This window comes from Triticum aestivum, chromosome 2D (genome assembly GCF_018294505.1).
Source record: "Triticum aestivum cultivar Chinese Spring chromosome 2D, IWGSC CS RefSeq v2.1, whole genome shotgun sequence".
Classification (NCBI taxonomy): Eukaryota; Viridiplantae; Streptophyta; class Magnoliopsida; order Poales; family Poaceae; genus Triticum; species Triticum aestivum.
The window spans coordinates 6,269,953-6,342,041 of NC_057799.1; the positions used below are offsets into that span (position 1 = coordinate 6,269,953).

Here is a 72,089-nt window from a genome sequence, read left to right on the forward strand (position 1 = left end):
TACATGTTGCTGTTTCAAAACAGAAAGTTTACCGCTGTTGCAAATATTCCCTAGAAAAGTCAGAATATGATAAAATGTTGGAACTTTTTGCATACTGAGCTCTGATAAATTTTCTATAGTGTGGTAGAATTTCATAATGTTTGGAGTTAGGGAAGTATGATGAATCCTGCATTCTTTACAGACTGTACTATTTTGGCAGATTGCTGTTATGTTTGCATTGTTTGCTTGTTTAATGATTCTATTTGAGGATAGGAGTGTTAAATATGCAGAGGCATTTATTATGCAATGTTGAATAATAATTATAGTGATTTGTTACAGTAGAAAATGAGAAGGTTTTTGCATTGGGTTATACTAACTTATCTTACGAGTTCTTGTTGAGTTTGGTGTGGATGAAGCTTTCAAGATTTAGGAAACCGTGATATGAGAGGAATTAAGGAGACACAAAAGCTTAAGCTTGGAGATGCCCAAGGCACCCCAAGATAATATTTCAAGAAGTCTCAAGCATCTAAGCTTGGGGATGCCCCAGTAGGCATCCCACCTTTCTTCTTCAACAATTATCGGTTAGTATTGGTTGAGCCTAAGTTTTTGCTTCTTCGCATGATGAGTGCCATCCTTGAAATGTCGTTTTATTTTGTTTTGCTTGCTGTTTGAATAATATCCCAAGATCTGAAATTCTTAAATGAGAGAGAGTCTTCACAAAGCTACATAATTATTTAACTTCATTGATCTTCACTTATATCTTTTTGGAGTAGTTTGTCATTTACTCATGTGCTTCACTTATATCCTATGAGTAAATGGTTGAATGATTTGAATGTCATAAATCTGAAATTATATATGTTTCATATGCCTTTCCCATGAGGAGTAATGACTTCACATATAAGAAGTAGAGGTGGTAAATTTATTGAAGGTTAGCAAACATTGTATTGGTCACTTGAACAATTCATGAAAGAATATTGAAGGAAGAGAGATTTCACATATAAATATACTATCTTGGACATCTTCTATGATTGTGAGCCCCATTAATTATTTTCAAACCTGAGCAAATTAGTTAAAGTTGGACAAGGAATACAACATAATGAGTTATGCTTGGGTATATTTGTATAGAAGTTATATTGTTATGGATCCTCTAACATGTGGTGCTTGCTATTTAGAATCCTTTGCTAGCCAAAATATCTGTACTAAGCGGGAATACTGCTTGTGCATCCAAATTCCTTGAACCAAGTTTCTTCCATGAGTGTCCACCGTATCTACCTATATGCGGTATTTACCTGCCGTTCCAAGTAAATTTGCATGTGCCAAACTCTAAACCTCCAAATAATAATCTGTTTTGTATGCCCGAATCGCTCATGTAGCAACTAGGGGATGTCAGTATCTTCCATGCTAGGTGGGTTATTCTCACGATGAGTGGACCCCGCTCATCATTCACGAGAAAATGGCTGGTAACAGGGATGCCCAGTCCTATGATCAAAAGATCAAAAACAAATTCGCAAATAATTTTAAAAAACTCCCCCAGGATTGTTGATAGTTGGACGGCACCCGTTGTTTCGGACCGTGCAGTGTGATTGTTGGTGGAGGGGGAGTAAAATATTTACCTTTCTGTTTGGGAACTGCCTATAATGTATCTAGTATGGAAGATATTGGGAACTCTTGGTCGTTATGTTGACAATGAAAGCATACCTCTCAAAATTATTTTCATCTCTATTTTAGCTTCGACCTTTGGCACCTCTGCAAATCCCTACTTCCCTCTGCGAAGGGTCTATCTTTTACTTTTATGCAAGAGTCAGTAGTATTCCTTCTCATTCCAACCTACTCTTTAGTTGGCAAGCATCATGTGATGGGGAAAGATCTAAGCATATATGGCCATTCAAATATATTTGATCATGAATTATTATTGTTGACATTACCCTTGAGGTAAAAGGTTGGGAGGCGAAACATTAAGCCCCTATCTTTCTCTGTGTTCGATGAATGCTATTTGTTCTAAAAATATGCTTTGAGTGGTAGCAATCATGGAAGACTATATGATAGTTGAGTATGTGGGATTTGCTAAATCAAAGCTCTTACATAGACCCTTCCTGAAAATAATATGAATTGCAATTGTTTGATGACTGAGAACATAGTTTGTTAGTTTTCAAGAAAGTTTATGGTCTATGCTTTAACATGTGAATAGCTTGTTACTTGATCATGAAAAGTTTTATGAGTTGAGCTACTGTTATGACATATAATGATGCTAAAAAAGGTGATTGAAATTATCATTGATCAAACTTGTGCACTTACTAGCATTCACACTTCATAAATTATTTCTTTTATCATTTACCTACTCGAGAACGAGCAGGAATTAAACTTGGGGATGCTGATACATCTCCAACGTATCTATAATTTATGAAGTATTCATGCTATTATATTATCCTTCTAGGATGTTTTATATGCATTTATATGCTATTTTATATGATTTTTGGGACTAATCCATTAACCTAGAGCCCAGTGCCAGTTTATGTTTTTCGTTGTTTTTGAGTATCGCAGAAAAGGAAAACCAAACGGAGTCCAATTGACCTGAAACTTGACGGAGCTTATTTTTGGACCAGAAGAAGGCCATGGAATAAAAGAGTTGGGCCAAAAAGAGTCCCGGGCTGCCCACGAGGGTGGGAGGCGCGCCCACCCCCCTGGGCGCGCCCCCTACCTCGTGGACAGCCCGGAGACCCCCCTGACTTGTTCTCGACGCCAAAACCTCTTATATATACAGAAACCCCCAGAACATAACCTAAATAGGGAGTTCCGCCGCCGCAAGCCTCTGTAGCCACAAAAACCAATTGGGACCCTGTTCCGGCACCCTGCCGGAGAGGGGATCCCTCATCGGTGGCCATCTTCATAATCCCAGCGCTCTCCCTGACGAGGAGGGAGTAGTTCACCCTCGGGGCTGAGGGTATGTACCAGTAGCTATGTGTTTGATCTCTCTCTCGTGTTCTTGAGTTGGTACGATTTTGATGTATCGCGAGCTTTGCTATTATAGTTAGATCTTATGATGTTTCTCCCCCTCTACTCTCTTGTAATGGATTGAGTTTTCCCTTTGAAGTTATCTTATCGGATTGAGTCTTTAAGAATTTGATAACACTTGATGTATGTTTTGCGTGGGATACCCGTGGTGAAAATGGGGGTATTCTATTGATTCACTTGATGTATGTTTTGGTGATCAACTTGCGGGTTCAGTGACCTTGTGAACTTATGCATAGGGGTTGGCACACGTTTTCGTCTTGACTCTCAGGTAGAAACTTTGGGGCACTCTTTGAAGTTCTTTGTGTTGGTTGAATAGATGAATCTGAGATTGTGTGATGCATATTGTATAATCATACCCACGGATACTTGAGGTGACATTGGAGTATCTAGGTGACATTAGGGTTTTGGTTGATTTGTGTCTTAAGGTGTTATTCTAGTACGAATTCTAGGATAGATTGAACGGAAAGAATAACTTCGTGCTATTTTAATACGAACTCTTGAATAGATTGATCCGAAAGAATAACTTTGAGGTGGTTTCGTACCCTACAATAATCTCTTCGTTTGTTCTCCGCTATTAGTGACTTTGGAGTGACTCTTTGTTGCATGTTGAGGGATAGTTATATGATCCAATTATGTTATTATTGTCGAGAGAATTTGCACTAGTGAAAGTATGAACCCTAGGCCTTGTTTCCTAGCATTGCAATACTATTTTCGCTCACTTTTATTACTTGCTACCTTGCTGTTTTTATATTTTTAGATTACAAAAACCTATATCTACTATCCATATTGCACTTGTATTACCATCTCTTCGCCGAACTAGTGCACCTATACAATTTACCATTGTATTGGGTGTGTTGGGGACACAAGAGACTCTTTGTTATTTGGTGGCAGGGTTGTTTGAGAGAGATCATCTTCAACCTACGCCTCCCACGGATTGATAAATCTTAGGTCATCCACTTGAGGGAAATTTGCTACCGTCCTATAAACTTCTGCACTTGGAGGCCCAACAACGTCTATAAGAAGAAGGTCGCGTAGTAGACATTAGCCCGCGCTGCACGCCGCGCGCGCCTGCACGCCTGCGCCCGCGCCTGCACGCCCGCGCCCGCACCTGCACGCCGCGCCCGCGCTGCCGCCTCGTCGCGCCTCGCCCCGCCGCGCCCGCGCTGCCGCCTCACCCGCCCGCGCCTCGCCCTGCCCTGCCTGCGCCCGCCTCGCCCCCGCCTCGATGCACTCGCGCCCGTTGCGCTGCCGGCCTCCCATCGCCCCGCCCTGCCCGCGCCCGCCTCGCCCGCCCGCCCCGGCTCGCCGCGCTCGCGCCCGCCATGCAGCCAGCCACGCCTCGCCCCGCCCGCCTCGCCGACGTCCACGCCTCGCCCTCGCCCGCCCCCGCCTCGCCGCGCTCGGCCCGCGGCTCGCCGTGCAGCCCCGCCTCGCCCCGCGAGCGGCCGGCTCGCCGTGGCTCGGCCCCGCTTGCCGCCGCGCGCGCTCGCCCCCGCACGCGCGCGGCCGCCTCGCCGCGGCTCGGCCCCGCCTGCCGCCGCGCGCGCTCGCCCCCGCACGCGCACCCCCGGCTGCCGCGGGCGCCCTCGCCTCGCCCCGCGCGCGGCCGCCTCGTCGCAACTCGGCCTCGCCTGCCGCCGCGCGCGCTCGCCCCCGCACGCGCGCCCCCGCCTGCAGCCGCGCGCTCGCCTGCCCCGCCCCGCCCTCGCGTGCACGCCGGCCTCGCCCCGCTCGCGCCGCGCCTCGCCGTCGCTCCGTCCGCCGCCGCCTCGCCCTCGCCCGTATGCCCCTGTGCGCGCCTCGCCCGCGTGCAGCCGGTCGTGCGTCGCCCGCGTCGGCAACGCTCCAGCTGCGCGCCTCGCATGCGTTGGTGGGTGGGTGGGTGGACACGGTGGGCCAGGGGAGAGAAAAGAGAGAGGGTGACATGTGGGGTACGCCCGGACACAGCGGACGAAGAGGAGGACCGAGGCGTCCGTTTTCTATCCGCTTTTGCCTCAAAGCGAGACAAACTTTGGTCCAAAGATGGGGTGAAACGGACACTAAACGAACGAAAAAATAAAATAGGGTCTGCCGCTGGATCGTCTGATTTGTCCGTTTTATCCCAAACGGACGTACCCGGACAAAATGGGGTCGTGCGGTGGAGTTGGCCTTACTACCGGTACACTTGGTCGATGAGGACCGGGCTGTGCATGCACGCCGCCGGTGCTTCTGCAGCCTGCAGGCAGCGGAAATGCAGCACCTGCAGAACGTTGCCCATGGCACGTGACCGGAGCGTGCCCGTCGGGCAGATCCCCAGCTTTGCTGTGTTGCCGATTCTCCCCGTGCACGGACCGTATAGGATCGCCTGCCTCGTTCCGTCAAGCGCCGGCCCAGCATTACTACGTACATCAGCGGCAGCGTTAGGCAGAAGAGACCCAAGCGATGCTTTGGTTTGGGGAAACTCGACCGACGGCAAGAGTCCTGACCATGTGATTGTTTTGATTCCAGGAAAGCCAAGGCACCATTCAATGGAAGCTGCACATGAACCGGCACGCCCGTCCGTGGATCTGGTCTCCAAACCATCGGTCAACGGCGAACCAAATTGTGGTTGGATGCTTAGACAGCCAGCGGTAATTCCAGTCCATCAGAGTTAAGTCATGATGCTCGCATTTATTCTGAATTTATTTTAGAATTTTCGATCATGCTTCCCGCTGCCGTTAAAAAAAAACCATCAGCCAACACGTGCACATCCACTGGCTTGCCTATTTTATTTTACCTTTTTTTTATTGACGAGTTCCGCTGCCGTGTCTACGTGGACACCCCCACCCACTGGTAGCCAACAGCCAACGTGTGCAAGGCGGATCAGCCCAATCCGGAATCCAAATCACCAACAGCAGGAGGGCGGGCTGGTCAAACACAGAAGGGCATCTACCGGAGGATCGATCGATGCATGGATTACCATTTAGGTTGATTCTAGTAGTAATTAAACAAGATTATATTGTGTATGATCCGGTAAACTGGAGAAGAATGCAGAGTGAGTCAATGGCGTGCGTCGTTTGCCCTTCGATAATGAGCACATCCACCTTCGATAGTGAGCAAATCCAACAACCGAGAACGCCAGCTCCATTCCGGAGATATAGCAGGTATGCCTTGTTGATACAAGAAGACAACTTATCGATAAGCACACAACATTGACTTGGCATGCACATATAAAATGGCTCTAATCAGGCTAACTAGTTAAAGCTTGACCATCTCCAACCAATCGACCAAAACAAAAACAGACGATATAATTTGTTTCATGTTTTTTTTTTCGAAAAGGATGATGTACCCCGGCCTCTGCATCTGGGCGATGCATGCAGCCATTTTATTAATTATTCACAAAGCACTTACAAATGTAATATATCAGTAGGTCTGAAGCCACCATCTTGGCAATATCTGTCGCTACTCCTATCTCTGTGATGAAGGGGTGCCGAATGTCCGATCCTAATACCGAACAGACATCGCACCAACACCTAACATCTAATGCCGGATGCCCCATCCAAGCCATATACCTGCACTAGGTTACACACCGATCCGGCGCACTTTCAGTGGGCACCACATGCGCATGCTGCAATGGCCGTCACCTCCTTCATCCACTGATCGATCCTCAAATCAGATACTGATGGATCGACCTTGCCAGGCCTCTCTGCCATCGACGCCACCACGATGCTAGACAGTGTCGTCCTCCTACACGAGTCTCCACTGCGCCACGCCGCCGAGATCCGCCGCCATCGACGTGTAGGACGAAGCACCGCTCCACCAGCTACCGACGCCCAACCACCAAGCCGTCCACATGTCCGTCCAGCCGATGAATGTCGCCAAAGATGATGCCCCCATGGTGGTGACGATGAAGATGTTGCCATCATCCAATGCAAGTCCCTCAACGCCTCCAACGAGGGCTACGACGCCCACGGGCACCGCCGTCAATGGTAGCCTCCTCCAGATCTGAGGTTTCCCCGGAAACAATGGAGCGAGGGACGCCCTCGCCATCGCCTCCAACGAGGAAAACGACACCCGCGGGCGCCGGCCGGCGATGGTGGCATCCTCACCCGCTTCAGCAGTTAGGCCACCATCTCCTCCTCCACTTGATCCGTCGCTAGGAAGCCGTCGCGAGGCAACACCCGCCGACCAGATCTATTTGGACCGACGATGAAAGGACAGCCAAAGGTTAGAGGAGGTCTCATCACTGCATCATCGGCGCCATGGCCACGCACACTTCGTCCCGAGGCGCCCACTCAAGATCCACCATCAGCCACGCCTCCAAGCCGCAACGGAGGGACGCCCAGGGCCGACCCTGAGATTTCGGGGGCCCGGGGCGAACTAAAAATTGGGGGCCCTTAATATACAAGTCATTATAATATAAGTACATATATAAATTTATCTAAAAAATAATGTATATATAAATTATTATATCAGTATGCGTATCAAATAATTTATACATATTACCTTAAAAATTTCTTCTAACATTCCTCGATGCAAAGTCACTTATGATGGGGTCGATGTCAATCTCATTCAATAATTTCTTCTCGATGCATAATATAGCCAGACTATTTAACCTCACTAGAGTCATTGTTGACCTCAAATAATTCTTCAACAATTTCAACTTCGAAAAGCTTCTTTCGGCCAATGCGACCGTCACAGGCACGCCGCCGCTGCCATCATCCCCCACACGGGCTTTGCCCCAGCCGGGATCCGGCGGCGGCGGGAGGGGAGACGGACGGGAGGCCAAAAGGGGTCGGGAGGGAGGTGGACGAGATCTGGAGGGGTGAACGGGAGGCGGACGGGATCTGGACGGGGGACGGAGGGGAGGAGGACGGTAGATGGGGACGAGATATGGAGTGGAGGTGGACGGGATCTAATTTGTTTCATGTAGAATCCATAAGAAATTGAATCAGATTTTTAGTTTGAACCTGATCAAAGCACACAACTCAATGGCCTGCGGCAAGATAATGCCGCGGGTCCAGATTGCCTTCATGATTAGAGCAACTCTACTAGAATAGTCATCTCAGCTCTCCATTCTTCTAGTCTTGAGGACTGCTCCAAATCAAGCCAGCGAGCTTTCATGTTTTTTTTGAAACAGAGGCAAAAGATTTGCCTCATCAATTAATTAAGCAGAAGAGAATTGCCCAGTTAATTAACGGAAAACCAGGCAAAAACCGATACAAATCAATCACATGTGGACTACTCACTCGACAACCATATCCAACACGTCACGACCATGTAACCCCACACTACTACATCGCAAAGACACCCCAAATGAGGGTAACTTGGCTAGCGACCACGGGCACCACCAAATCCACAAAGACAATGCAGGCCATAAGGACAATGCAAGAGAGTGAAGATCATCCATTACGCGGCCGCCGACGCCTTTTCTGCGGGTCACTCTTCTTTGCTTTGCTCCTAAGATCCTCCTCCACAATCGCCTTGCCAGATCTAGGGCTAGCCGCCTCCAAACGTTTAAGCAAGCTATGAAGCTCTAACCCAAAGAGAATGTCATCGACCTTCTCATGCACAGAAACCTGCTTGACAGTCACGTGCGACTGGTTTACCGTGATATCAGAACCTCCATCCTCCACAACGGCTAGCGGCTGGCTAGGCTCCAAAGGATCAGACGCCAACATACTAATTGCCTGAACATCATTAACCATAGATACAACCGACACGATGGACCCAGACGTCTCCAGTTGCTCACATGATAGGGCCTCAGAGATAGGCGCCAACACACCAATCTCATTAACCTCGCCACTCAAGGACGCCTCATGCTCGATGGGCATAGATGAAAGAGTGACAGAACCATCCAAGCATCCACTGTCCACAAAGGCGAGCGGCTGGCAGGACTCTAACAGTGATGGTGAGGCCAAGGACTCCATTGAGCCTGACTTCATCGGCTGCACCATAGTTGATTCCCCACAAAGCTCTTGCAGCTGCTCAGGCATAATCTGCAGAACTGGAGCCACGACCTCGGTGACGACCACACTGCCACGGATAGATGATGTCGCATCCAGAGCACGAGGAGAAAAATCTCCAAAGAAGCATTCATCCGCCTCATCAATGGAACCAGATTGGAGTTCAGGCACCAAAGGCACAACCGATGCAACCTAAAACTTGGCAAGAGCGTCGCAAAGCTCAGAGTGGAGGAGCTCAACCTCCTGAAGGAGCTCCGTGCGTAGCAAGGCAAACCGGGACTCCAAAGCAGAGACCAAAAAGGCACTTGCATTGGAATCCAGGCGACACCCAGATTGGGACCTTGGCAGTACCGACACACCCAGTGACGAGTTACCCACGACCTCTGCCCAACTCCTGGTCAGCAGAGAACAAGGCTAGACGAATGGGGAGCAGCTCCGCTGGCAAGGAGCGTGAGTGACCGGAGAGCCCACGTGGGCGACCGGAGAGCGGTCGCGAGCAACCGGAGAGTGAGCACGACAAAACCTCTCCCAGTGACCAGGGCGACGGCAGCGAATACATATGAATGGCTCACGACATGCATGGACTTGGTGGCCACGGTCGAGGCAACGGAAGCACGTTCCTCGAGCCCAATGCTTGAAGGCGAGGCTACGCACGAGACCTTCTCTCGACGGCTCAGGGGGAACACCCCGGCCGGAACGGCGTCCCTGTCCTACATGCTCCTAGCCCGCCTCCGCTTCAAGGGCGGCAGCGGCAATGCAAGCCGACTCTGAATATGGACCAAGCAGCTTCTGTGGTGTCTTCTCGTCATCACATCCTGCAGTGAAGGCCCTCAATATCTTCCACATCCTTGACAACAGAGCAACCAAGCTGGAGATGTGCATCGCCGGCAGACCCGTCGGGCAACGGCGACTGTAGGACGAACTCCTCATTGTCGACCTCGTCACCGTTGGCGGTGCACCAGGAACCGGCAGACCCGTCGGGCGAGCCTCCATGTTTGAAGGTTGAGTGGGGTGATATATACAGTGCGCTTTCTTCATACAACTCAGTGGTGTGGTTTATAAATTAAAAGTTATTTTGTGATGGAATGTATGCGATTGATCGATCGGTGCGGGCAACATGCTCTCGTGCTAGTCGTCTGAACCCAACTTTTTCTCTGCAGGTTGTTTCGGGGCAGCATGACAGTGTGCTTAACTGAAACGGGCTTTCTTCCGACAGCGACACCACAGTAACTACTCCCTCCGTCCCATAATATAAAAGCGTTGTTTGACACAAACGCTCTTATATTATGGGACGGAGGGAGTAGTGGGGAAGTAGGTGTTTAATTCACTGTGCACGGTCACTACGGTGTACGCGCGGTATATACCTACCTGTCTGCTTAATTTTCTCTTTTTTCTTTTTCCACACGAGGAGTCATGTGAACTTAAAACTTTGAAGTTCAGTGGGGTACAATTAATATTTGGATTAAAATATGCTCACTATTTGTTTTGATTTGCTGATGCAACGTAACTACTATCTAAAAGGAGAAGAGAAGAGAAGGTCAATGATTAAGACTAGCTTATTGTACTCTAGCTAGCTAGCTAACTAACTCGCGCGTGGCACGTACGTGGTGCAACCGATTCTGTGGCACATGCGTGCCGGTTGAAACCAAAGCGTGCTAATTAATAAGCAACCTTAAATCTCAATCTAATATCCTTCTCTCTCTTTTTTGCAGCGGAATCTCAATCTAATATCCTTTTTCTTTTCTTTTTGCGGAAATCTCAATCTAGTAATATTCAGTAGGTGACTGTTTCAAGCAGGGTTCCATGCGCGTCGCCGTCCAAGCTGGCATACGTACACCGGCCAACGGCGACGACTCTGATATCCTTCTCGAAGCAAAGGCATACGAAACTTCCCCCTGGTTGCTTGGACAAGGAAAGTGGTGGTCATGCGCGCGTAGTCCGGCACGACTAATTCAATCGTGCCGGTTGCATGTTGGATCACATTTCATATGTTGTAAGCTATCAATTAAAAAAAGAGAGAAAAGAGAAAAACCATGTGGCCTTTTTTAGAAAGAAAAATTAACCTCAATTGTGATGGTTAGAAAAAAATTACAGGCTTATTACATTCCCGGTTGACCTGAATTGTGCTCTTTCTCCTGCCTAGTTAATTGTTAAACTTGTTTTCAGTTTCAGCCGATTGTTCTGAACTTGATTGTACATGTATCTCAGGCCAAAATCAGAAGACATGACAGCACACTCCACAAAAAGAGGGAAAAGAAAATAGTCTCCAACAACATGTGATGACCGCGTCTCCTACCTCCCCATCCACTCTCCCCACCGACCACCACCTTCTCCCCGCAACCTACGCCGGCGGCGAGCTCTCGGAGGCGGGGAGCGCGAGGCTCCGCTCGCTCGACCGCTCAGGCCCCGAAATCGGTTTGGGGATCGTGCTGCATAACGACCCAGATCTGATTCGAGATGAGCGGGACTCCGAGAGAGCGGAGGTCGTCGACGGAGGATCTGGAAGCGCTTCTGAAGACGGCGAACAGACTGGAGAAGGCGGCGGAGTGGGCGGCGGAGAAAGCGAGGGATGCGAAGCTGGTCCTCGTCGAGCGGATTATGGCAAGGGCGACAGAGGAGGAAATCGAGAGGTTGTTCCGATTGGGCTCATCGCTAGAGCCAGAGCAGGTGCTAGATTGGGCGGCCGAGGAAGCATCATCGACGTCGAGAACTCAGAGGGTGAGATGGCACCCATTCCGGCGAGATCCCTGGTAAGCAATGAGCGACTAAGCGAGGTGATGATTGGAGCGGTCTCGGTTCCATTGGTTCGATTGGAATCACGAGCAGGCACTCCTTGTCGTCCCTCCCCGTTCCGCGCAATTCCGGCGAGGGCTCGTGCTTGCCGGCGACATGCGGCTTTGAGGGAACGGGCTGGAGATGCTGACCAGTGGGCCCCGAGAGTTAGCCTGTAGACGCAAAAGGCTGATGGGGGTGGCTGTTTTCAAAAAAAGGAATATGTACTCTCAAAAGTCGCTTCCTCAGGATGGTGAGGAGGTGGTGGAGTTATTTGGGCAGCTCTGGTCTGTGCCGTCCCCAAACAAGGCTAGGGTTCCGCCTCCAAAAAGGGGGCTGGTCTGGATTCGCAAAGACCTCTTCCTCTCCAAGAAATTCATTCCACAAGATTGCTATCCTACGAGAGAGAGTGGAAAGCAGGCTCGGGCGAAGAAGATCAGCTTCTCGAAGGATTTGTGGCATGGTGGTACTGATCAGTCAACATACGCAGAAGTGGTCAAAGGGATGGCAGGCAGCAGGGGAGGAGTTCGCCGAGGTGGGGGGAGTGGTACTGGCCGCGGAGAAGGGCACCGCCCGGTCGGCCAGACACACCCCCAAGCCCATGGTCATATCCCGATCCAGTCTGGGGGCCTGAATCCACAAGGGCCATAGGCGGTGCAGCAGATTCATCCAAGTACTTTCCAAAACATGCATCAATTTGGGGGGCGGACAATTTGCAAGGGATGCCACCATGGCAGGGGATGCAATTCCCTCAGTTCAATCAGTGGCCGCAACAGTACTTGCCTAGTTTGCCTGTAGTGCACCAACAGCAGCAACAGATGCCGATCATGCATCATCATCAGCAGCATATGCACTATGGGCACCCCTCAGAGCAGATACAGTCTGGTAACCAGATGCAAGGTTTTGGAGAAGGACAATCCAGCACTCAACAACAGAATTCTCAGAACCAACACAAGAGGAAAAGCAAGAGCTTCAATTCACAAAAAGAACAGCAAGGAAAAACTGGCAGTGACAAGGCTGATAGCTCTCAGAACAGAAATGATGAAGCTGTGATCAACTATGATCCAAAATTAAAAAATGTAATTTGCTATAACTGTGGAGAGCCAGCTCACTTTGTGGGGACCTGTCCAGTGCCCGAGAAATGCTTCATCTGTCACAAGACAGGGCATCATATGGACAATTGCCTAGAATGGTACAAGCCACAAGCTACTACCCAATACTATGGCAGTGCTAATGCAGGGCTGGGCTTCTTCCACATAGAATCAGATGACAAGGAGGTAGTAAAATGGCTGAACATGTCCAATGTTTGTGTGGTTGTGATTGAAGAAGGATCTATCACATCCGAAGAACTGAAAAACAACTTCTCTGAGATATGGAAAACCAATTGGTCATGGCAAGTGAGGCAGTTAACTGAGAAAAGATTCCTAGTCAGGTTCCCTCCCCATAAAAAGGTGAAGGATTTGGTTGAGTTGCCCTCCATCAATCTCAAGAAGAAAGGGTGACTGTCTCTTTTGCTAAATGGGATGGTGAAGAGGTAGCCTATGCTGAACTGCAAGAGGTTTGGGTGACCATGATTGGAATTCCTGTTAATAAGCTTACTTGGAAAGTGATTTCTCAGATTACTTACATCTTGGGCATCTTGGTGAATGTTGACTGGCATGAAATATTTAGAAGCTTCTATGAAAAAGTTAAGGTGCAGGTTGCTGTGAGGGACATTTTCAAGATCCCAACAGAAAGGCTAGAGATTGACAAGGAATTATTCCTTATATCATTCCTTGTTGATATAGCCCCAATCACTGGCAATATAAATCCAAGTACTAGTGGTGGGGAAAAATCAGATGAAGATCTGCTGGAAGGGAGTCCTAAAAAAGATATGCAAATGCAGGGCCCAAAGGACATGGAAACTGACAAGAACAAAAATCCAAAGTCTGGGGGCCCAATTCAGAACTCTCAGAAAGCTCCTACTAAGTCCAAAACACCAATGAAGCTAGTGAATTCACTAGAAAAAAAGGTGCAAAGTGCTATACTGGGACTGAAAGGTGATTCTAGCATGAAGAAGGATGTGAAGAAGAAGAAACCTGAAGATAATATTGCTATTCAGCTTCTAGAGCAATTTGATGAAGAGTCTGATGGGGATGGTGCCACCTTGGAGGAGCCAAGGCCACAAAACACAAATGGGGCCCTGTGGTGGCATCCAGAGTGAGCACCAGGATCAAAAAAGATGGGAGGAATGCTATTCAAAAGGCTGAAGACCTCAGAAGACTAAAAGATTTGGAAGTTCCTAAAGGTAACAAAAACTATAACTCCTTTTCTGCTTTTAATGATGAAGATTTACTCTTGAAAGCAAAGAAAGTTGGCTTGAAATTAGGTGATAATGATATTAATATTTCTCAAAATATCCAAGTTATGAAGCAAGTGGAGGAAAGCAGGCTATCTGCATTCAAGGACACTCACCCTGAGTGTTTCCTTCCTGCTAATTTAGACTTGAATCTTGATGAAATAAGATTGGATCTATCTGAGAAATCAGCCCCAGGATGTGATCACAGTAGTGATCACCCTGAAGCTGCCCTTACATGGGCTGAGGTTGTCTCAGGAAGAAAGAGTAGTTGTAGAAAACTAGAATTTAATAATGGTAGTAAGTCTATTTTGGAATGCTAGAGGTCTGAATAAGCCTGAAAAACTCAAGGCAGTGGGTAAGCTCATTAGAGACACCCATGCTGACTTGATTGGCTTTTCTGAGACTAAGAAGGAGTCTTTTAATGACTTCCAAATTGCCAATGTTGACCCTCAGGGTAGGTACTCCTGGCACTGGCTGCCTGCTGTGGGCACTGCTGGTGGTATACTAGTGGGGGTTAACACTGAGGAATTTGATATTGTATCAGTAGATATTTTAGAATTCTCTATTTCTTGTATACTTAAGGATAAGAAGAATAAAATTGATTAGAGAGTTATTTCAGTCTATGGGTCAGCCTATGATAACCTCAAATTAGAGTTCATCAATGAGCTGCATAATATTCTAGATGCCTGGTTGGGGCCCACCATAATTGGGGGTGACTTCAACCTGGTCAGAAGTAGTGAAGAGAAAAGCACTGGAGCTGTTAACTTGCATCGGGTAACCCTGTTCAATGACTGGGTTAACAAGTATGGTCTGATAGAGCTTAAAAACTCTAATAGAAAGTTTACTTGGGCCAATAACCAGGATAAGCTGGTTATGGCTAATATTGACAAGGTCTTCATTGATAAGCTGTACAACTCAAATCTCTCCCTAGAGTGGGTAGTGACCACACTCCTCTAATGGTAGACACTGGGGCTATCCAGCCACCAAAGAACAAACAGTTTAGGTTTGAAAAATGGTGGTTGGAAGTTGAAGGTTTTGAAGACATGGTGAAGAAATGCTGGAATGCTCCATGTTCTATTAAAGATCCTTTAGATAGATGGCAATATAAATCAGGTTGCTTAGAAGAGTTTGTAAAGGCTGGAATGCCAACTATGAGGCTTCCCAGAATAGGAACAAACATCAGATTGTTGTTGAATATGATTTATTAGATATAGAGTCTGAGTCTAAAGTACTTTCCCCACCCTCTAAAAACAGGATGGACAAAATTGCCTCTAATCTTCAAAAAATATGGAGATTGGAGGAAATTAAGTCCAGACAGAGATCCAGAGAGAGAAATATTTTAGAGGGAGGGAGAAATACTGCCTATTTTCATGCTATTGCTAACCATAGAAGGAGAAAAAAGCAAATATATATGCTTGTTGGCCCAAATGGTCATGTAGAGACTACTGGGGATATAATGGATATTGCTGTAGACTACTACAAGAAGCTTTTTGGCCGAGAGGAGACCCTAGATATTTCATTAGATGAAGATTTTTGGGATCCTTCTGAAAAAGTTTCTGAAGACCACAATAAAATTTTAGAAGCTGATATTACTGAAGAGGATGTGAGGAAAGCAGTCTTTGCGTCTTATGCTGAAGGGGCCCCTGGCCCTGATGGGTTTCCTTTCCTCTTCTATCAACATTTCTGGTCGACCATCAAAGATGATCTTATGTTGATGGCGGAGGCCTGGAATACTGACTCTTTAGATTTATATAGTTAAATTTCTCTCTGTTAACTCTCATCCCAAAGGAACCTGGTGCTGACACTATACAAAAATTTAGACCAATTGCTTTGTCCAATTGCAGTTTTAAATTTTTTGCTAAATGTGTGGCTAACCAACTAGGAGATATTGGTGATGAGATTATCTCACAAAACCAAACTGCTTTTTAAAGGCAGATTTATTGTGAAGAATGTGGTGACAGCTCATGAAATTATTCATGATGAGGTGACACATGATAAAGAGGGGTTTGCCTTTAAATTAGACTATGAGAAAGCCTATGATAGAGTTAGTAAAGAGTTCCTTCTGAAAATTATGTATCAAAGGGGTTTTAGCCCCAAGTGGATGATGAAAGTCAAGTCCATTTTATACAAAGGTTAAGTAGGAGTTAGGATTAATGATTGTAACAATGATTTTTTTGAGACCTTTAAAGGGGTGAGACAAGGAGATCCTGCCTCCCCTATGTTGTTCAACTTGGTGGCAGATGTGGTTAGTAGAATGCTTAATAAAGCAGCAAAAAATAACATGCTGACAGGTTCGATGACAAATATATTCCCACAAGGGGTGACAAGTCTGCAATATGCAGATGATACCCTCCTTTTTCTAGGCAATAACCTGGTCTCAGCTAGAAACCTGAAATGGTTTCTATCTTGCTTTGAACATATGTCTGGGCTTAGAATAAATTTCTATAAATGTGATCTGCTCCCCGTAAATGTTCAAGAGGATGATGCTCATAAGGTAGCTCAAGCCCTATCCTGTGGACTGGGGTCTTTTCCATTAAAATACCTAGGTTTCCCTCTACATTACACCAAGCTCAGGAGAGAAGACCTACAACCTGTGATTGATAAGGTTCTGAAAAGAGCTGCTGGATGGAGAGGTAGACTACTAGGTTATGAGAAGAAGCTGGTGCTGGTTCAATCATGTCTAGCTAGCATACCCACATATCTGATGAGCATGATCAAATTCCCCAAGTGGGCCATTAATTTGATCAACTCACAGATGGCTCATTGTTTTTGGGATAATTATGAGGGACACCATAAGTATCACCTTGCCAACTGGGGGACTGGTAACCCAGAAAAAGCAATATGGGGGCTTGGGGTCCCAAATATTGCTGAGATGAACCTAAGTCTATTAGCTTCCTGGGTTTATAAATTTCATAATGGTGATAATAAGATGTGAAAACAGATTATTGACCCTAAGTATAGAGCCAATAATCCCAATATTTTTCTCCTGCCCTGATACTAACTCTTCTCCTTTCTGGAAAGGGGTTTTGTGGGCTGCTAAAGCAGCTAAACATGGGTATCAATGGAAAGTGGGCAATGGGAAAAGAGTCAAATTTTGGGAAGATCATTGGTTTGGGTCGTGTAGCCTGGCCATTCAATTATGGTAGTTATATAGTATTGCCAATGAACACAATCAGGCTATTGCTGGCCTGTGGGATGGGGTTAACCTTAAAATCACATTTAGAAGATGTGTGGATAACAGCTTGCTTCTCCTTTGGTATGACCTGTTGAGCATTGCGCAATCTGTAAACCTTAGTGATGAGGATGATGCTTTAATCTGGAAACTAGAGTCTAATGGTGTTTACTCTGTTAGATCAATGTATGCCATGATTAATTTTAGGGGCATTAGCCAAGTTCATATACCTGATATGTGGAAAATTCATGTCCCTCCCAACATCCACATCTTTTTGTGGCTGCTAGCTCATAATAAGCTGCTGGTTAGGGAGAATCTTATTAAGAGACAACATTTAAATGACTTGTCTTGCTTGTTCTGCTCTGAATGTGAGAATATCAACCACTTGTTCTTTGAATGTGCTGTAGCTATGGAAATTTGGAGAACTATCCACTCCATTATAGACTGCTTCCCCCTACCTGCTTTTGGTAGGGTGGCAGAAATGTGGGGGAAAGATAAAATTTTGCAAGCTGAGAATCTTATTATATCAGCTACTCTCTGGGCTATCTGGAGGTGCAGAAATGACCTGTGTTTTAATAACACAAACTGGATGGGTGTGCAGGTGGTTTTGAGAAAGATTGCAGGCTACTGCAACTCATGGAAGATCCTTTGCAAAGGAAAAGCAAGAGAGCGCGTGGAGATAATCATTGTGGCTATCTGGGACGCTGCAAGAAAACCACCGATGCTGCTCTGGCCAGAGCCAGGCTGAAGAGGAACGAGCTCTGGCTATAATATTCTATGCAAAAGATGGGAGGCTGGATGGGCGCATGGAGGAGAGCTTGATCCTTGAGGGTTAATATGGTCCTCATGTCCCTTCTCACGCTGCGGGGATTGCCAGTAGCTAGTCCATTTTCAGCTTAAAAACTTTTAGCTTGATTCCTGTATCTCAAGATGTTTGCTGTTTTTAGATTCCTGAAAGTTGATGCCGAAGAGATACTCAATCTCTTCCCGCGGTCTGTATTAATGATATACTCTGTTGGTTTCATTTTCTATGGAAAAATGAAACTGGGGCTGGAGCCCTTTTTTTCTAAAAAAACTCAGAATTCATATGAAATTTTGTTGAATGGCGTCCATATGAAAGATTCTACTAAAGGCTCGATTTATTAATTAAAAGGGACATATCCCTTTTCTAAGAGAATTTCCTCCAATTTCAATTGAAGGTGACGAACAATCTAATACAAAAACTTGGGAATGAGGGGGTGAATTGGACCAGCTTGAACGGTTCTCTCGATCAAAGAAGCAAAGCTAATTACTTTCATTTGATTACTATATAGGTACCTCCATTTTTAGACAAAAGGAAGTCAAGTATTTTGAAACAGAGGGACTAGAATTCAAGTTAGACTAAATCACTGATACTACTACTATTTTCGAAAGAGATGGCCGTGATGACGTGTTAATCGGAATAAATTACTAGCCACCGGCCACTAGTAGACAACAACCATCGTATCCAGGTCCGTAAATCCGGGTGACACACAGCTAGCAGCGTCGGGTGGGTTTGCCGAGCGTGGCGAAGCGCCCGCAAGCATGTTGAATTTGTCGCATCCACGCAACCTAATGAGTCTGCGACTGCTGGTGCGATCGTTCCTTGTCGCATCCTTTTGCAAACTTAATCGGATTCCGCCGGGATTGTGCACAATGTACGTGCAGTGCTATTATGTACTGTACTCCTCGGTAATTAAGTTTGCAAGGGTATGTACAGTGCGAGTGCATGGATGCATGTGTGACCGCCTCCTCAGGCTCGCCGGGTCCGACTCGGACCAAACTGATCCTTGCAAGCATGCTCACGTCACGTCGCGGCTTTTGCCCTTAGTTTCTTTGGTTGCTTTGAGCTGGGTCGCACGTGAACGCATGATTAGTTGGTAGTACTACTACGTAGTTGGTCTCGCGCGCTCCGCAATATATATAGTGTGTGCATACATGCAAAAAAGCATTGACTTTTCACTCCTATTGGCCAGCCGGCATGATCAGGCGCATTATGTTATATATAAGCTGGACGTTTCAACCTAGTAATATAATTCCTTTCTAGCTATAGTCAGGGGCACTCCTATTGGCCAGCCGGCATGATCAGGCGCACTCAAAATGTGTTGTCATATATACAGCCACTTGCACGCTCATACGTCGCTGTAAACCTTAGCTGTAGAAGACAGGATCAAACAACCCAACCACTACCTGTTCAAAGTCTAAATGGACTTTCTTCTTCTTCTTCTTCTTCTTCTTCTTCATCATCATCATCATCATCATCATCATCATCATCATCTTGTTCTTCTTCGTCTTCTTCTTCTTCTTCTTCTTCTTCTTCTTTTGTTGCTTCAAGCTGGGTCGCGTCACACGTGAACGATGATTAGTATATCGTTGGTGGTACACATTATATACTGTATATATATGCACTGAAAATATGTCGTCATATATGCAGCCACTTGCACTCGCATATGAATTAATCTCATACCTCGGTCTAAACCTTTGATCGTGTACTTGTCTCGCACTGCACTGATCATCGCTATCAATCCGGCCATTCTTCACTAAACAATACAAAGAAACCATTATTAGCATTACTAATTTACTTGGGCAAATGCTGGGCAACAATGTTGTGTAAAGACTTTGCCCCCGGCTCCTTCAGCTGGCTGGCTCCGCCACTGCATGCATGTGGCTCTGTCACGTCATACGGTTCTAAGTAAGCGTGGTCGTTACTGATTCGTGGCACCGTATGTCTGCGACGAAACGTTCGCGTGACCAACGCGTTGGTTCGCCAACAGTTCCCCCAAGAGTGAGCTTTCAATCACGTCAGCAAAAGGTTTCGTTTGTTTAACCTCCTGCCAGTGGCGGAGCCAGGAATTTGCTGTTGGGTATTCTTTAAAAAAAATGCCAAAGCAATACAATAGAACAATAAATGTACAACAAGATGATAACATCAATGACTCAATGACCAGCATTGCAAGTGCGGCTTTGTGAGATCAACAATCTCCATAGCATTAACAATATCTTGATCTTTCTTTTGCAAAGCTCTACTCAAGTCATCGGTGTATTCAAATATTTCTTGCATCAAGTGTGCCATGAAAACAAATTCAAATGTCCGGAATGATGTCAACATAGTCATTGCTGCTACCGCCTCTGTGCCGTTATACTCTTTTGCAATCTTGATGAGAACACGCCTTACTGCGGGATACATGGAGATAACATGGTTGATAATCTTGTAATAAGAGCCCTAACGAGTATCACATGGTCTTCCAATACCCATTTCTTGATTCAAACCCATCCCGGTTTCTACTTCTTCCAACTCTAAGGCAGCAATAAGTTCCTTAGCCTGCTAGTTGATGGATGGCGCTGTCGCCGCGGGAGATTGCCGGCACGGGGGGAAGCGGGTAACCGAGGGAGGAGAAGGCCGGCCGCCGGACCTAGAGTCGCTCGCCGCCGCCAGAGCCTCCAGGTAGCGCTAGGTTTGGGGGAAAAGGATAGGGAAACTGAAGATTCGTTGGATCTGGAATCGGGAGATGCCCACTTGAGCAGTGGACAATTTTCGTGTTTTGACCCTTTTCCGTAAGTTGATCCAGATCTGACCCTAGTTTGCAAAAATTTCGAGATCTGGCCTTTTTTCTACCGCCAGTGTCCTTGACGATAGGGTATAACAGTGTACCGCCAAGGTCTCTGGCGGTAGGGTTGCATGCCCTACCGCAATTTTTTCCTAAGTATCAGACACAGTGTGTATTCGTACCTACCGCCGGACACTTTGACGGTAGGGTTATATAGGCTACCGTCACCGTGTTTGGCGGTAGGGGTCCGTGCTGCTGATGTGGATAAGTTTTCTACCGCCAGAGACCTTGACGGTAGGTTGTTATACCCTACCGCCAAGAACACTGGCGATAGGAAAAAGATCAGATCCCGAAATTTTTGCAAACTAGGATTAGATCTGAAACAACTATCAAAAAGGGTCAAAACACGAAAATTATCCTCGAGCGGTCGGCTCCTCGCGCGCCTGACCAGACGCTCGCTCGCTCGTGTCTGCCACCCCGCGTCGCTGCCGTGGTGCGTTTGGGTTGGGCCAAGACCAAGTTAGCCGTTATACCGTATAACTAGGTAATTGCCCGTGCGTTGCAAAGGGTACATAAATATTTTATATGTACCTCGCAAAAAAATATAATATTTTATATGTAATCACTGTGATTTATTTAGCATAGCTTTCGCATTGTGCTACAGAACCGCAATAAGAGATGCGAGATCATAAATTTTCAAATGAGTACACAATCAACTATCATTTTTTCTTTATTCTTTTTTCAACTATGACACAAAGCAACGTCCGATATTTCAATTCCCATCTTTACTATATTGGCAATATAGCAATATTTGTAGCCGCGGATTTGGTGAACATGGGTGCGCGCGCATCCTTTATGAATAGTAAATTCAAAAAAATGCTAGAAAAATCAAAAAAAATCTGAATTTACTTTATAAATATACATAGTCAACCGGTATACTCGCATATGATGTTTCACGAAGAAATCACATCCGTGGTAATCTGGGCAAAAATGACAAAATCGAAGCTATATTAAAAAACACTGTTTAATGAATAGTATGATCGCATTTGTATTTTCTTCACTAAGAATACCATGGGTGTTAATACATCATGAAACTTCACACGTGAGTAGAATGAACGACTAAGATTCATAGCGCAAAATTTCAGAATTTTTTTAATTTCTCTAGTATTTTTTATGAATTTACTATTCACATGGGTGCGCGCGCACTCATGTTCACCTTTGTATTTTCGTATTTGTGGTAGTTATAATACCAACAGTGCACTGAAGTGCACCATAGAGTGATGCCAAACCATGCGCATCAATCCACAAGCCACTAATTTGAAGATGTGAAAGTAAAAAAGGAAAATCTAGTATACCTTTGGCACTCGCAAAAAAAAACAGTAGAACTTTGGAAGACAAAAGAACATCCGAAGATCTTGTAAGTTGTAAGAGTAATCCCTACACAAACCAAAATATTTTGGCAGTGTGTGCTTATCTAATAGTTCAAGCAAAAGCAAAAGCAATCGTTCCCAGATACCCTGAATCTTTCACAGCAAAGACCTTGCATTGCAAGTTATTGCAGCAGAGAATCACGATGTATGCTGCCGCCACTGGTAGAAAAAGAGGCTTCCATACGCCCCCATTAGTCCCCAAAACAATCGAACCGCGACCAAAGGGGTCTTTAGTCGCGGTTCGGGAGGAGACCCGCGACCAACTATCTGGGCCCAGCGCGCTCGGTCGACAGCTGGCGGACGGGAGGGGCTTTAGTCCCGGTTGGCCTGGCCAACCGGGACTAAAGGTCCCCGAAGGCCTTTAGTCGCGGTTGGCCAGGCCAACCGGGACTAAAGGCCCATCCAGCTGGCGGACGGGAGGGGCTTTAGTCCCGGTTGGCCTGGCCAACCGCGACTAAAGGTCCCCGAAGGCCTTTAGTTGCGGTTGGCCAGGCCAACCGGGACTAAAGGCCCATCCCTATATATAGGACTCAGCTCACTTCACTTCACTCAGCTCACTTCACAATTTTCAGAAGGGGGTGGTGGGTTTGCTTTTGGTTCCTCCTATGCACACAAGGTGTTTGATGAAATGCCCGAGAGCCTGAAACAAACATGATATGAAGTGTCCGAGCCACACTTGAGCTTTCTCATTTATTTTTCCTCCGCGATCGCGGTTAGCAACTTGAACCTTTCATGTGTCATTGATAAAATATGCATGTGTGTAGTTCATTGTTTAATTTGTATTTCTAGCTAGTTAGTTTAACAAATGCATGATGGTTAATTATATACTTTATATAATAATAATGCAGATGAATCGGCAATGGATGTACGGTCCCCGACTCTCCGGCGAGTTCACTACGAGTTTGAAAGATTTCCTCGTAGTGGCAAATGCGAACAAGCAGCAAGGTGTTATTATCTGTCCATGTGCTGTCTGTAAGAATCAGAAGGGTTACTCCTCCTCAAGAGACGTTCACATGCACCTGCTTCGGCACGGTTTCATGCCAAGCTATAATTGTTGGACCAAGCATGGAGAAAGAGGGGTTAGAATGGAAGAAGATGAAGAAGGGGATGATATCGATGACAACTATCATGATCATTTCGGTGATACTTTCATGGAGGATGATGCTGAAGGTGGGGAAGGGTTAGGTGAAGGTGAAGAAGAGGCACATGATGAGCCCGCTGATGATCTTGGTCGGACCATTGCTGATGCACGGAGACGCTGCGAAACTGACAAGGAGAGGGAGAATTTGGATCGCATGTTAGAGGATCACAAAAAGTCGTTGTATCCAGGATGCGATAATAGTCTGAAAAAGCTGGGCTGCACACTGGATTTGCTAAAATGGAAGGCACAAGAAGGTGTAGGTGACTCATCATTTGAAAATTTGCTGAAAATGTTGAAGAATATGTTTCCGAAGAATAACGAGTTGCCCGCCAGTACGTACGAAGCAAAGAAGGTTGTCTGCCCTCTAGGTTTAGAGGTTCTGAAGATACATGCATGCATTAACGACTGCATCCTCTACCGCGGTGAATACAAGAATTTGAATGAATGCCCTGTATGCACTGCATTGCGTTATAAGATCAGAGGCGATGACCCTGGTGACGATGTTGAGGGCGAGAAACCCAGGAAGAGGGTTCCCGCCAAGGTGATGTGGTATGCTCCTATAATACCACGGTTGAAACGTCTGTTCATGAACAAAAAGCATGCCAAGTCGTTGCGATGGCACAAAGAGGACCGTAAGTCCGACGGGGAGTTGAGACACACCGCTGATGGAACGCAATGGAGAAAGATCGACAGAGTGTTCAAAGATTTTGCAGCTGACGCAAGGAACATAAGATTTGGTCTAAATACTGATGGCATTAATCCTTTTGGCGAGCAGAGCTCCAGCCATAGCACCTGGCCCGTGACTCTATGCATCTACAACCTTCCTCCTTGGTTGTGCATGAAGCGGAAGTTCATTATGATGCCAATTCTCATCCAAGGCCCTAAGCAACCCGGCAACGACATCGATGTGTACCTAAGGCCATTAGTTGAAGAACTTTTACAGTTGTGGGCCAGACCTGGTGTACGTGTCTGGGATGAGCACAAAGGAGAGGAATTTGACCTACGAGCGTTGCTTTTTGTAACCATCAACGATTGGCCTGCTCTCAGTAACCTTTCGGGACAGACAAATAAGGGATACAATGCATGCACGCACTGCTTACATGAGACTGAAAGTGTACGTTTGGTTAATTGTAAGAAGAACGTGTACCTGGGTCATCGTCGATTTCTTCCCCGAAATCATAACGTAAGAAAGAAAGGCAAGCATTTCAACGGCAAGGCAGATCACCGGCCGAAGCCTGCGGAACGTACTGGTGCTGAGATATTTGATATGGTCAAGGATTTGAAAGTCATCTTTGGAAAGGGTCCTGGCGGACAATCAGTTCCGCGGGGAGTTGACGGGCACCAACCCATGTGGAAGAAGACATCTATATTTTGGGAGCTAGAATATTGGAAAGTCCTAGATGTCCGCTCTGCAATCGACGTGATGCATGTTACGAAGAATATTTGCGTGAACCTGCTAAGCTTCTTGGGCGTGTATGGGAAGACAAATGATACAAAGGAAGCACGGCAGGACCAGCAACGTTTGAAAGACCCAGATGACCGGCATCCGGAATGGTTTCAAGGTCGTGCCAGCTACGCTCTTACCAAAGAAGAGAAGGTCATTTTTTTTGAATGCCTGAGCAGTATGAAGGTCCCGTCTGGCTTCTCGTCGAATATAAAGGGAATAATAAACATGGCGGAGAAAAAGTTCCAAAACCTGAAGTCTCACGACTGCCACGTGATTATGACGCAATTGCTTCCGATTGCTTTGAGGGGGCTCCTACCGGAAAATGTTCGAGTAGCCATTGTGAAGCTATGTGCATTCCTCAATGCAATCTCTCAGAAGGTAATCAATCCAGAAGATCTACCACGGTTACAGAACGATGTGGTCCAATGCCTTGTCAGTTTCGAGTTGGTGTTCCCACCATCCTTCTTCGATATTATGACGCACCTCCTGGTCCACCTAGTCGAAGAGATTTCCATTCTCGGTCCTGTATTTCTACACAATATGTTCCCCTTTGAGAGGTTCCTGGGAGTATTAAAGAAATATGTTCGTAACCGTGCTAGGCCAGAAGGAAGCATCGTCAAGGGCTATGGAAATGAGGAGGTAATTGAGTTCTGTATTGACTATATTCCTGACCTTAAGCCGATTGGTATTCCTCAATCGCGGCACGAGGGGAGACTAAATGGAAAAGGCAAGATCGGAAGGGAATCCACGATATGTATGGACGGTCATTCTATGACTGAAGCACACCACACAGTTCTGCAAAATTCCAGCTTGGTGGCTCCGTACTTCGAGCAACACAAGAATATTTTACGCTCGGACAACCCGGGGAAGCCTGAATCCTGGATTAGAAAGGCCCACATGGAGACTTTCGGCAGTTGGTTGCGAAAACATTTAATGAATGGCAATGATGTTGGAGATCAGCTGTACATGTTGGCCAAGAAACCATCTTCGACTATAACGACTTTCCAAGGGTACGAGATAAATGGGAATACATTTTACACCATCGCCCAAGATAAAAAGAGCACCAACCAAAACAGTGGTGTCCGCTTTGATGCAGCAACCGAGAATGGGCAAAAGGTCACATATTACGGTTACATAGAGGAGATATGGGAACTTGACTATGGACCCTCCTTTAAGGTCCCTTTGTTTCGGTGCAAATGGTTCAAGCTAACAGGAGGTGGGGTAAAGGTGGACGAGCAATACGGAATGACAATGGTGGATTTCAACAATCTTGGTTACCTTGACGAACCATTCGTCCTTGCCAAAGATGTCGCTCAGGTTTTTTATTTGAAGGACATGAGTAGCAAACCGAGGAAACGGAAAGATAAGAAAACGATCAGTACATCATGCGATGATCCAAAGCGCCACATTGTTCTTTTAGGGAAAAGAAACATCGTGGGAGTGGAGGACAAGACAGACATGTCAGAAGATTATAATATGTTTGGTGAAATTCCGCCCTTCAAAGTGAACACTGACCCAAGCATTAAGTTAAATGATGAGGATGCTCCATGGATACGGCACAATCGTAAGCAAGCAGGGACACAAGGGAAGAATTGATGTGTAATAATTTATTGTACCAAACTTTGTATTTGGTCGATGAACTGAATGATGTATCAAACCTTTTATCAAACCTTCAAGGGATTTTAAAATGAATTAGTTTTATTTTTCTGATTTTTTTGATATATAATTGTATTTTTAAGATTTTAAAATGAATTAGTTTTATTTTTCTGATTTTAAAAGGAAAAAGGAAGAAGAAGAAAGAAGGAAAAAGGAAGAAAAAACAGAAGAAAAAGGAAAAACAGAAGAAAAAAACAAACAGAAGAAAAACATAAGAAAAAACAGAAGAAAAAAACAAACAGAAGAAAAAAACAGAAGAAAAAACAGAAGAAAAAAGGAAAAAGGAAAAAAGGAAGAAAAAAACAGAAGAAAAAAGGAAAAACAGAAGAAAAAAACAAACAGAAGAAAAACATAAGAAAAAACAGAAGAAAAAACAAACAGAAGAAAAACAGAAGAAAAAGGAAGAAAAAAAAGAAGAAAAACAAAACAAAATAAATAAAGCAAAAAAGAAAACAGAAAAAAAGGCAAAAAATAAAAAATATGCCACCTACTGGGCCACCATGGCCTGAATACGACTAGAAACCCATTAGTGGGCCAGGATTCAGGCCCGCAGAAGGCCCAGTAGGCCCACAGGCACATAGTGACAGAATAGGCCCGTAAGCCTGCATTTGAGAGGAGCTCGAAGTGGTGAGCGCAGCCGCGCTTATAAACCACTGTCGAAGCCTCTCGGCTAGCGAGGTGGGACTAAACATCCCACCGCACCGCGCTAGTTCCAGCACAGACCCTTTAGTCCCGGTTGGGGAGGAGGACCGCGACTAAAGGGTCTTTCTGCGCGGGAACTAAAGCGGCGCCAAAACCCTTTAGTCGCGGTTGGTGTGGCCAGCCGCGACTAAAGGGTACCTTTAGTCGCGGTCCGCCTCCCCAACCGCGACTAAAGGTGCGTCTATAAATACTGCACTTAGCAGTTTCGCCACTTCCCATTCTCCTCTCTCTCGACGCCGAAGCGCTGCCCCGACGCCGATCGACGTCGAAGCCCTGCCCCGACGCCGACGCCGACGCCGAAGCCCTGCGCGCCGCCGCCCCCGTCCCCAGTGAGCGCCGCCTCCGCCCGTGCCCTGCCCTTGCCCGCCGCCCGTGCCCTGCGCCCTTGCCCGCCGCCCGCCGCCCGACGCCCTGCCGCCCGCCGCCCGACGCCTTGCCGCCCGCCGCCCGCTGGCCCTGCCTGCCGTCCTCCGCGCGTCGGCAGAAGAAGAAGAAGGAAGAAGAAAAAGGAAGAAGAAGAAGAAGAAAGAAAGGGAAAAAGGAAGAAGAAAAGAAAAGAAAAACAGAAGAAAAACAAGAAAAGGGAAGAAAAAAGGAAAAAGGAAGAAAAAAAGAAAAAGGAAGAAAACAACAGAAGAAAAACAAAGGAAGAAGAAAAAAAACAAACAGAAGAAAAAAACAAAAGAAAACAAAAAAAGGAAGAAGAAAAAAAGAAAGAAGAAAAACAAAGGAGGAAGAAAAAAAAGGAAGAAGAAAAACAAAAGAAAAACAAGAAAAAGGAAGAAAAAAGGAAAAAGGAAGAAAAAAAGAAAAAGGAAGAAAACAACAGAAGAAAAACAAAGGAAGAAGAAAAAAAAAACAGAAGAAAAAAAACAAAAGAAAAACAAAAAAGGAAGAAGAAAAAAGAAAGAAGAAAAAAAGAAAGAAGAAAAACAAAGGAGGAAGAAAAAAAGGAAGAAGAAAAACAAAGGAAGAAGAAAAAAAGAAAGAAGAAAAAAAAAGGAAGAAGAAAAAAGAAGAAGAAAAAAGAAAGAAAAAAAAAGAAGAAAGAAAGAAGAAAAAGAAAGAAGAAAGAAAAAAAGGAAGAAGAAAAAGGAAGAAGAAAAAATGAAAACCAAATGAAAACCAAAAGAAAGAAGAAAGAAAAAGGAAGAAGAAAAAAGAAGAAGAAAGGAAGAAGAAAGGAAGAAGAAGAAAGAAAGAAAAAAGAAAAAAGGAAGAAGAAGAAAGAAAGAAGAAAGGAAGAAGAAGAAAGGAAGAAGAAGAAAGGAAAAAGGAAGAAGAAGAAAGGAAGAAGAAAGGAAGAAGAAGAAAGAAAGGAAGAAGAAGAAAGAAAGAAGAAAGAGGAAGAAGAAAGGAAGAAGAAGAAAAAAAGAATTTTTACTTAAAGAATCTTATTTTTAATTCCTCCTCCTCTATGTCCCCTTAATCTTATTTTTTAATTCCTTTATACTTAAAGAATTTTTACTACATGCAGGAGTGACATATGGCGGACGATAGAACCGAGCCGCTTAGGGATCCGGAGGCTGAACGTTATTTAATGGGCATCATCAACAATGAGATTCCTTATGTGCCGGGCTCAGAATATGAGCAACAAGAGGATGTAGTCTCTTCTTATCTGAACCTTGATGGTGGAACAGAGATTGTCGATGATCAAGAAGGTGAAGGAACGGACATTGTCGACGGAGGTCAACCGTCAACAACCGACGATCTCGAATTGCAAGTAGCAACCACCTCTGGCGAGGTATATATATACATTGAACCTCTCGTGATACAAACTTACTGAAATGTGAATACATATGTATTAACGCGCGCGACTCTCTTTCTTTTTTTAGCCCTCCGGATCGAGTACGACAAAGCGTGGCAAATCCAAGGCGATGAAAACAGGAGAAACATATGCCATTGAGTTTGTCAGTGAAACCGGCAAGCCCCTACAGCACACCTCAAAGTTTATCAACCAATGCGGAGTCGTTGTTAGAGACAACGTCCCGATCACCGTCCAGGAATGGAAGGAGCCAAAGAAGGCACGTCTTGGTTTCAATTTTGTCGACAAGAGAACGAAAAAGGATTGCTGGAGAAAGCTTATGGAACATTTGATTCTACCTCCGGAATACAACAAAGTCGATGAATTCGGTAACAAGGTTCCGGGTGGACGTCAGAGGAGGAGGCTAGTTTAAAGAGTTCGCTCTTCAGAAGATGGGCGAAGCATTCCGGAACTTCAAGAAAAATTTAACCCGTGACTATGTCAACAAGGGCAAGACTCCGGATTTCAATGGACAACATGAGAAACTGAAAGATGATTGGCCAGAATTTGTGAGGCAAAAGCAATCGGAGCATTTCAAGGAAATATCAAAAAAAATAAGGATAATGCGAGTAAGAAAAAGTTCCATCATATTATGGGGCCAGGAGGATACCGCCTTTCGGAGCCTAGGTGGCAGAAGATGGAGGAGGACCTGAGGGTGCGAGGAATCCCTCTAGGTAGAGAGGGATGGGACCCAAGGGCCAAAAGCTGGTGGTACGGGCATGGGGGATCGCTAGACCCGGAGACAGGGGTGTGTGTTCACCGGCAGAGACAGTTTGCTCCCACCCAAGCCCTTATTGACGCAATGACCCAAGCTCAAGAGGGCTTGATCAAGTTCAACAGAGAGAAAGACGCACTGACAACAGCCCTCGGGAATGATGAACACGGAGGACGTGTACGAGGCAAAGGCAAAGTTCCGTGGAAAGTAGGGTTTTCCCAGGACAATGACCCGTACTGTTACAGAAGCCGTAAGAGAAAGACGGACCGGGATGCAGATCTTATGACGAAGTTTGCATCGGAACTCCATGAGTTGAAGCAGACCGTGCATGAACTAGTGAAAGAAAAATCGGCTGCAGGGCCGCATGAAGATCATGAAGCGGATCGCGGAAGCCAGCAGCGGAGAAGCAGCGTGGCTTCCACGGATGCCCCGCCTGGTGCTAGTGCACCGATGATCGAGATTCGTGCACCGGAGCCTCACTACCCCGTGGATTATGTAAAGGAGATGAAAGAATGTGATCTGCATTATCCCGTGGGGAACGTTTCCACGAAGGTAGCTAGCGGCAATGCTTTACCCTGTACACCTGGAGCACTCCACCACAACAACCCCATTGCATATGGCTATGCTCGTGTCACGGTGGAAGACATAGTCCAAGGGTTTGAGGACCTGGAGATTGACAAACCTACACCCGAAGGGGAGAGAAGACTTGGAGATGTCAAGCGCCAGTTCATTCTATGGAAAAAGAAGTACATAGTGTTTCCAGGCGAGGCGCCAAGGCTAGCAAGTCCACCCCCCTCCGATGGTGGTGGTGGCGGTGGTGGCGGTGGTCGTGGTCGTGGTGGTTCACCTACACCTCCTTCACGCCATTCGACGCCGTCCCCCGATCCACAACCTCCGGCGGGTACGACGCCCCCCAATCCTCCTCCGGCGGGTACGACGCCCCCCAATCCACCTCCGGCGAAGAAGCGGAAGCAGGCGGACAGCAAGGAAACCCGCTCCTGGACTATTAACCCGGACCCTTATGTACCTAAGACCACAAGGGTACCGGAGCCATCACTGAAGCCTCTCCTCCCAAGGCCTGGGGAACTTAGTGAAGCTGAAACCAAATTGGCCGCGTCTGCTGATTATGAGAAATGGAAGGCGGATATGAAGGCGAAAAAAGAGCCTGAGCCCAAGCAAGTATTCACTGAGAAGCAAAAGAAGTGGGCTAAGGATTTTTTGACGACACCGTCCCAAGCCGAGCTGAATATGCCTGACGACTATGGACATGAACTTCGTAGGCAAGCAAAAATATTGAAGGAGGAGAAAGAAGAAAGTAAAAAAAGCGGGAAAACAAGTTGACCAGCTCGGGATGCAGAAGAAACAATCGATCCCCCCGCTCATAGTGAAAGCCGGTCCGGAAGAGGACCCCGAGATCATAGCAGCTGCGGCAGCACTTGGATTGACTGTACCGGGTGCCATGAAACAAGCGTCCAAGATTGGTTTGACTCTTCGTGCCTTCTTAGGCCTTGAGGATGCGCCAGTATGTGAGATAGCATTACAATATGTGCGGAATGGGCCTCTCGTCGAGCCTGCGCGGGAAAAGAGTCTACCACCACAAATGCGAAATCTGCTACGTTGGTACAAGCAATTCATAACATGGGCCGACAAAGAATATGTTTATGCGGATGTTACAGATGAGCATCACACCAAACGGTACTCTGTAGAAATTCATATGAGTGAATTGTTCCAGCTGTTCAATCTGCGTGACCTCGACAAATCTATGCTGAGTTGCTACGTTCTGTAAGTGATTTATTTCTACCTCATCTCGTTCTTCATTGCCTGCACTATATATATATATATATATATATATATATATATATATATATATATATATATATATATATATATTGTCCTAACTATATTGTTGCGTACGCTATTATGCAGATTGAAGATTTGGGAATGCAAAATAAGAAACATCCATGATGTTGGGTTCATTGACCCACATATCGTTAATGGACATGTGTTACAACATCACCCCGAAGACATGGAGAAAGACCTGTACAAGTTTCTTAGAAAGCATCAACTCAAAAGTCATATTCTATTTCCTTACCATTTTGGGTGAGTGTTTCTCTCTTGTGCCCATTCTCTTTTGTTTACTCCATGCATGGTATGTCTAATCGATGAGTTATGCATGACTGTGCATGTAACGTGTCCGCAGGTTCCACTGGATTCTGCTAAATATTGAACTTCACACCTCCAGAGTTCTAATCATGGACTCTATGGATTCGGATCCAAAGCGTTGGGCCGACATGAGAAAAATGCTGCAAAAATAATTATTTTCAATCATTTGAGCTCTATATCGATCGGTCTCTTTCGTTCATTTCCTAATATCAAGTAACTAATAACTTCCTTGTTCATTTAATTTTCTTTGCCCTGTAGGGTTTGGAGACGGTTCTCAGAAGAAATTGTCGGTGAATTCAAACATGAGCTAGATTTCAGAAGGTTAGTTAATGTGGATAAGCAGCCACCGGGGACCAATCTATGTGGATACTATGTTTGTGAGAACATCCGGAGACACACCACTGAGCGGAAGGCATCGGATAGCGTGCGGAACGCGACGGATAACTTGCGGAGGAGGCTTAGTCCAGAAGCTCGCTTCCGACCAATTTAAGAAGAATTAGCAGGATTTTTCATGAGGGAAGTCATCAATCCTAAAGGAGAACACTATACCGAGGACGAAGAAATTTATATGCATACCCGAGATTGAAACTTGTTCGAAGTTGTATATGGTCATCCATCCTAATTGTGTATGGAAACTTGTTCGAAGTTGTATATGGTCACCCGAGATTGAATATATATTATATATTCCTCTTGAATTCTTCTTGTTTGAAATTTCATATGCATGTATATAGTAGCGTAAAATATGTGTACTGAAACTTTATCAAAATTAAAATAAAACACAAAATAAAATATAAAAGAAATAAAACACTCCAAACTAAAAAGAAACCAGGTTTAGGGGGGCTAAAACCCTAAACCTGCGGAGGAGCCCTTTAGTCCCGGTTGGCCACGAGAACCGGGACTAAAGGTCCTCCGTCCCGACGGACCACGGGCGCCCACGTGGACGGGCCTTTAGTCCCGGTCAGCCACAAGAACCGGGACTAAAGCCTTTAGTCGCGGTCCGTAAGTGGCGCGACTAAAGGGGGGTCTTTAGTCGCGCATATTTAGTCCCGGTTGCACAGCCGGGACTAAAGGCTGTTGCGAACCGGGACTAAAGGGCTTTTTTCTACCAGTGCGCCTACATGCCCCTGCAGAAGCAAATAGTGCACACCGGCATCACTGGCCTAGGAAGTGCCGCTGGCCTGCTACACATGAGCTGCCGCTCTACTCACATCCAGTGATATGTTCTTTTTAAATAGAAGGGATGAGATTAATTACATTTTTTCAATTATGTATATTCGCACCTTGAATTCCAGTGGTTCTTGTACTTATTTTCGGCCGGGCTGCACTATAATGTTCGTAACGGAACACAAGTGATTCTGTCAATACCTTTACATAAAAATCTGGAGGGGAATATGAGCTGCCAACCATCGTTCATGTACGCTTTGACTTGAGAACCTGTTGTAGGCAAGTGAAAACTGTTTCTGAATTTCAGAAAGGAAATAGAAAAGAGGGTATGCGTTATATACCTTCAGAGTTTGTCTTCATCGAAAACCTTTCCATGTGAACAACTATGCATTAAGAAACCGTATTCATAATGCACGGACATTCTCTTCGTAAAATCCATGCATTAACCATCAGGGAGCGCTCTTCCATATCCTTGCAAAAATAGTGTGGCAGCCTTATGTTAGCGACAACTGAAGAACACACGAATATTGAACATAGCATCCCAGTGGCAAGGATAAATATTAAGAAACAATATGCACTATAACGCAACTAATTAATCAAAGCAATTCATTTCCTGTAACTGCATATCTGTAATTAGTAGGCATTCAATCACACTACAATCACAATTGCATATGCATCTTGAATGCCACCACTTGAGCATCATGCAAGCCTAGCCAGCAAATTGATTGTAGTTGGATAAAACTGAAGCGGATCCGTTTGAGCAACACCTCTGCAAGGCATGGTTTTCTGACAAATGACAATTCAGACTACAACCAAAGGAACAGAAGCACCAAACTGAAAGTTTTCACATATCGCATTGTGTGCTATGGGAGCTCATTACAGACCTCTAAGCTTGCCGAGGGTAGGGCTGACCTTCATCCCATGACAAGTGGTCCGAGATTAAGCCTGCCGACAGTTTTGGCTGCGATAAACATTACCTATTGATGCTATGGTAGGCAAGGAACAAAAGAATAAGCAAACACACCCGACATTAGACCTGAATCACCTGATCACATGGGCACAGTCGATCTGCTGCTTTAGGAAACCTCGGGCGCCTAGGAGCCGGAGGGGCTGTCCGCTACACCATCAGGGGTCGCTAGGCCAGTGCTGCGACCCTTCCTGCTGCAAAGGGTGGATTAGGGAGTTGTGGGCGCTGCTAGAAGGTCCACGGTGAAGGACATGGGAGAAGATGGTGGTATGGAGAGGAGAGACTCTTCCAGGCCCGGCCGCCACTGGTCTTGTTCCCGCGAGATTGGAACAAGAGTAGGCCACCGATCGTTCGAGGCCACTCTCAATTTACTCTCGCACAGCCGGCCGCCATCGCCCCTTGTTCCGTGGTGACACCATTGCCAATGATCGCAGAAAGGGAGAAGAGATGTCAGGGCGTACGTCTAGAGATAGCTGAGAAGAGGTGCAGACCTGCAAGAGCTCGCTGTCACCTGCGTCACGTATTGCCGCCGCCGCCACCGCCCCGAGAGAGAGACGATGAGATGCGTTTCAGGAGGAAAATAGGGTTTGCTGAGAGAAAGCTGAGGGGGTTGAGGGGAACCGGTTGAGTGGACACATGGAGGAAAAAAACCAGCGAACGGTTGACGATAAAAATCGGTGGAGAAGGGATTCTTCGATATTTCCGAGGAATACCCCCAGCGGCCCAGCTCCGCCATTGCTTCCTGCGGCCTCCATAAGACTGTGATTCTCTCACCACCAACTTCGTCCTCCTCATTCCAGTTTCCTCATACATCCACCACTTTCTCGAGGCGATGGCCCGCTTTAATGATTCCGGAATCAAGCGGAGCACGTTGATGGTCCTCTTCGTGTTGTTCCTTGTCGACGACTTCGTGATTATCGCTGTGGTCGTGGCCATGAGCGAGGTCGCCGCAGGAAGTAGCACGGAGTCCGCCGGGTCGTCCGCCGTCGCCGTCCTCGGCGTCGCCGGCAACCTTATCGCCATCATCAACATCTTATCTCCCACGTAAGTTCCCGATGTATCTTTCGTCAGTCGACACGCCGCCGGCACACCCACCCCTATCCTCGCCGGCAAGACCCACCCCGGCTCGCGTCCAAAGCACTTGCCGCTCTGCGCCATGTCCTCCCCTGAGTGCTCATCCCTGGTAGGGACTAGGGAGGTTCTAGCCCTAACGTCGTGGTAGCGTCTTTCGGCTTCTACCCGCCCGGACAAGCTTCCACACGGGCCGCCTTCCGAGATCCACCGCCTGGTTAACCCTCGATCGGTCAGCGTGGCGCCGGCAGGCCGCGGATGAATCCAGGGCCCGCAGGCCGGCCTGGCGCTCCGCTGCGGCCGAGCATGCCGCTCGAGTTCACGTCCCCCGTCCGAGATCCACCGAGATCGGACACCATGGCGCGGCCCAGGCCGGGGATGGCTGCCGGGGCGGCCTACCACTCCGTCACGCCGAGCATGCCCATCGAGTTCACGTCCCCCGTCCGAGATCCAACGCGATCAGACACCATGGCGCGGCCCAGGCCGGGGATGGCTGCCGGGAGCGGCCGAGTATGCCGCTCGAGTTCACCATGCGCATCAGATCAAGATGCATGCCTTCGTGGCCTCGAGCTTCCCACCAGCTGTGTCGCGCTGCCACCTCTTAGGTTCAGGTCCCTCCTTCCCGGCGCGGCGGTAGTCAACAGTCAACATTCGTCGTGTCCTCTCCGCATCGAGGAATACATCGACATCCCCGAGCGCCGGCGGCGCCTCCACCATGCACTCCAGCGTGCCGTCCCCGCACAGTACCTCCCAGCCTATTCTCGCCGTCTTCAACTCCCGCCCGGACGCACAAAGCCGGCCCTCGCGCTCCGTGTCGGCGTCGGCGTTGTCGTCGTCGTCGCCTCCGGCCGGCCTCCCTCGAGCTCGCTAAAACCCCGACCCAAAGCGGGGTTGGGATGGTCTCCCCTCCCACTGCCCGAGCTGTTGCCCACGTAAAACGCCGCCCCACGCGTCCCACCCATCCACTCGCCCGCTGACCGGTAGGGTCCGCTCCTCAACGGACTCGCATGTCAGTCCGTTTTCGAAGCCCGGCAGAAAAATGGAATGTGACACGTTTGATATTCTGGCGCTATACCTACAAGCCATGGTCGCCACGCTTAACTGGTAGGTGGGCCCAGCATACGTCGTGGTCCTACCGTCAGTGTAAGAAACTTGTGCGGCCACAGGTAACCCAGTGTAGTGCCGAATGGGTCTGGAACCACGCTGGGGTTTGTCCGGACGCGCACCCATCTACCCCGGCCCCACCGGTCATGGGGACGGCTAAATGTAGGTAAGAAGGGCGGGGGGTGTGGGTGGGTTTTAGCGAGGGCTTTACGGGGGGGACGAGAACGGAGGCGGCTGGGGGGGCTATTTTTTTTTAATAATACATTTTTTTATTAATTTTCATAAATATTACGCTGGATAAAAGAATTTCAAAATTAATACACCGTCGGCCCGCTGCAGGCCGACTGGGCCTAATCGGCCCACAGCAGGCCGATTGGACTCCAGTCGGGCTACAGCTGGCCGACTGGCCCCTGTCGGCCCACGGTGGGCTGATTGGGTCCTGTCGGCCAGCTATAGGCCGACTGGAGCTAATTGGCTCGCTGTGGGCTAATTGTTTTTGCAAAAAAAGTAGGCATAAAAAATATATGTTTAAAAAAATGTTAATTATGTAATTAAAAAATGTTAAACGTGTATAAAAAAATGTTCCTGATGTATACAAAAAATGTACAATATATATGCAAAAAGTTGACATAAAAATATGTTTTAAAAAGTGTTAAGCATGTATTTAAAAATTGTTAAATGTGTGTATAAAAAATGTTCCTTATTTATACAAAAAATATAAAATGTGTATGAAAAAAAGTTGACACCAAAAAAATATGTTTGAAAAAAATTGTTAATCATGTATTTGAAAAAATATTCCTTATCTATAAAAAAAATATAGAATGTGTATGAAAAAAAGTTGACACCAAAAAATTATGTTTGAAAAAAATGTTAATCATGTATTTGAAAAAATGTTCAACGAGTACACAAAAATGTTTCATGTATTGGAATGAAAGGTTAAACGTGTATAAAAAAATGTTCCAGCTCCGGATCCGGTATGGGAGCATCACGGACCTAAGTATGATTGGTTGCTCTTTTTGTATGGAACTGGAACATTTTTTTCAAACATATTTTTTTTGTGTCAACTTTTTTTCATACACATTTTATATTTTTTTAATAGATAAGAAACATTTTTTATACACACATTTAACAATTTTTAATCATGTATTTGAAAAAATGTCAACTTTTCAAACATATTTTTTTGGTGTCAACTGTTTTTCATACACATTCTATATTTTTTGTATAAATAAGGAACATTTTTTATACACACATTTAACAATTTATAAATACATGCTTAACACTTTTAAAACATATTTTTATGTCAACTTTTTTGCATATATATTGTACATTTTTTGTATACATCAGGAACATTTTTTTATACACATTTAATATTTTTTAATTACATAATTAACTTTTTTTTAAACATATTTTTTATGCCTACTTTTTTTGCAAAAACAATTAGCCCACGGCGAGCTAATTAGCTCCACACCCAATCAGCCCACTGTGGGCCGACAGGGGCCAGAGGAGTCCAATCGGCCTGCTATGGGCCGACTAGGCCCAGTCGGCCTGCAGCGGGCCGACGGTGTATTATTTTTGAAAAAAAAATTACCCAGCGTACTATTTATGAAAATTAATAAAAAAAATGTATTATTTAAAAAAATTAGCGCCGGGGAAATGATAAATATGCCTCACCTACACGTCTGCCCGTCCCCATCATCCCCAGTCAATGACATGCGGGCCCTCAGCCCTTCCCAGCCCCACTGACCGCACAGTAGCCAGATCTAGCTGCGTGGGTAGGGGACGTGTTTCCCGGCAGCAGGCATTGCGTGAAAGCGCTGCAGCTTTGTTCCCAGTTACTTCCTCCGTCTCAGAGCATTTTTTTACAGTAGTATAGTGTTAAAAACGTTTTTATATTATGGGGCCGAGGGAGTACATCTGTGTAGCCGTTCCAGTGCCTCGCATCATAGGCTCCGACGACCGCGTGTTTGTTTTTTTTTTTTTTGAGAAAACGACCACCGCGTGGCTGGTGCACACTGCATTACCCCGAAGGCCCAAATGGACAAATTCATGACAACCTTGGCATGGCGCGGGCAGCCCCGTTCGACCACCCGGCCCAATTTTTCAGGCTGGGCTCAAGCCTGTCAGGCTTAATTAATTGGTGTTGCTTACTGAAATTCAGCATTGGGGCTGGTTTTCGTGATTATCACAGACCAGGCTTGCTCTTGCCATTTGAAGGTCAGACCAACAAGCATGCTACGTTGACGTGAAAGATTTGTTTCATTCCTGATGCTATAACACAGTGGCAGTCATCACATGATCTATCCACCTGGTGTGTAACCATCTTCCCCACCGTCGGAGATTTTCATTTCTTTGGGGGGCGGGGGAGACATACATACATATAGCATACTTGTATGGTGTATATACACATAATATTATACTGTATGAGGGAGAGTAATATGCAATACTCACATGCACGAATCTGATGAACTCATGAATGATTTATAGTTTCACCCTTGACCTGATGAACTCATGTTGTATGTCTTTACCTAACTGGCCATCGGTTTGTCTTTGTTCACGCAGTTTCACTTTCGTGATTCCTGTCTGGAAGGAAGGGTCTGTAGGAGATCGGATGGTATATGGAAGCCTTTTGGCTTTCGTAAACAACGTGATGTGGGCAATGTATGCCGCCTCCGACTCTCTCGAGAGTAAACTTTACTTCTTCATCGTCAATGGAGTGGGCTTGGTCTTTCAGATTTGCTACAACATCCTCTACATATACTATGCGGAAGGGAAGAAGAGCATTCAAGCCTTCATCCTTTTATTGGCATCCTACGTGGTCGCCCTTGTAATGGCAGCCTTAGTGCCTTGGATGGTGATGACACAAAGGTGGAGTAGTACTTGGGTCGGTGTCCTTGCCGCATCATTTGGAGTATCCATACATATTGCTTCTGCATGGGACATGGCAAGTGTACAGCGGCCGGTGAAGTGCATGCACTGCCTGCCGTGATTCATTCATATACTGTTTGTTGGTTTGTCCCTAGATTGAAACTTATCGAGGTTGTACTGCATGCTGCGTGCAGCTGATGGTGATCAAGAGAAAGGAGCAGATCATCTACATAGACCGAATAATCACGGTATCCTTCTCCCTCGCCGCTGCATGTATTTGGACCGTCTACGGTTTCAAATCCGCGACCGTCAACTTATATGTCCTGGTACGTAAAGCCTCTCTAGCCTTCCAATAATATGCCTTAACTCGCTAAAACCTAGATGGTATCATGAGTGGTGCTTAAACTTGCCATCGATGTTCACTTTAGTGTCTGAATTTGAAAAATAAGCCCAACTGGTTCTACAACTTGGCACAAGCGTGCAAATATGGTGATAATCTCATCTGTAGACGTATAATGTGCCGACGTGGCACCATATTTTGATCAACATGCACACGCGGCATGGGACCCACTTACAACAGACGGCTTGCCTTATATATGTCTCTGACCAATGGGCCCATATGTCAGCACAAAGGAAAAATCAACGATAAAAAATGCAACCCATGGGACACGAACTCGCGATGTTGCGCTTGCAAGCCGGCTGCGCTAGCGAAAGGTGCATATAGAGGCCGAGATCCATAGAGGTCTTTATTGTTTTTCAGAGAAAATACTATTTCCACATATTGAAAAAAAATATGTTTTCTTTAATATAAATAGATGATGTTTGTAGTATACACATAAAAAGTTTCATGGACATATATGTTCATTTGTAATGTATACAAAAAAGATAAATACACAGACTGAAAGTGGATTTTTTTTCTTTGTTGTTTTTGGGCCAGATAGTTCTCTTTTTTGTGTAGCATGCAAATAATCAGATTACTTGATTGAACCTTGTACACACTTGAAGAACTTGCATAACGTATTTGTACAAAAGAACTTCACATTTTTTGAAACATTTTTTTTGCAATGCGGGCCCTCTACAACGCCGCAGACACTGTGCTAGCCACTTAATGTATTTGTATATATATTTGTATAACGACACTTAATGTTCTGTCTGGGCACTTAATGTTCTGTCTGGGCACACGACTGTGGCTTTTAGATGCGCCGCGGTCAGTGCAGCCCATTTTGCGCTTATTAGCTCTTTTTAGAAATTTGTTGTAAAAGTTGCTAAAAAGATATTTGTAAAAAACAATTGTCAACTATAATCACTGTAAAAAAAATCTCAAATATTCGTGTGCTGTAAATATTATACGTAAAAATAAAATATCTTTTTTTTAAATGTTCATGTAATTTTTAAAAATATTCACATGTTTAGTAATATTCACTTGTGATAACTTTCACTCGTGCACATATTCATAATTTCTATATAACTGAAATATACTCAGATGTAAATATTTATGAAAATATTTGAAATTTTGCATAAGTATGAATACTTTTAGTTATACAAAAATAATCATAAACAACAAACTTATGAATTGTAAAAATGTGCACATAATTTTTCGAATGTTTGTATAATTAGAATAATATTTATGGATTGTAATTTAATAAATTTTTGTAGTATTCTAAATTATACAAACATTTTTATAATCAGAAACATAATTTAGTTTATATGGTTTATTCCATAATATGTTAATACTATTTAAAATTATGTGACCATTTTTCTAAATAAGTTATTTATTGAATAAATTATATTTGTAACACACTAATGTGTGAGTTTTAATTTTATTATTGCCATTATAATTTATGTACTTTTTACAAATTCTAAAAACATAAAATAATGGTAATATGGGCTGCACTGACTGCAACCCTTTAAACCATACATCATGTTTCTTACAATAGATAGGTCCTTTATCCTTTGTGAACAACAAATCATAAGGGGCCGAGTGGCTGATAGCTGGTTTGCTAGCGCCAAGACACTTGTTCAAATTATAGGAGTTATAATTTTTAACTACCTTTGTGCTGACATGTGGGGCCCGCTGGTCATAGAGACATATATAAAGCAATGCATCCATTGGAAGTGGGTCCCACACCACATGTGCATGCTAACCAATATACAGTGCCAAATCAACGCGTTATACATCTACCAATAGGATTATCACGGTATTTGCATGCTTGTGCCAATTTCGAGAAACAATTTGGCGTATTTTTGAATTTTAGGTACTAAAGTGAACATTGGTGGCAAGTTTAAGCATCACATGTGATATTATCCTAAAAATAAAAACCTAGATCATACCCTTTGTATTGCTGTTGGAATAGCCTGCATATATTACATCAAGATTTGATTGTATGAACTTGAATATTTAGATTAATAATATAAGAACTAAAATTAAAAATAATGCAGTTACCATTTTTTATTGGATACAATTTGCATAATGTAATGAAAACATTTTAGCCATTTTGCATGTGCATGTGCATCTTGCATGCTGAGGTGAGGTAGTTGCATATTGAGATAAATATGTTAGTAGGGAGTAACTATGAGTATCTATCCATCAGACGTCTATTTTTTTTTGACAGAAAGACTGTAAGGGAACCCCCTACAGTATAATTGGTGCAACAACCCCAAATTGCAAGTACCATGTCTTGAACCTGGGTGGGTGGGAAGGCATCAGCCCCTTCCCACCACTAGGCTATGTCTTAGTCTGCTCAGACGTCTATTTTAAAATTTGCTTCAGGCTGTTTGTTTTCCTTCCAATCACATTTTGACAAGTGTCAATACTCAGTAGTCAGTCCAGAATCCGTAGAAAAAAAACGTCTATTTTCTTCTTTGGTTTAGGTCGAATCTGCTAATAAACAACAAGATTCAGTAGGAAAAAAGCAGGAAATCAGTGAGATCACAAACAACAGGAATATCCCCTTCGATGCTGCTGCTACTTCAACAAAGCACCTCACATTTTTGCTCCCATATGTCATCAACTAATCATCAGCCTGTTATTCCACAAACTCAAGACTAAGCACGTTATTGCATCCGAAATCCCGAATGGGCTGGAATTAACACCCGGGGCCGTAGCACACTGGGCTGACCGCAAATTTGATAGGGCACCCCCAGGTGACCACCAGCAACACCCACGTGAGTGACCTACAAAAATAAAATTAACACATTCTGAATTCTTGTGCTATGGCATGAAATTGCTTGCCCGGCCGCCGACAAATATCAAATCCCGACCCACTACAAAGTGAATCTAAGAGCATCTCCAGCCGCGCCCCCAACAAGGCCCCTCAGGCGATTTTTCGGCCGCCGGCGCCGAAAAATCGCCCCAGTCGCGCCCCCAAGGGCCCAGTTTTCGACGGCGGACCCAGACCGAACTCGGCTCTTCTTGCCGCTTCGTCGTCCTCATCGTCTCGGTTCCCGCGGCGGAGTTAATGCCAAAGCTGCTGCGCGCTGCCGCGCCGGTCAGCCTCCTCCATTGACGCCTCATGGGCGGCGCCATGAAGACGGGACGCCGCACGTCCCTCGCCCGCCACGCGTACACACAGCGGCCACGCGTACGCGCGGCGCCTCCGCCTATATAAGCCGTCCCCAGCGCGCCGGTGAAGCACAGACGACGCCCCGTTCCACCACCGTTCCTTCCCTCTCCTCTCGCCTTCTCCAGTTCAACCATGGCCGAGCGCTTCCCAGGCAATGGTGCGGCGGCGAACGGCTTCGGCCACCGACACCTTCACGTGGACGAAGCTCGGCTCCTCTACGAGGCCGAGTACCCGGTCCCGCCGGACATGCGGGTGCCCGGGGCGTGGAGGATCAGCGCCGGCGGGGTCCCGGTGCCACCACCGCCCACCGAGGCGGCGCGGCGTGCGGAGATCACGCGTATCCGCGCCTCTCTGCCGCGGGCGGCGAGGGAAGGTCCACGGTACGTCCCTGACAGCCCGCTATGGGAGCCCTACTTCCGTCGCCGCCACGTCGAGCAGCTCGAGGCCACCAACGGCGTCGTGCCCTCCGGAAGGCTCAACTCCGAGGGCCGCCGCCGATGGTGGGGCGTGCCCGGCCGCACGCTGGAGGCCGTCCTCAAGTACATCGAGGGCAGCAACACGCCCAGGCTGGAGTAACCCGCTCCCCCGTCCTTCTCTCCCGACGTGGGAGCTCGTGGACGCCGAGGCGCATGGACCCGGGGGCGTCCTCCTCCTCGTCCGGCCGCTCGTCCGGCTCTCCCTGCCTCCGCCCCAGGACACGCCTGTCAGCCAGCGCACCCGCAGCTCCGGCGTCCATATCGACGACTCCACCCCCGCCTCTGGCCGCCTCGTCCTCGTCAGGCCGAAGCCGGAGCCCGGCCTCCCCGCGGAGTACGAGGAGATAGACCGGCGCGGCTTCTCCGACGAGGAGGCCCTACGGTGGGCGCGTGACGACTACCTCCGCGACGAGATGGTTCGGCAGCGCCGGACCCTGGAGGAGATAGCCGCCCGCAAGCGTGGGCGCGAGGACGAGCACGGCGTGGTGATACTCTCCTAGATTTTTTGAAAGAAGGTGGCGATAACCCATCAAAACCCAGTGCTGAATTGGAATTATCTCCGATGGTACAACCGATAACTTCCTCAATAGATAATGGGAGGGCATATTCTCGAGGTTCGATACTCTAGCTCATGCTAGCCAGCAGTCCAACTGTACGGCAACCCCTGCTTGGGGTTTCGCTAAGAAACTCCTTATAGAAAAGTAGATGTGAGGAGATATATCTCTAGCCTCCTCTAGAGAATCGTTGTCCACCCAAAGGCATGTAGTGACACACTTCCTCCTCCACCAATTAACAATTGTGTGGAAGTTCGTCCTGTTGGTGTCATGCTTTAAGAGCCAGTTTTGATGACTCAACTTCTACCAACAAAGCTCCTCACCTTTGTGGATCTCCGTAAGGGAGTCTTCAAGGGTGTACGGATGAAGTCACACTTCAGAGGCACGGCTAGATGTGTTAGAAGCAAAAGGACCCGGATCTTCCCAAGTAGCTCTTCCTTACAGGAAAAAATTGCCCCCCTTAGGTTAGCACCCCCATACTTGCATAAATTGGATGATACCTTTGGATAGTGATGCAATCTATCAACTACTCCCTCCGTTCCTAAATATAAGTCTTTGTAGAGATTTCACTATGGACTGCATACGAATGTATGTAGATGCATTTTAGAGTATAGGTTCACTCATTTTACTCCGTATGTGGTCCATAATAAAATCTCTCCAAAGACTTATATTTAGGAACGGAGGGAGTACATATAAATATCTAGGGGGAGCAGCCTTCGCCACCAACCTTAGTTGAATCACCTCCTTGAACCCAGGCTGGTGCAGCCAAATGTTCTCAAAATGGAAGTAGTTCTACCATGGATTGGGGATATGCGTTGAGGTGAGGAGAAGAGGGGGCATGGTCAAACCTTATCCAGGTGATAGATTTTAGGCCATAGAGGGGGGAAGCAAAGTTCCCACTCAATTGACACTAGACCCTCATCTAATACAATCTACCTAGTTGTTCATCCAAATGTACAGGGAACCAACACTAGTAATATTCCTAAGCACTAGATCTACGATGCAGTCATTAAATACATGCATACAAGGACCATCAATATTAGATGCTTTTTTTTCATCAAAGGAGCAGAGCAGGTTAAAGTTGCCTCCTACGCCACCCACCACCATTGGTAGGAGGTATCTCTCCACCTTAGCTTTTAGCTCGGCTAATAAATCCGCCGACCTGCGATGGTCAGTCAAACTTAGGGAATAATAAGCTCCCAACTAAGGTTAGTCTATCTGTAGGTGAGGAACTTACTAACAAAGGACTCTCTCGGGTCCATATCGCCCATCTCAGAATTGTCCTCCCTGTCTCCTACCAGAATGCTACCTAAGTGCCTAGTGTCAGCCTGCCATTTCCAAGCAAAGTTATGGTGACTGAGACTTTGCAACTCAGGATCAAGAACTCTTGATGAATCATTTCCTGAATTACCGATGAATATATTCAATTAATTGGTGGCTCAGGCCCTCCTGGACGAATCCCCCTGATGTTCCAACATATAACCTTCATTAGGAAACCAACAAGGTGATAGCCCCTTTGGGGACCTATCTAGGTCTAAAGTGAGTTAAGAACCTAGGCATGGACTTAGGCAGCCACCCATGAGACCTCCTTTATGGGGGTCGCCGGGTTGCCGAAGCCCTATAGGGGATATGAGCCGCATATTGGGACACCTCCTCTAGTTGAGTGGGTTTCAAGGATAGATCTCCTTTTCTTGTAGCACTGCGGTTTTCTCCAAGCGACTGCCTTTCATCCCTAAAGGCAACCAGATAGTCATCGATGACCTTTTCCAAATGTTCAAGATATGTCAGAGCAAGGAACGAGAACCGAATAAAAATAGAGAGGGGGGAAGAAGGAGGGGCTAGAAGTACTTGGGTCCAATTTGGGCGCCACAGTCCATTGGCCAACACGTTGAGCGAGGAAAGGCTTGATCGCTACCATGACCAACTTGGCCGCCACTAGTCTCTTACTCTTGCGAGAGGGTGGAGGTGGTGGGGGCAGGGTAGGGAGTTGTGCAAGCCTTGACACCAGCCAGGGGTGGAGGGTCGCCAGTGAGGGCAAATATATAGCTCCTAGGCGTCCAAGTACGAGGTCACGAGTATCAGTGCCGACAACTCGAAACCTGGCGATGAGAGTGATGTGATCTCATGGAGGAAAAATAGCAAAGTCATAGGGTGCGACTAAGTGAACCGTACCAACATACTAGGAGAACAGAGGAACGGGTGCGACAAAGTCACTGGTGGAGGCCTCCCTGGTCCCGCTAAATGACGTGAGGTGGGGGGGGGGGCAAGTGGCAGGGTGTGGGGGTACCAACTCAGTATGGTGAGATATGAGAGCTTATCCAAATACACATGTACCTCTGTAAAATTGGAGCCATACTGGTCATTAGAGGGGTAGGCTGATGGCAATGGGATGGGAGTCACGACATAGCATGTGCGGCCCCTAAATCGGTGCTAGCTTGGTCGGGGCACTAGACGAGGCCATGACATGTGACATCACAAGAATCACCGACAAAGATACCTAGGTAGGGCCCAAGGTGCAAGGTAACAAAGCGAGAAGATGAGGGGCAGCAGAGGGGCTGTCGACTAGAGTTTAGTAGCCCTCAGGGGGAGTCAGAGTCACCATAATCGTCTGGAACGTCATGGTTTTCGTTGTCGTTGTCCTTGTAGGGGCATCAATTTTAGCCATTGTCTCGACGAAGGGGTGGGGTCTGCCTCCCCTCATGCTCTAGCTCAATTGTGATGATCCAACCATCATCCCCAAAGTAGAACTCCAACATATAACATAACTTTGTGGGATTCTAGCACGAGAACTTGCTCTATATATGGCCGGTCCAGGTGAGTGCGAGAGCATCAACCACCACAAGATTGTTGATGGACTTGGACATGGCCTTAATGATATGACCCTTTCTAGCATGGTCCATGGTCCCATGGAGATGAACCCTCATTGGCTCAAGGTGTGATGAGACATCGGGATCAATGGTGGAATTCTCAATGGATACTACTCTCCATGGAGGGGAAGGCCACTAGAAACTCGGTTGGGGACAACTCTCTAACCTTGCATGGGAACACATCATCCACCGGGTGTAGCTCGTCATAGATGATGTCCACACTAGCGCTGCTAAATTGCACCTTGATGAGGGCAAGATTCTCCGAAACAGGCAACACGATATCACAGAGGCCGATGAAAAAGATCTGTAATCCTCAATCCCAGCCCCACATCTCTAGGTCATAGACTTCAGCTGCGCCAAAAGTCAACCGCGGTGTTGTACTCAACTATGCAGACGTAGCAACGTGTTAGTTCCTTGCATTCCGAGTAGGGCAAATTTAACAAATTTGACCTATAGACGAAATCAAATCACAGAATGAACTGTCCGTGAAACTATTTCACGCGGCTGACCCGTGGCGCCTAGCTCTCAGGCGCTGCACTAGTGCAACGCCTGGGAGCTAGGCGCTACACTGTATAGTGTGGCGCCTAGCTCTCAGGCGCTGCACACTGACTTAGTAATTTTCGGATCACACGGATGCGACGCTGGCCGTGTAGCGCCTATCTGTGAGGCGTTGCACAGTGTAGTGTGGCGCCTTCGTGTCGGGCGTCACACAAAAAGATCAGCCGCGTGAAATAGCTTCACGAACAATTTATTATGTGATTTGATTTCGTGTATAGGTCAAATTTGCCTCCGAGTAGCAGTGGTTGGGTAACCCACAATTGTAGCAGGAAACTTTCGTACCAGACTCCTTCTGAGCCAGTACATCACCCGATTCCCTTTAAATCATGGAGCGTGAATCAGTGGAGTCGACAACACGTGAGGGGTTGGGGTAGTGTGGGAACATCCTTGTTCATGCACTGTCCATTCTTTTTGTTCTTGAACTTGGCCCCCACCGGGTGGGGATTAGGTTCGGTGTTGCTGCTGGATGCCAATGGCCTAGGGGAATCATGACCCAAATCAATGCGCTTGGGCGGAATGACACGATGAGTTGCGCCTAGGTAGAGTGGGTCGAGACCGGTCAGTCTGGCCATCCCAGCTGTTGTGACCGTCGTGCGAGGCTGCGACCCACATCTTTGTTCCCGTTCTACCTGCTGCCCGAACTCCTGCTCGCACGCAGACCACTCTAGCGAGCGTCGGCAGTCCTTAAGTAAGTGGCAGTGGGTGTCGGGGGAGAGCCATCGGCCTCCGGTACGCGACGGTCATGATGCAGCCGTCCAGGAGGCATTAGGTAGTGGACTTGCCTTTCATCCCCCCGCTCCTCTCCCGCTCCCGTGGCGCGCCCCGCGCGCGCGTCTCGGGAGATCTAGATCAGCCGCCGCCGCCGCCTCGTCAGCGTCTCCTTCCCCTCGCCGTCGCCGGAGTGCGCCCGCTGGGCGAAGCCCGTGCGGCGCGGGCGGCGGCGGGGCACTCCCTCCTTCCTCTGGTCCTCGTGGCGGCGGCGCGGGTCGTCTGCTCGGGGACAAGGGGCGCCTCGTCCGGCTGGTCTCCCGGAGGCGGGGACGGCTGGATCCGGCGATGACTGGGCTAGGAGGAGGTGGCGCTGGTGGCGGGGTTTCGGTCGGGGTCCTCTTCGATCTCGATCGGGATCTCCATCGGGGCATCGCACTGCGGTGGGACCGGATCGGCGGCGGCGTCACCGGTTCGGCGGAGGGCTTCGTTCCAGCCAACCGCAAGATCGGGAGGTCATGGCTTCCGGTGAAAATCGCGCCTGACCGCGGTCATGGCGGACGATGGCGGCGTCTCGGACGTCGTTCCCTTCTCAAGGCATCGTCGTTGCAGGTCACGTCAACCTAATTGGAAGTTTCGGGGGAAACCCTAGATCTGGATCTACAGGATCGGACGATGGCAACGTTTCGATGTCGTTCTCCCTCCTGGGGGCATCGTTTTGGAGCAAGTGTTGGCTGGAGGGGACAAGAGGAGGAGCGGCGTGGTATCTGACACGTCGACAACGGCGGGTCTCAGCGGCATGGAGCAGCGGGGTCTCACCGGTGGGCGTGTGATGATGGACGAGCGCAGGATGGTGGCGTTGTCTGGCGTCGTGGTGGCGTCGACTACAATTAGACCGGGCAAGGTTCATGCAGCAGTATAGCACTAAAGATGGATTGGTGGCAGGTGGCTACGGCGGCCTCATACCCGGCAGGCGACCAGGTTGAGGAGTGCGCCGGACTTGTGGGTGCCCCATGCCCGGCAGGCGTCCTGGTTGGGACCTCAGGTCTTAGATGTTAGGTTTGGCTGCGAGGTCTGTTTTGGTATTAGGCCCAGACTATCAACATCCCTTCATCAACTGGATAGGAATAGCGACAGATGTTGCTTAGACGGTGACTTTAGTCTTATTTTTGTATGACTTTATAAGGTCTTGTGTGAATAATTAATAAAGTGGTTGCATGCATCGTCCAGATGCAGAGGCCGGGGGTTCTCCTCCATTAAAAAAAAGGCATTAGGTCCAGAGGAGGCCGTTGTCCCAGTCGCGCGTCAGCATGACGATGAGGAAGGACTACAACAAGGGGCGAGTGGAGGGCGGTGACAGAAGGATCGACGGAGTGCTCAAAGCGACACACATCTCATTGTGAAGGGAGAAACCGTAGCACCGGGTGGAAGTGTTTTTTTTTTCGTTTTTCTTTTTTGGCAAAGGTTGAAGGGGTGTTTCTTGAAGGAGACAAAGTCCAAGCTTCCCCCTGAGCCGTCCATGCTGCAGGACAGTAGCACCCATCTGGATTTTTTTTTTGAAGGGCCACCTGGATTTCATCAGGCTGCTATACCGCAACGCCCGGCCCAATGTCTCAAAAAACATAGCCGCCACGCCGGACTGAGGAGAAGGGGGGACGGGGACGGCGTACCTTTGTAGATAGACCCGACGAGGTGTCGCTCGACCCCTCCCGCAAAGGCAACGAGCTCCTCCGCCGCGGCGTCACTGCCGGCTTCGTCAGCGAGGTTAGCCCAGCGCACCTCGCGCTGAGTTCATGGTGTGTTGGCTGCCGGCTTTACTCCCGAGGCAAAAGTCTGAAGCCTGCGAATCGCCCGAGTCGTCGTTGTTAGAGCTAATTTTGTGATATACTAGCAAAGAGATTATGTATAGAAGAAGTAGAAACCAATTTGAGTTTGGCAAAATATAATATTAGGATAATCATTGTGTCAATAGTACTAGCAGACTAGCAGCCCTTTTAGACCATTTTGGTCATAGGTGACTTGGTAGTTGAGGAAGATGAGTTGTAGTTTCCAGCGCGCACACAGGACACAGGCAGGCTGGGTATTGATCACTGAAAAAATAGCATCCTATAGCGCGTTATATCACGTTAATAGCATATTTTCAGAGGCGGCGCTATTTTGTGTAGCGTGCTATTTTTTCCTTGCTATTGATTACTGTAGCACCACCCGAACAGCCTATGTAATAAGCTGGCAGCCTATATATATACTTCTTCGAGAGAATTCTGGGTGAGAGCTACTGGAGTAAGATGTAAGCTGTTGTCGGAGTAAATGGCCACGGGTAGCCTAACCGACTCCTCCTGGCTCTTTGAAAAATTATCAGGCCGATCGGGCCTTCAAGCATCCAAAACACAGGGCCGCATTCCCCTGATCGGCTATCTCACAGGCCGACTACCGGAAGGCGACCCGACCTCAAAAAACCTTCCCGAAGATAACCATAAGATGGCCGATTCCCAGCAGCCGGCCATAAGTAGACCGACTCCCAGAGGCCGGCCATAAGATGACCGACTCCCAGACGCCGGCCACAAGAAGACCGACTCCCGGAAGCCGGCCAAGACTGCACCCACCAGGGCTGCACCCATATAACGGTGATGAGACGGGGCGTGGCCACAGTACAGCCTGCCACCCCCGAATCCCGGAGCATGCATGGCCATAGTGCGCCGTACGGGTCAGCCATCCCCCGTCCGGCGCGGCACTGTTGCCATATTGACCGTGACGCCACCCACGACAGGCGCCAGTACGGCCCGCGGGCGGCGGGCCCCTTCAGCCAGAGAGACACTCGAAGGCGGCCAGGCCTCCCCTAGTCGGCCTGGGGCGTAGCCGGCTATTGGGAGCCAAGACGAGGTGAGGCTACAGTGAGAGCCCGCCAGGCGGCGGCACTATAGCCATGCTTACCTCGACAAAGCCCTCGTCATCAAGGGCGAGGCAACAGTAACCAGCCACCGACAAGACCCCCAAGCGGTGGGGCCGGCCTGTCGACCAAGAGGCCGGCAGCCGGCGGGACCCACCAGTCGGCGGAGAAGCCGGCGAACCCAAACACTGATGGCTGGGACCCGCGCCCAGCCAGATTACCATTGTATCCTTGGGGTAGGCCTATATAAACCCCCAGGGCACCCATGCAAAGGGTTGATCTCTGAGATAGTTTTAGACACCACGTAGAGAGAAGAGGAGAGCTAGCCTTGCCTTTCTTCTTCTTCTAGCCAAACAGCTCAAGGAGCACTTGTAGTTACTTGTGTTGATCTAGTGATCATGCGGAGACCCCGCAGAGCAGGACTAGGGGTGTTATCTCCACGGAGAGCCCCGAACCTGGGTAAGATTCGCCGGCGTGCATGTCTTTGCCTTATCCCGTTTCCAGGCACCGGCGATGTCTTACTGACTCCCACAATGATAAGCCACCCGTTGGCATATGTCACACCTACCACCCGACAGCTGTAGGCTGTAGCAGTCAAAATATGTAATGAAACTTCCCCCTTTGTAAGTAACCACGTCTCCTTAGAGAGAATTCTGATGAGAGCTACCAGTTCTCTAAGTGGATTTATTTTTTTGAGACACGGTTCTAAGTGGATTCTAGTGAGAGAACCTAGTATATCTAACAGTCCTGGGTGAGAAGCTAGCAGTTCTGACAGCCTTGGATGGCCTGCTTTGCACAATAGCGGTAACAAAGTAGACTCTGTGTCACGACAGGAAAGGCGTCGCGATTGTCACGCACCTCCCTCGTGACCATGGCCATAGCGCCACCAGGTTGCCGTCTTCCTAGACCCCGAACACGCCTCTCCACCGTCATATTCCTGCTCTAGACCACAATCCTCCAATCAAAGCTCGGATGTAGATTTGCGAAGATGGCTTCTTTCACCGGATAAGTGTATGGAGTTCTATGGCGTCACACATGGTTCTGATGTTCACCAGATGCCTTTTTTTTAGCTCGTTTTAGTTCATAATTCAAGTTTATTAAGTGTTTGTTGGTTTAATTTCAGTACATTTATGTTTAATATGGCATTGTTATATGTAATTAACCCTTAAGTTATCTAAATCTAATTTAAAATTGCTTTTGAACAGACTATTTGTGTAAATTTATGTTTTGGAGGTAAACTTGGAGGAATGGCTAGGTGCACAAAACTATTATTGCTCAAATTTTGAGTAATGAAGTGTAAGGGGTTATTTGAGGAGTTAAATTTGAAGGGGAGTGCTAGAGATTCCATCTGGGGATTGCTGCGTAAATGGATTATTGTGATCAACTCCATGAAAAATTTGAGTAGTTAAATTTTAAGGGGTCTCAGTGTCATTTGAGAAGCTAAATGTTAAGCGAAGGACGAAAGATAGATGCTGGAGACTTTCTGAACTAGTCAGTGCAACAATATCTCCAATTCACGCAAGCATCACACTACATATTTTTATTCTTGTTTTTCCTTGCGTGCAGGTACCGAATCTCGTGGGCATTCTGTGTACCGCTGTGCAAATCTGTGTGTACGCCTACTTGATACTATCCCGCAAGATCCGCATCTACTCCTTCCAAACTGATGACGCAGTGGACTATGGCTACGAGATGGGAAAGCTCTTCGCGTTGCCTCCAGTGTAGGTCTGCCGTCTGCGGCGGCAAATTGAGACTTGTGTTTATTGACAACGAGGCAACTCAAAACTTTTAAATTCTGAGCGAACTATGAGAGTATTTCGGTGGATGGTCGATCTATCACTGATCGATCGATAGCAGGCTCCCGTATGAACCCGACTTGCCACAAAAAACAGAAAACACAGTTTTTAGTAAAAAAAAACAAATTTGAAATCTGTTCATTTGGGACTAAAACTTGAAATTCAGTTCTGTGGACTATTCCTGATTTCCTGCAACTCCAGTTTTATGTATGTCACTTTCGTAGTGTTTGAACTGCTCCTGTCAGTCAGATCTCTGTTGTGTTTGCAATGTTCAATTCATTCCGATGCATCATGCATGTCGAAATTAGTGGTTGTGGAAGATGAAAATGGCCGAAGTAGAATCAAACAACCTGGAGAAGTAGTTTGTTCTGGCATGTCTCATTCTGCACAACCTGAAGGAGAAGTTGTTTGTTCTGGCATGTTTCATTCTGCACAACCTGGAGGAGAAGTAGCCGGAGAAAGTGGTTGAAGACAGCACCAACAACCAGGGCATGGTGTTTCGGCATAGAGAAACCTTCTCTCCCTCAACTGTTGTGGGGATTTGGATCATTTGCCACACTTTACATGTGTGGATCAAATTTGTCCAACTGTTGTTTAACTCTAGAAAGGGTCCTTCGTCAACCCAAAACTATAGGAAGCTTATTCCCTATTTTTGGCCAACGAAAAAGAAGTATTAGTCACTCAATTTGTAAAACCAGACATAATATATGCGCCTAAAAAACGATCTCACTTAAGTCGATTTTGCCAAACCAAGGATCCAACGGCTTCCCTGTTTTCCTCCGCCCTCGCCTGGCCTTAATTAGCAAAGTTGCTATATAATCCGAGCGGCGGTTGCCGCCAAAAGTTTCTTTGCTTTCGCGGGCAACACCGCAGTTAGCCGTGAAATCACCCCGTCCACGTGTATACTGTCGGAAATCTCGATCATAGTAGCCGGAAACGGGGAACGGTGGGCCGTCCCTCGATCCGGATTCATCGACCCAGAATCAGATTCGGGAACGAGGGTCGATTCGGTAAGATTCGATGCGGATTCGGCGTTTCCGCAGCTGGGATCATCGATTCAGGTTCGGCGACTCGACAGTGTTGGTTCTTGAATCGATCGAGTAAGCAAAAGGTCAGCCATATCAATCACGAACTCCTTGTTTTACTCTCTTCCCCGTTCTTTTCCACTCCCCTAAGTAACTCCACGTTCTGCTCTCCATTACTCCAAGGCTGCTAATAAATTTTTCATTGGGAAGGAGATGATTTATTTTAGTCTTCATGGATCGACGATGCAGCCAGTTGCTCCCAGCCCAGCCAGTTCCCTATATAAGTACTCCCTCGGTCCCTCCCAGCCAGTTGCTCCCCGCATCCAGCGACCAAAGGCGCATGCAGCAGTAGAAATTCAGATTCACGTTCCTCGTTCCATGGTACCGTACCGGATTCATCGTACTGGAATGGATTGGATCGCGTTTTCGCTTTAAAAAAAATCGTTTTAGAGATGTATACCCCTGCTGTACCCTATTTTTTTCAGCCTCCGACTCTCGTCCCCCGTTCCCGTTCCTCGCTCCCACCGTACCGGAAACATGGCAACTATGATCTCGATCATTTCGAGACAGCCGATCAACTATATTTCACCGCTCCTTCATGAATGGTTTGCAAGCCAGAAAGAGCAAGTAATTAAGCAAGATTTGCGTAAATAGCACTAACCTTGAGGAAGATTGAAGGAGGTCAAGGGCGTCGAGCGCTTCGGTGGTGAGCACAAAGTCACCAACCGCAGAAAGCTAGACCCATTCCGCAGGAGAAGAGCGAGACAGAGAGATAGAGAGAGCGGGTACCCTTGTTTGCAGGCGAAAACTTTATTCATAAGCGCCCAAAGTTGACTTGACTTGGTGTGGATCGGTCACCATCTTAGTTTTTTTTATTACAACAGCTCCATCTTAGCTAATGATCTAGGCCCACGGGTGGAGCCAGCTGATGGGCCGTTGTGCCCACCGAAACCCTTTGTGAATAATTGAGATATATACTATCATTGCCCAACATAAATAAAAATGAGAAAAACATACGAGGACAAGAATAGTTTGGCAGCACAACTTTTTTTTTTGCGGATGGCAGCACAACCTTTTCAAATCGGTAGTAATCTGTAATCTTGGTATTTCAATGACCGTGCAATGAATACTACTCCTCCCGTCCAATAATTTAAGAGTGTTTGACACTACAAACGCTCTTATATAATGGGACGGGGTGACTAGTTACTAAAACCACATTTTCCTTTAGTCAGTTATGGAAAAAAACATGATATTGGCGTTACAATAATATATAAAAGCGTTATATTTAAGACCCCGATAAATCATGAACGTTCGGATTTCAAGCATGTCATCCCGAATGTTTTTTCATGACAACTTCAGTTGTTAAAACATGGCAACTTTGTCCCAGTTTGTTTTTTGTCAAAAAAAATTCCATGCTTGCCAGTCTCACGTGAACTGAAGTTGCCATGAAAAATATTTCTGGTTGCCATGCTTAAAATCCGAACGTTCGGGATTTATTATTTCGGTATATTTATTGATATCAAACACAACAAAGTACTTAAAACTGTGGTTTCTACAAAATCCACGGTATTGCAAGCCCAAGGCCACGGATGCGCCAGATGCCATCACTGCAAAGGCATGCCGAGGTCGAGGGACGACATGCCTGCCGTGAAAGGGAATAGGCGTGTCATAGCGGCAGCCGGCGACAAGGATGCCAGTGCCTGGATCCCGGCGTAGCGGCAAGCTCATGTTGCCCGTGCCCTCGCGGTAGAGCAAGACTCGGCCGCCCGTGCAACAAATGTAGATCTGGCGCCCCCCCCCCCCCCCCCCAAAACAAAAAAAGGGAGGATCTAAACATCTCCGGTGCCGCGTTTGACAAATGTAGATCTGGCGCCAATCAGATTCGCCTTGACCCCTATTGCGTCTTCAACCCCTACTTCCATGACCACGAGGACAAAGGCGAAGGCAAGGGCAAGGGCGACAGTATTTGAACTTCCTCTATTGTCCTATGAATTAGTAGAACATGCCAAATTTTGGTAGTCCGATGGCATGCATTATGAACTCCCCTATACTATGTCCTAGTTTGATATGTGCAGTATAAACAATGTCCTATGTGATGCATGAACTATAAAATTGCATGTTTGATCCACGTTGCATGCTTGTGTGTGAAGTTAAAGGTTTGAATACGAAGGGACGGCTGCGGACGTGGACAAATGATGAGCGGCCTGCTCCTGTCTGTGGAATACCCATTCCGGTGCGATCTCCTGTCGAATACGCGCGAGCGATGCTCGCAATCCTCGTACGTGTGTCAGCCCAGGATAGTACACGTTCTACTTTTGTTTTACTTTTTACTATTGAAAAATTTCCGTTCACTGCTTTACAGGGTTTATTTTTCTTTTTTCAATTTCAATTGTTCATTTCATATTTTTCACAAATAAAGCGTAGGGTGTATCCTATACTCTCATATCACAAAAACTCATTCCGGCAAGGGTGAGTCCGGACCTTGCCGGAGACAGGGACAAGCAGTGACGCGGGGATGAAGAAGGATGACGGTGCAGGTGTCGGACGGAGGTGGTCGACACTAGAGAGGGACGGGGCTTAGAGGGGTAGCCGAGGTGGCAAAGGAGCGACGGAAGGACAGGGCATGACAGCAGAGGACACCACCAGCGATCGTTGGTGGCGGGAGCAGGTAGTTGGCCAGGATGGCGGAGCAACGGCCCGAGAAAGATTGGAAGAGGAGCAGGACAAAATGGATCGACGGTAAAAAGGCAAAATAAAACAATCAATTGCCTGACATATCCATGATCCGGCTTCTAGGCAACGGTGTTCTATATACATCACTAAATTGAGAACTAGACCCCTCACAAAAAAATTGAGAACTAGAGAGATGGGACGTTGGCGAGAACAACGTTCTTCCTCTCCTTCCCGACACAGAAAATATCTTCCAACAAAGACGAAGAGGCTACCACATGGCCCATGTGGTAAGCTGCCTCAAAACAAACACAGACGAAGACAAAGAGGCTGTTAACGTATGATTCAGTTTGGCTTATGCGATCGTCTTCTCACAGAAGCTGTTAACCTTTCCTCCAAAAGGGAAGTCACGGCAACCACATGGGTGCATATATAGCTCGAAATCTCGTTCGTTTAGTGACATACGACCAACTATGTTTCGCCGTCCGTCCCCATGGATGATTTGCGAGGTTCAAAGAGCAAGTACTTAGGCAAAGATTGCGTATAGATGCTCTTACCTGGAGGAGATGGAAGGAGGTCAACGGCGTCGTCTGCTGTTTCGGTGATAGCACAGGCCAACAACCCAGAACAATGGATCCATTCGGAAACGAAGAATATGAGTCTTTCTGGATGCCAGGAACGAAAATTATATAGCAAACAACTGACCCAGTCCATATATTGAAGTAGAAGAATGCGCGTGGTGCTGTCGTGACCGGGCTAATGAGGAGACCTGGGCATTCGGTTTCCCGAGCCGAGCAGCCGACCCGAATTGAATCATACGGAACCGAAGACAAAGACGAGTACTAGTACTGTAGTCGGTTTGTACAACTGCTTCTTTTTTATTGGCATATACTTCCTCCGTCTTATAATATAAGAGCATTTTTTTTACATTACGCTAGTGCCAAAAACGCTCTTATATTATGGGACGGAGGGAGTAATATATACAGGAACTCTAGGTACGATTTTCAGATCGCTAACCGCTGGAGCGTCGCTATCGTCTCTTTTTTTTTGAGAAATAGAAGCGTCGCTATCGTCGTTAGGAAGCCGAAGTACTCGTTCGGTATTAGCCATATCAACCGAACAACACAAGGCCCGGCCCAACATACACTATACTCGCCTTAATAAATTTCTCAATTTAAAAAAAAAGATAGAATAAATAGCATAAAGTTTCTTTTTTTGACTCGAGTAAATGGTGTAAACTGATTTTTTTATTTGCAAATACCTAACATCTTTTTAACTTCTCGTTTTGGAAAACTAAAATGACCGATTGCTTAAATTTCCATCAATTTAATGACACATGAGATCCAGTCGTCAGGTCCACGTGGCACAAAAATCAACAACACCGTCAAAGTGAACAGTTAAGTGGGACGTTATAAAAACGAGACCCGTATGCCAGTCTCACTAAAATCCCTATGTATGGGGAGGTAGATTCCTCAAATAATCCAGTGTCTTGTCTTGTACAACAAGTCTTCTGAAATCTTTCTGTTTGTATGCCATGGGCTGCCGAAAGTGGTCCAAGCTAGAACAAACAAGGGGTCCTCAGCCCAGTTCACCATGTCGGGAGTCAATGTGATGAAAGGCCCCTTAGCCGTGACACCATGGGTAGCTCCTGAACCGGTCTTCAAGTCTGGCAGCACCACAGTCCATCCAAACTGCGTGTCGTCTTCAGTCCTCGGTCTTGAAACTAGTTCAATGAAAGTGTCTCCTGATTAGTGTCTTCATGCATCCGAGCTATAATGCTGGATTGCATCCGATGTGACATGAAACACCTCGGTCTTCAAAAAGGTTGAAAGATTTCGGCTGGACTGCACACCAAAAAGGTTTTCTGTGCAGTCGACCTACCGGTGTGAAGATTTCCCGTGCACTTCAGTGATGATTATCCGGTCTGGTTCTAACAAGACAGACCGGTCCAGTCCATGGGCCCACATGTTGGGATCTATGGTAGGGTGTGTTGACTGCAAATTAAAATTTTCTACGTGCAAAACAATTAGGAACATGCTAGGGAATGGATCACGGATCGTTAGAACTAGATGCGCAGTGCCGTGCAACGGAAGTAGAGTTGGGGCAGCGTGTCCAGAGTCATCTCCTCCTCGTTCGATCTCCCTCGAATGGCCGGTCGTCGGATCCCACGTACAGGTTCACCGGAGCGGCGCAAGTGCACCACTTCTAACGGTATTCGTGCACGGAGGAGTAACACCGTGTGGCGGACTGCTAGGTCCGATCACATAGTCGGCGGCGAGTGGAGGTGGCTATTCGCAACACATCCAAAACCCAGTGACAACGTCGAAGCGATCAACCGAATGAGTATGCCGCACCTCCACTTTATATAGGCATTCGTCGCAGGCTCAACACTTGGGCTCCCATGGATCCTAAAGCCCAAAGTCCGTTCGGCCTGGATCCGAGTCCGAGTACGATCATATCCGACTCGTGGAGTCGGATCTGGCCTCACATGTTCCTTCCCTTAAGCGCGCAAACCTTAGGTTCTCGTTCACTTGGTCGCGAGTCAGATCACATCCGGCTCGGCTAGTCGGTAGCGGCCTCTAGCAAAGTATGCAGACTCCTAGTGTCCGATGAAGCTGGTTAGGCGTGAAGGAAATATGCCCTAGAGGCAATAATAAAGTTATTATTTATTTCCTTATATCATGATAAATGTTTATTATTCATGCTAGAATTGTATTAACCGGAAACATGATACATGTGTGAATACATAGACAAACATAGTGTCACTAGTATGCCTCTACTTGACTAGCTCGTTGATCAAAGATGGTTATGTTTCCTAGCCATAGACATGAGTTGTCATTTGATTAACGGGATCATATCATTAGGAGAATGATGTGATTGACTTGACCCATTCCGTTAGCTTAGCACACGATTGTTTAGTTGATCAAAGTTGTCATTTGATTAACGGGATCATAAATTATTACACATCAATTCTTCCCTTGTGTCCCTGCTTGCTTACGATTGTGCCGTATCCATGGAGCATCCTCATCATTTAACTTAATGCTTGGGTCAGTGTTCACTTTGAAGGGCGGAATTTCACCAAACATATTATAATCTTCTGACATGTCTGTCTTGTCCTCCACTCCCACGATGTTTCTTTTTCCTAAAAGAACAATGTGGCGCTTTGGATCATCGCATGATGTACTGATCGTTTTCTTATCTTTCCGTTTCCTCGGTTTGCTACTCATGTCCTTCAAATAAAAAACCTGAGCGACATCTTTGGCAAGGACGAATGGTTCGTCAAGGTAACCAAGATTGTTGAAATCCACCATTGTCATTCCGTATTGCTCGTCCACCTTTACCCCACCTCCTGTTAGCTTGAACCATTTGCACCGGAACAAAGGGACCTTAAAGGAGGGTCCATAGTCAAGTTCCCATATCTCCTCTATGTAACCATAATATGTGACCTTTTGCCCATTCTCGGTTGCTGCATCAAAGCGGACACCACTGTTTTGGTTGGTGCTCTTTTTATCTTGGGCGATGGTGTAAAATGTATTCCCATTTATCTCGTACCCTTGGAAAGTCGTTATAGTCGAAGATGGTGTCTTGGCCAACATGTACAGCTGATCTCCAACATCATTGTCATTCATTAAATGTTTTCGCAACCAACTGCCGAAAGTCTCCATGTGGGCCTTTCTAATCCAGGATTCAGGCTTCCCCGGGTTGTCCGAGCGTAAAATATTCTTGTGTTGCTCGAAGTACGGAGCCACCAAGCTGGAATTTTGCAGAACTGTGTGGTGTGCTTCAGTCATAGAATGACCGTCCATACATATCGTTGATTTCCTTCCGATCGTGCCTTTTCCACTTAGTCTCCCCTCGTGCCGCGATTGAGGAATACCAATCGGCTTAAGGTCAGGAACATAGTCAATACAGAACTCAATTACCTCCTCATTTCCATAGCCCTTGACGATGCTTCCTTCTGGCCTAGCACGGTTACGAACATAGTTCTTTAATACTCCCATGAACCTCTCAAAGGGGAACATATTGCGTAGAAATACAGGACCGAGAATGGAAATCTCTTCGACTAGGTGGAGCAGGAGGTGCGTCATAATATCGAAGAAGGATGGTGGGAACACCAACTCGAAACTGACAAGGCATTGGACCACATCGTTCTGTAACCGTGGTAGATCTTCTGGATTGATTACCTTCTGAGAGATTGCATTGAGGAATGCACATAGCTTCACAATGGCTACTCGAACATTTTCCGGTAGGAGCCCCCTCAAAGCAATCGGAAGCAATTGCGTCATAATCACGTGGCAGTCGTGAGACTTCAGGTTTAGGAACTTTTTGTCCGCCATGTTTATTATTCCCTTTATATTCGACGAGAAGCCAGACGGAACCTTCATACTGCTCAGGCATTCAAAAAATGACCTTCTCTTCTTTGGTTCTTACAGACAGCACATGGACAGATAATAAAACCTCGCTGCTTGTTCGCATTTGCCACTACGAGGAAATCTTTCAAACCCGTAGTGAACTCGCCGGAGAGTCGGGACCGTACATCCATTGCCGATTCATCTGCATTATTATTATATAAAGTATATAATTAACCATCATGCATTTGTTAAACTAACTAGCTAGAAATAATACAAATTAAACAATGAACTACACACATGCATATTTTATTAATGCCACATGAAAGGTTCAAGTTGCTAACCGCGATCGCGGAGGAAAAATAAATGAGAAAGCTCAAGTGTGGCTCGGACACTTCATATCATGTTGTTTCATGCTCTCAGGCATTTCATCGAACACCTTGTGTGCATAGGAGGAACCAAAAGCAAACCCACCACCCCCTTCTGAATTGTGGCTAACTGAAGTGAGCTGAGTCCTATATATAGGGATGGGCCTTTAGTCCCGGTTGGCCTGGCCAACCGCGACTAAAGGCCTTCGGGCCAGCCTGAGGACCTTTAGTCCCGGTTGGCCTGGCCAACCGGGACTAAAGCCCCTCCCGTCCGCCAGCTGTCGACCGAGCGCGCTGGGCCCAGATAGTTGGTCACGGGTCTCCTCCCGAACCGCGACTAAAGACCCCTTTGGTCGCGGTTCGATTATTTTAGGGACTAATGGGGCGTATGGAAGTCTCTTTTTCTACTAGTGTTATTTTAATATTCCAAACGCTCTTATATTAGTTTATGGAGGAAGTATAATATTTGCTCCCATGTGACTGGTGTTGCATGGATTTGTATGAATTATGGGTGAGAAATGAGGGGGACAGCTGCGGCGGATAGAGACGTATGAGGGGCGAGTCCACGCTGTCCGTGCAGACGTCTAGGCACTTCCGTGGATGTATAGGAGCCTGGACCTGGCCAAAGACAGGGACGTGCGGCTCGCCGCGGAAGGAGATTAACGGTGCAGGTGCAGAATCGAAGTGGTCGCCAATACTATAGAAGGACATGGCTTAGCGAGATTGTCCTAGGACCTCGCCTGGCAGCTTGGAATGATTTGCTCACCTGTTTGGAGATCATTCAGTTGTCGGATAAACCGAATATCTTTAGATGAAAATTACACCAGAATGACAAGTTTTCAGTCAAGTCCATGTATGATACACTGGTTCATAACGAGGTTCTGATTGATAACAGGAAATTATGGAAGCTCAAAATCCCTCTAAAAGTGAAGATATTTCTCTGGTTTCTGAATAGAGGAGTGATCTTAACTAAGAATAATTTGGCACGACACAACTGGCAATGGATGAAAAAATGTGTCTTCTTCTATGACGAGTCTATTGAACACTTATTTTTTAGTGCGAGTTTGCTCGGTCTGTGTGGGCCATTGTTCAAATAGCTTCAAATCTTTATCCCCATGTAGTGCACGGAACATGTTCGGCAATTGGTTGAGGGGAATAGATAAACATTTTTCTGCACACGTTCTAGTGGGGGTTGCTGCCTTATGTTGGGCATTGTGGCTCACCAGGAATGATATAGTTTTTAACAATAAATGTGTTTCATCTCCTATGCAGGTTATTCATGTATGTTCGTGATGGCTCCGTACTTGGTCTATCCTGCAGAGGCCGGAGGATAGAGACTTTTTTATGACGGTGTCTACTCGGCTGGAGCGTACAGCCAGGAAGGTTTTCTACCCTCATGAATGGCGGTTTGATGTTCGGATAGGATCCGCCACGTCTTAGGCTGGCTTTATCTTTATTTTCGTCTTACTAGCTGTTTGAGCCTTTGCTATTCCTTTTTCGGTTTCTGGACATGTTGGCTATATGCATCTAGTTATGCCGAGGTCGGGCATTCTACGATGCGATAGTATCAACTCGGTATTTCAATTCAATGAAATGCACTTTATCAAGAAAAGCAAAGGACCAATGTAAAAGGTGTCTCGACCCGACCGTTGGTGGTGGGAGCACGCTGTTTGGTCGGGGAGACAGAGCAACGACTAGAGGGATTAAGATGCATGCAAGGAGGAAAACGGAGCAGGAGAAAATCCACCGACGGCAAAAAGGCAAAGCAGCCAAACATATCCACGAAGCTTCTAGCCAACGGTGGTCTATATCACTAAATTGAGAACTATAGACAAGAAAAAAAAAGTTATAACCGGCACGCTTTGAGCTGTGATTGGATGGTTAAGAGTGTAGTGGTATCTTGAACCCATCTGGGTTCAAGTCTCGGTGCTCGTATTTTTCAGAATTTATTTTACTTTTTAGCGATACGAGTTTAGTGGGAGAATACATTCATGTTGACTACGAGACGCCTATGATAATTTTATTATTCGGCGTAGTCTCTTGGAGGTGCTCATATAAATAGAATATATTTATATGCATTCACAGGGATGACCGGGTGAGTATACGACTCAATACGAGCACCCGTGACAAGGAAAGTATCTTCAAAAGACAAAGAGCCCATTCGATCGTCTTCTCACAGGAAGTTGTTAGAGTATCTACAGCCGAACCTCTCAAACCCACCTCATATGTTTTTTCGATCCAGATGGACGCCTTAAACGCCCGGGCTGACCGGCACCCTCCATATCCAGCCTAAATATGCAGCGGATACGAGGGCACCCGGGCACGCCCGCTACATCGGAACCGGCCCATGCTGGCCCACCCAACCCCACTTATATTCATCCCCATTCTCTCGTTGGAGCAAACCCTAGCCACTTCACTCCACACCCCTCCACTCCCCTTTGCCACCCGAGCTCACTTCCGGCCTTCTCAGCCATGGCAAGCAGCGGATCGGACACCGACCAGTCCGGATCTGTCGATTGGGGTGTCATCCCGTGTGGGTTGGAGGAGGCAATGGCAGTTCGCATTGCACTCCGCCCCTCCCGGAGGACAGCGCCCGGCCGACGGACAGATCCGTCTGCCGCGACGACATAGCGTCGGCTCATCGGGCGCTCGGGTCCTCTGGTGCTGGATCCTCATGGTCTCGGCCGAAACACCTGTCCTTCCCCATCACCGGTCGGGCAGAGTATGAGTCCCACTGGGAATGGGCAGCCCACCGTGGAAGGAGAGGATAAGGGCCGCTGAGGCCCTATCACGGCGGAAATGGCGGCGGCGGAGGCGCGGAGGAAGCCATCTGCGCCCGCATTGTCAAGAAACAGCAGCGGAGGAAGACGCGCGCCCTTGCCCAAGAGCAGAATCGGGTGGTCCGTGCCATGGCCGGACTGCCACCGAAGGAGGAGGAGGACAGCGACGGCAAGGACAGCTCCGACGATGAGTAGATCCGGCCCGATCCGTACTGTGTCTTCGACTGGTACTTCCGCGAGAAGGACGGCAAGGTCGCCGGGAAGGGCAGGGGCAGCCGTGGATGAACTCCACCATAGCCAAACATGCCAAATTTTGATAGTCCGATGACATGTTTAGTGTAGTGTGATGGAGTAGCCAAATGACGCGTGTGCGTCGACGTAGTTGCATGAGTTTGTATGAATTTAAGATATGATAATTGAGGTGTTCAGATGTGTGAGGAGTGCCTGATCAATGCCTGTGGACGCGCCCGGGCGTTTCCGTGGGCGTTTGAGGGGCCGGATTTACAAGTCCGGCTGTAGATACTCTTAGGGCATCTACAATGAAGAGACTCATGTATGGGCGCTTAGATAATATAAACAATTAATTTTAAAGATTGCGTCCATGTAAGAGTCTGAAGGGCCAACGCATGGGCGCCTATTTAAGTGTTAACAAGCAGATTTTTTCTCGTACATAGGACAGAAAAAGGAAGGAGGCGCCCGACGACTAGGCTGGCATCGATGCTAGCGAGAATCCCAGAATCGGACGGGGTTAGACCAAAACGGCTAGGAATGAAACCCTGGCATTGGGCCTAAGCGCCCCCGTTGTACATGCCCTTAGGGACTTAGGGTGTGTTTGGTTCTGCTCGCACCCGCCGTGCAATACTTGGGTTGTTTGGTAAGCAGCATGACCTGGCCGCAAAGAGGGGCATCTCAGTCAGGTTGAGCGAAACTCGGGATTATAACGTATCTCGCGTGCAGTCTTGTTAATTTGCTTTTAGTCGTCTCCCTTCCGCCTCCACATCTCCGCCATAGCATCTCGTCAAGCACCGCCGCCATCTCCGTTCACCCTTCAACAGGAGCCAGCGCCACTGCCATCTGCGTTCGGCCGCGCCCATCCGACGCCTGTCCTTGGCTGCCGCGCCGCTCTCCGACCGCACGGATCCTATCGCCATCCGCCTCGCCAACCACCTCCTCACCACGTCGCCCATCCCGCCCGCGCTCCAACCCACGGCGCCGCTGCCGCTCCCCGTCCACCTCCACATCCTCCGCCACCCTCCCGCCCACCTCCAAGCTCTCCATCTTTGTTGCCGCCACGTCGCCCACCTCCCCGCCACCTTCCCTGCGCTGCTCCGCGCGGCCGCGTGCTCCTCGTTCCCGTTGCCACACGTTCTCCCCGTTCCTCACTGATTTCAGCGGTAATTGAAAGAACCTGCAGCTCATACAACCATTTCATACAAGTTCACCGAACACTCATCTTTGCTCATCCTTGCATCAGCTCACCTAGGCGACGCTCACCCAGGATCCCCGATGCGGTGCAGACAAAAGCTATCCGGACAACTAAACACGTCCTTTAACATTTTTTGCGAACGACAAATCACGGCAACCACATGCATATAGCTAGAAATTTCGATCATTCAGTGACATACGGCCAACTATATCTCGCTGCTCGTCATCATGAATGGTTTGCGAGATACATAGAGGATGTGATTAAGCAAAGATCGCGTATATAACACTAACCTGGAGAAAGATGGGAGGAAGTCAATGGCGTAGTCTGCTCTTCGGAGGCGAGCACAAGCCACCAATCAATGGATGAAGCAGAACCGTGTGCAGGCAAATTAGAGCAGGTACGCCTTGCCGATGTCAGGAGGAAACGTTATACGCAAAAAAAAACACGGGACGTTGACTTGACTCAGTCGTACAGAGAAGAGTATGCCACAAACAAAGTGGTTGCTGTCCCGACGAAGGTTACAATGAGAAATGAGCATTGAGTGGCTCGTTGCGACCAACGGTCGGGCACCACTAAAAAACAATTGTCTGACATATCCACGATCCATCTTTCAAAATTTAAAAAATGGTTCACATTTATTTATTCTAGATTTCACAAAAAAAACATATACTGCCATTTCTCGTACTTTTGGGGAGGGACGTCACCTGTGGCTCTCTAACCCCATGTCGATAGTATATATTCTCATGAACATGCTGAATTAATAAGGTTTGTGTTCGTCTAAAAGAACAAATATGATATCCCGTGGACTCGCTAGTTAAGGATACCTCTTGCAAAGGAGCATTGATATCATAATGAATTTTCACTTCATGCACAATTAAAGAGGAAGGTTATATATACATAGAGTCACAGGCCAGGTGCTATGATTGCTACTCTGCTCCTTAAAAAGATTAATGTTATCTGCGCTTAGACCAACCATACGTTCCTTGCGTCATCTGCAAAGTCGTCCCACTTTCTCTCGATTTTTCTCCACTGCGACTCGTAAGCGGGTACTCTCAACTTTTTGTCTTTATTACGGTCTTCTTTATGCCATTGCATCAACTTGGCATGCTCTTTATTTTCGAACAAACGTTTCAACCGTGATATTATAGGAGCATACCACATCACCTTGGCAGGAATCTTCTTCCTGGGGCGCTCGCCCGCAACATCACCAGGGTCATTGCGGCTAATCTTATAGTGCATTGCACCGCATACCGGCATGTATTCAAATTCTCGTACTCACCGCGGTAGAGGAATGCAATCATTAGGGCATGCATGTATCTTCTGCACCTCTAATCCTAGAGGGCAGACAACCTTATTTGCTTCGTACGTATTGTCGGACAATTCTTTGTCCTTTGAAAGCATCTTCTTTAATATTATCAGCAACTTTTTAAATCCGTTGTCAGATACACCATTCTCTGCCTTCCATTGCAGCAATTTCAGTGTGGTGCCCAGCTTTTTCTTGTCAGCTCCATAATTTGGGTACAACAATTTCTTGTGATCCTCTAACATGTGCTGCAACTTAATCCTCTCCTTTTCACTTGCGCAGTTTCTCTTTGCATCAGTAATGGCCTGACCAAGATCATCAGCGGGCTCATCTAATGCCTCTTCTTCAGCTTCTTCCCGCATTGCGGCTCAGCTTCTTCCCCCGTTGTTGTTGTACCATCGTGTTCATGGTACCCATGGCCAGGATAGTTGTCGTCATCCTCTTCTTCTTCATTCTCTTCCATTAGGACTCCTTTTTCTGCGTGCTTGGTCCAACAGTTATAGCCAGACATGAAACCGGACTCAAACAGGTGGATGTGAATGGTTCTTGAGTTAGACTAATTTCGATCATTCTTATAATCAGCACGTGGACAACACATAAAATCATCTGCACGCTTGTTTGCCTCAGCCGCAAGCAGAAAACTATGCACGCCATTAATGAATTGGGGAGAGCATCAGTCTTTGTACATCCATTGACGGCTGATCTTCATTACACAACATCGAAAAGACTAAATTAGTACATGTTCATACACACTTATTCTCATAAAACAACATACAAACTCTCTAGCTAAAGCATTTAAATGCAACAACAAATGCGATCAAGACCGCAACTAAGGTAACAATTGATCCAATAGCATAATGATACCAAGCCTCTTGATTAACGACATATTTTTTTAATATTTCTAATCTTCAAGCGCATTTCATCCATCTTGATCTTGTGATCATCGACGACATCGGCAACAAACAACTCCAGTTCCATCTTCTCATCTTCAATCCTTTTAATTTTTCTTTCAAATACTCGTTTTCTTTTTCAACTAAATTTAACTTCTGGACAAGATGATCGGTTGCAATTTCCAGTTCCCATACCTCCTAGATAAAAATATCTATGTCAACTTGATGGGCATAATTGTCATAAACATGAAATGCAACAAGTACTTATAAAAGAGAATATATGACATCCGAATCATAAACCGGACGAGGGCCGGCGGGGACAGATATCAGAACCATGCCACTATATATAACAAACAACGTACGGGTAAGAAAATTATACAGTAACTATCTAAATCACACATACATAATTTTCTTTTTATAAAAAAGATAAGAACAAGAGACTCACCAAGGTGGCGCCAGCAACGGGACGGTATGGGCGATCGATGGTGGTTAGGACGAGGACGGGAAGGCACTACGTAAACCACACCTACACATGCAAACAAAGAAGTAAATTTGAGCTCAGATTGCATAAAAATCAAATGAACTCCCCTATAAATTCTTCCAAACTAAAACCCACAAATCAATACTTATAGAGCATTGCAAGAGCTAATCTAGCAATGAGAGATGAAAGGATAAAGTTGCTAACCTTTGTGAACACTTGGATGGATGGGGTGGCTTCAAATCTTGACAATTTTTTTGCAAAAATGGAGGATGAGCTCGAGGAAGAGGGGAAGAACAGAGAGGAGAGGAAAGGGGAACAACAGAGAGCTCGGCTGGACGAAGGGTTTATATAGGAGCACCTTTAGTCCCGGTTGGTTATACAAACCGGGACTAAAGGTGCACCTCTAGTCCCGGTTTGTGACACGAACCGGGACTAAATGTGCCAGTGGGCCCCCAGCCTGACACAAGCCTGCCACCACCCATTTAGTCCCGGTTCGTGTCATGAACCAGTACTAGAGGTTCAACACGAACCGGGACTAATGATGCCCGCCCCCCTAGGCGTTGGAACCGGCACTAATGGTCACGTTAGTACCGGTCCGTTTCCAAACCGGGACTAATGGGCCTCACATAAAGTCCTTTTTCTACTAGTGTGTGCTCCTCCGTTGGTGTTGGTCCTTGTGCTGACCGGTGATACATCTCCAACGTATCTATAATTTTTGATTGCTTCATGCTATATTATATTCTGTTTTGGATGATTAATGGGCTTTGTTATACACTTTTGTATTATTTTTGGGACTAACCTATTAACCGGAGGACCAGCCTAAATTGCTGTTTTTTGCCTATTTTAGAGTTTCGCAGAAAAAGAATATCAAACGGAGTCCAAACGGAATGAAACCTTCGGGAACGTGATTTTCGGAACAAACATGATCCAGAGGACTTGGACCCTACGTCAAGAAAGCAACTAGGAGAGCACGAGGTAGGGGGCGCGCCTACCCCCCTGGGCGCGCCCTCCACCCTCGTGGGGCCCACGTTGCTCCACCGACGTACTTCTTCCTCCTATATATACCTGCGTACCCCCACACCAACAGAAGCATCCACGAAAACCTAATTCCACCGCCGCAACCTTCTGTACCCGTGAGATCCCATCTTGGGGCCTTTTTGGCGTCCTGCCGGAGGGGGCATTGATCACGGAGGGCTTCTACATCAACACCATAGCCTCTCCGATGATGTGTGAGTAGTTTACCTCAGACCTTCGGCTCCATAGTTATTAGCTAGATGGCTTCTTCTCTCTCTTTGGATCTCAATACAAAGTTCTCCACGATTCTCGTGGAGATCTATTCGATGTGATCTTCTTTTGCGGTCTGTTAGTTGAGACCGATGAATTGTGGGTTTAGGATCAAGTTTATCTATGAACAATATTTGAATCTCCTCTGAATTCTTTTATGTATGATTGGTTATCTTTGCAGGTCTCTTCGAATTATCAGTTTGGTTTGGCCTACTAGATTGATCTTTCTTGCAATGGGAGAAGTGCTTAGCTTTGGGTTCAATCTTGCGGTGTCCTTTCCCAGTGACAGTAGGGGCAGCAAGGCACGTATTGTATTGTTGCCATCGAGGATAACAAGATGGGGTTTATATCATATTGCATGAGTTTATCCCTCTACATCATGTCATTTTACTTAAAGCGTTACTCTGTTCTTTTGAACTTAATACTCTAGATGCATGCTGGATAGCGGTTGATGTGTGGAGTAATAGTAGTAGATGCAGGCAGGAGTCGGTCTACTTGTCGCGGACGTGATGCCTATATATATGATCATACCTAGATTTTCTCATAACTATGCTCAATTCTATCAATTGCTCAACAGTAATTTGTTCACCCACCGTAATACTTATGCTCTTGAGAGAAGCCACTAGTGAAACCTATGGCCCCCGGGTCTATTTTCCATCATATTAATCTTCCAACACTTAGCTATTTTTATTGCCTTTTAGTTTTACTTTGCATCTCTATTATAAAAATACCAAAAGTATTATCTTATCATATCTATCAGATCTCACTTTCGTAAGTGACCGTGAAGGGATTGACAACCCCTTTATTGCGTTGGTTGCGAGGTTTATATTTGTTTGTGTAGGTGCGAGGGACTTGGGCGTGGCCTCCTACTGGATTGATAGCTTGGTTCTCAAAAACTGAGGGAAATACTTACGCTACTTTGCTGCATCACCCTTTCCTCTTCAAGAGAAAACCAACGCAGTGCTCCAAGAGGTAGCAAGAAGGATTTCTGGCTCCGTTGCCGGGGAGGCCTACACCAAGTCAAGTCAAGATTTGACTCCCGACAACGAGCCATTTCTGGCGCCGTTGCCGGGGAGTCTACGCAAAAGTCAAATACCAAGTACCCATCACAAACTCTTATCTCCCACATTCCATTATTTGCCATTTGCCTCTCGTTTTCCTCTCCCCCACTTCACCCTTGCCGTTTCTATTCGCCCTCTTTTCCGTTCGCCTCTTTCGCTTGCTTTGTCGTAATGGCTAGTCTTCTATCTACTCCTTTGTCTCCCGAGTTTGAGGTTCTTCACTTCAAACAAAGACAAGGAGAAAACTTAAAAGATGCTTGGTTTAAAATGATGGAATTTTATCGTAATTCCACCCTAGAGGTGAATTTTAGAATTTTGCTTCACAAATTTTATGTTGGATTGAATATGTCTCATAGACAACTCTTGGATTGCGTTGCCAAAGGCAATTTTATTGAAGTTGATCCCAGTATTGCGCATGAAATTATAGAAGGTATAGTGGGAACACTACCTCAACAAAAGGGGCCTCATCATACCCAAGAAGAAACGCAAGTTTTTGAGAAAATTTGCGAAGTAACAAAGATTTTACAAAAATCTCTTGAACCTCTTAAGAGTGTTAGCGGGAATCTCCACCGCATGAATATGTTGATTACCCTTTGCAATAAGCAGTTGGACTCTTTAGATCTCAAAATTTCCGAATATGAAGGGAAACGTAAAGAACTTCCCGGATTCGAGCATAACTCCGCTAAAAAATTAAAGACCCAAGATGACATTACCTAGATCTATCCTTACTTTTATGCCTAGCTAGGGGTGTTAAACGATAGCGCTTGTTGGGAGGCAACCCAACTTTATTTTTAGTTTTTTGCTTTTTGCTTCTGTTTAGGAATAAATCTTTGATCTAGCCTCTGGTTAGATTTGTTTTTATGTTTTAATTAGTGTTTGTGCCAATTTAAACCTATAGGATCTTCTTGGATGATAGTTATTTGATCTTGCTGAAAATTCCAGAAACTTTCTGTTCACGAAAATAATTTTTACAAATCACCAGAATGTGATAAAATATTGATTCCAATTGCTTCTGATCAATAAACAAATTGTCTAGGTCGTCCTATTTTGGCTGAATTTTTTGAGTTCCAGAAGTTGGTGTTAGTTACTGATTAGTACAGACTGTTCTGTTTTTGACAGATTCTGTTTTTCGTGTGTTGTTTGCTTATTTTGATGAATCTATGGCTAGTAAAATAGTTTATAAACCATAGAAAAGTTGGAATACAGTAGGTTTAACACCAATATAAATAAATAATAAGTTCATTACAGTACCTTGAAGTGGTGTTTTGTTTTCTTTCGCTAACGGAGCTCACGAGATTTCCTGTTAAGCTTTGTGTTGTGAAGTTTTCAAGTTTTGGGTAAAAGATTTGATGGATTATGGAACAAGGAGTGGAAAGAGCCTAAGCTTGGGGATGCCCATGGCACCCCAAGATAATCTAAGGACACCAAAAAGCCAAAGCTTGGGGATGCCCCGGAAGGCATCCCCTCTTTCGTCTACTTCCATCGGTAACTTTACTTGGAGCTATATTTTTATTCACCACATGATATGTTTTTGCTTGGAGCGTCTTGTATGATTTGAGTCTTTGCTTTTTAGTTTACCACAATCATCTTTGAGATACACACCTTCTGAGAGAAACACACATGATTCGGAATTTATTAGAATACTCTATGCGCTTCACTTATATCTTTTGAGCTATATAGTTTTTGCTCTAGTGCTTCACTTATATCTTTTAGAGCACGGCGGTGGATTTGTTTTATAGAAACTATTATTCTCTCATGCTTCACTTATATTATTTTGAGAGTCTTAAACAGCATGGTAATTTGCTTAAGTAGGAAAATTAATCCTAATATGCTAAGTATTCAAGACTAGTAAAAAAACCTTTGTTATGAGTGTGCTGAATACTAAGAGAAGTTTGATGATTGATGATTGTTTTGAGATATGGAGGTAGTGATATTAAAGTTGTGCTAGTTGAGTAGTTGTGAAATTAAGAAATACTTGTGTTGAAGTTTGCAAGTCCCGTAGCATGCACGTATGGTAAACGTTATGTAACAAATTTGAAACATGAGGTGTT

At 46.5% G+C, this 72,089-nt stretch overlaps 1 protein-coding gene and 1 long non-coding RNA gene across 2 annotated transcripts; one reads left to right on the forward strand and one right to left on the reverse strand.

Annotated features, from left to right (window-relative positions):
* Positions 1 to 19,704: 19,704 nt before the first annotated feature.
* On the reverse strand, positions 19,705 to 34,581 carry LOC123050985 (uncharacterized). The gene is made up of 3 exons (XR_006423879.1): positions 33,327 to 34,581; positions 33,187 to 33,255; positions 19,705 to 19,755 (listed from the first exon to the last, which is right to left on the reverse strand). It is a non-coding gene; the product is annotated as an uncharacterized lncRNA (long non-coding RNA).
* A 183-nt stretch (positions 34,582 to 34,764) lies between these two features.
* LOC123050911 (bidirectional sugar transporter SWEET4-like) lies at positions 34,765 to 52,496 on the forward strand. The gene is made up of 4 exons (XM_044473619.1): positions 34,765 to 34,996; positions 38,687 to 39,068; positions 39,187 to 39,318; positions 52,172 to 52,496. The coding sequence occupies exons 1-4, from the start codon at positions 34,785 to 34,787 to the stop codon at positions 52,328 to 52,330; spliced, it is 885 nt and encodes a 294-aa protein (XP_044329554.1). The 5' UTR covers positions 34,765 to 34,784; the 3' UTR covers positions 52,331 to 52,496.
* The last annotated feature ends 19,593 nt before the right edge of the window (positions 52,497 to 72,089 follow it).

What these genes read in the sequence shown, in the direction of transcription:
- LOC123050911 (XM_044473619.1), top strand. Translation starts at nt 34,785, where the DNA reads ATGGCCCGCTTTAATGATTCCGGAATCAAGCGGAGCACGTTGATGGTC. An exon ending in TTGCTTCTGCATGGGACATG is followed by an intron (nt 39,069 to 39,186) that starts GCAAGTGTACAG and finishes TGCTGCGTGCAG; the next exon opens with CTGATGGTGATCAAGAGAAA. An exon ending in CCGTCAACTTATATGTCCTG is followed by an intron (nt 39,319 to 52,171) that starts GTACGTAAAGCC and finishes CCTTGCGTGCAG; the next exon opens with GTACCGAATCTCGTGGGCAT.